General features: G+C 52.3%; 2 protein-coding genes across 4 annotated transcripts; both read right to left on the reverse strand.

Moving 5' to 3' along the window:
- Positions 1-8,538: 8,538 nt before the first annotated feature.
- Positions 8,539-43,487, reverse strand: SRL (sarcalumenin). 3 transcript variants are annotated; one of them, XM_012743632.2, is made up of 7 exons: positions 43,416-43,487; positions 20,307-21,386; positions 18,201-18,302; positions 17,092-17,187; positions 14,231-14,347; positions 13,270-13,503; positions 8,539-11,776 (listed from the first exon to the last, which is right to left on the reverse strand). In XM_012743632.2, the coding sequence occupies exons 1-7, from the start codon at positions 43,474-43,476 to the stop codon at positions 10,965-10,967; spliced, it is 2,502 nt and encodes an 833-aa protein (XP_012599086.2). In that variant the 5' UTR covers positions 43,477-43,487; the 3' UTR covers positions 8,539-10,964. The 3 variants fall into 3 exon arrangements, with proteins under 3 accessions (XP_012599086.2, XP_075851146.1, XP_075851147.1); XM_075995031.1 differs by lacking the exon at positions 20,307-21,386 and having other exon boundaries at positions 43,416-43,475; XM_075995032.1 differs by lacking the exons at positions 20,307-21,386; positions 43,416-43,487 and adding an exon at positions 31,106-31,357.
- An 8,915-nt stretch (positions 43,488-52,402) lies between these two features.
- Positions 52,403-65,104, reverse strand: TFAP4 (transcription factor AP-4). Its single transcript, XM_012743829.2, has 7 exons — positions 64,649-65,104; positions 56,943-57,108; positions 56,737-56,835; positions 56,146-56,316; positions 55,484-55,624; positions 55,127-55,282; positions 52,403-53,422 (listed from the first exon to the last, which is right to left on the reverse strand). Exons 1-7 carry the CDS (start codon positions 64,735-64,737, stop codon positions 53,228-53,230), a joined length of 1,017 nt encoding a protein of 338 aa, XP_012599283.1. The 5' UTR covers positions 64,738-65,104; the 3' UTR covers positions 52,403-53,227.
- Between the last annotated feature and the right edge of the window lie 4,941 nt (positions 65,105-70,045).

A 70,045-nucleotide genomic window follows, 5' to 3' on the forward strand; every position in this document is an offset into this window, starting at 1 on the left:
CCCTGCCAAAAACTGGCCTCAGAAAGCAGGCCTTCCCCCCTGTGGTTTTAGGATTACTTTTACAGAACTAATTTTATATGACTGAAATACAAGGAGAATGAATCTGTTAAAATGGTGTTCAACCATTTAACAAGCATTTTCTGAGCAGGGTACCATTCTAAGCTAGTCACTGGGTGTTAGAGAAATGAATCAGATATAGTCCCTGCTAACAAGAAGCTAACAATCTAGTGGAACTGATGAAAACACTCAAATACATAAGATGAAATAAATGTCACAACAGAGTTATAAACAGAGGGCTGCAGAACAGAGAAGATAGCAACAATTCTGACTGGTGGGAGGAAAGAGTCTACATGAAAAAAGAGGCATTTGGGCTGGGCATTGCAGGATAAATGGAGAATCTGAACTAGTGAGGAGATGCAGGCTGAGGTAAACAGCAGGAAAATTTGGATAATAGGATGTTGCCACATTAAGTGCTGCTTGGCCCCCAACCTCACACTGAGGCTAGTTAGGATCCAGCTTCTATCCTTAGGCCAGATCTAGGTGGATTCAACTCCCAACTTGAGACAACTAAGAGACCTAGACCACTTACTGCCTATCTTTTTAGGTTCTATGGTACTTGCAGCATGTACCACCAAATTCTAACTTCCCTCTTGACTATTGGTGTTTTCTTTTCTACAGTTGGCTCTCATGTGTGTTTTGCTTCCTCAACTAGATGAAAATATCAGTCGTCTGGTTCCTGGAGGATGTAGCCAGGGGGTATCTATATCCTACCCCTGCTACTATGAGGCACCCCATAGGTTCTAAGAATCTATCTGTTGACTGATTGCTAAAGTCCACAGGCCCAAGAATCACAAGATGACAGTTTTACAAACAAGTAGAGCAAGAAAGGGCAGTACTTGTAACCCTAGCTGGGAATAGAAACAGTGAAGGAATTAGGAGAAGACATGTACTTCTGGTTTTTGGATTACAGTTTATAGAGCTGATCTAAATTTAAATCAAGGTGCTCAGACTTGCTCAGTCACCACCCAGGACTGCCCCCATGTCTCACCTTCTGCTCTCTTAGACCAAGGTCACAAACTTGGTCTTTAATCCATTTTTCTAGTTCCTGCTTGTCAACAGTTTTCAATGAGACATGGTGTCTCATCTTTCCTCTTGGAAAGAGTAATGAGAAAAACAGCATAGATGCCATTACCAATCTGGAGATCTCAGGTCCCACACCGGGGGGAGAGCAGAGTCAGGACCAGAGGTGGGAGTGAGACAGAGAGTAGCTTTCTACTAGTTGGTCTCCAATGAGCTGAGTCTCATCTCCAGTAAGACTTCAGGGATGAACAGAACAGACAAACAGGGAAATGGGACAGGGTCAAAATCCAAGCAGGTCACAGTCCCCCAAGGATGGATCATGAGCAAGTAATCAAGGTGATCACCCAGGAGTGGGCTAGGGAAAAGGCAGCACATAAAGCACCAAAGCACAGGTGGGTTCAGGAGCACAGAACTTTGGTCTCAGGAATTATCTAGTCCAGCCCTATTTTCTAATCCCCTAGTTGAGGTCCTCAAACTTTCTTTCCTGTGACAGTCTAATTCTGTTTTAACTAGTATCTCTCCCTCTTCATCTTTGACTCTTCTGATTCATCCTCCACATCACAGCTATAGTGATCTTTCTACAACACAAATCTGATCATGTCTTGCCCTTAACCTTAAAACAGTTCAATGTCTCCTCTCTGCCCTCAGGATAAGGTCCAAATTTTGCAAGACCTACAAAGGCCCTTCTTTGCTAGGCCCAGAGAGACCTTCAACTCTAATCTCTTCTCTTCATCCTCACTGGCCCTCTACATTCCATTGACAAAATACTACACAATATTCCCCAAAGATGCAACAGACTTACTCTTATTTGCCAAAAGAATTTTAAGGTCTGGCTCAACTGTCAACTCTTCAGTTAAATCTAATCTCACTCACTCATTTCCCCTGGGATGAATTAGTTTCCCTCCCATAAGAGAGGGACTATGTATAGTACAATGTAGCATGTGTTACCTCAACTTGTATTTATTTACAAAAGCTGAGAGACTATCATGGTTAGAGATAGGTTTTGACTTTTCATAACCCTCTCTGTCCTTAGTTAGCACAGTAGGAGTCGATGGTCAAAAAAACAATGTTTACTAAAAGAATGAAAGTCCTTCCTTTATAGACGCACAGTAAGGAACTTCTGGCAGAGCCCAGTTAAAATCTAGGTTGTCTGATGCCCAGATTAGGGCACTATGTTCTAAGGTTGCTGCTTCTACCTATTTTCCATGACCATTCAGTTGGATGGATCCTCAATAACCTAGACTTTATTTATTTTTATTTCAGCATATTATTGGGGTACAAATGTTAAGGTTACGTATATTGCCTATGCCCCCCTCCCCCCTCGAGTCAGAGCTTCAAGCTCTGACCATCCCCCAAATGTTGCACATCTCACTCATTATGTTTGTATATACCTATCCCCACCTCCCCCTTCCCACCTGCCTGATGCCCAATAAATGTTTTTCCTGTATGTCCACCTAGGTGAATAACCTAGACTTTAAAGCATCAGGACAGTGGCAGGCATTTGTAGAAGCAGGAACCCAAGCTGCTATCTCTAAGGAGAGCCTTCTGTGCCTTTAAAGTGTTTTGATTCCCAAGGGCTCTGAGCTGAGCTGTAGGCGGTGACAGAGTAGGTGAGTCATTCCAGCCCACGCTCGTTCTCTGATGAAGGGCCCCAGCATCTGTCTGTCTTGGGTGATATGGGGAATGGGTGCTCTGAGCCAACTCAGGTCCCAGTGAGGGAGGGCTGCCATTATGGCCAAGGTCTCTCTCATCCCCAGTGGTGAAAGCAAAAGTAGTGATGGCCTTTGCCTATCAGAACAAACATAAAGGGACTCAGGGAGTGCAGGGGATGGCCTCAGAAAAGCTGCAGCACATGATAAAGGCCAAGGGACACAGCTTACCACTCTTCTGAGTCCCATCTGGAGAGACAGATGTGTAGGGCCTAGGGGCCCTCTACCTGAGCAGCCTGTTCTCCACTGCCTGCCTTCATCAGTGTCTCTTCATTCCCCCAAATTCAAAGCTCTCAAAGAAAATACAGAGAACCTTTTTTCCCTTCTGGGTGCCCTTACCACCACCCTAGACTCAATCAGGACATTTAGCTCACTGTCAAATCTTGTTTCAAGCAAAGTCAACATGTAAAAGCTGAGGGAGAAATCTTCACTTTACAAATCCTTTTCTCTGTAAAGAGCTCCCATGATGCATTTATTCACTAGTAGCTTACTATGTGTGAGGTCCTCTGTTAGCAACTGGAGAGACCCTAGTGCTGTACAATCCCTGTCCCCCAACAAAGAACATAAGTTACATACCCAAATTATAGTAACACAGGAAATAACGTAATAAATCCTTTCGAGAAGGCTCACAAAGGTGTTTGGACTTCATGGTGGAGCTGACATCTGAGCTGGGTTTGGCCATTCAGAAATGGCCTCCCAGATGGAGAATCACCTGAAAAGGAATAAAGGATGTATGGGCTATGGATGCAATAAAATATTAGGCAAATCCATGTGGAAGCCCACAAGGGTGAGTTGAAACAGTACACTTGACATGCCTAAGCCCCAGGGACACAGGCAATGGCATGAGGAAAGGGCTCTGAATAGCAAAAGTACAAGATGAACCCAAATACTGCAGCAGCAGGGTTCATTATGAGTAAGAACTACATTGAGATGGACCTGGGGATTAGACCAGAGTTCAAATGCCTAGCTCTATCCTTAAGAGCTGTGCAATCTTTGACAGGATCTCTAATCAAAGTCTTGGTTTTTCTCAGCTGCAAAGTCCCTACCTAATACTTTCTACCTAATAGATTGCTATGAAACTAAATGAAATATAGACATGAAGCATCTGGCACAGAGTGTCAGGCACATAGTATGTGCTTGATATATATTAGGTTCCTTTTCCATGCTTGAGGGGCTTAAATAACAAATTGAACAACAAATGAAAGACTTTATGGAACCATCTAGGAAAGCAGAGGCCAACAAAAAGGGAAAAAGAGAGATTGTAAAGCAAGTGTGCATGAAAGGGCTCGGTGCTTTCAAGCTGAGGTTTCTGCTCCACAGCAGGCCACTTTAGCGGTGCTGGTGAGACTTGCCCCACCAAACAGGCCATTGGTTCGTTGCTAAGGTTCGTGCTACAATTCCTTGCCACTACCAGGTGTTCTGTAAAACCTGGGAGAGGGATGCACAAAAGGGAATAAAGCTCTCTAATGAAGAGAGCAACAATGGCCAGGTTAGCTGCTCAGCACTTCTCCCTACTCTACACTCTCACGTCAACTCAATCTTACCCAGTAGTAACCTAACTCCTTTCCAAAGACTTTTCCTCTCAGGCTATCAGGGTACCAGATGCTAAATGATCTCCACTCCAAAGCAACAGCCAAGAAAACCCAGGAAATTAAAAATAAATTCCCTTTCCTTTCAGTAACCAACTGACCAACCCTGGGTTAGCCACAGAGGCCCATTCCCAGGTTCTAGCATACCCAGGGGGCCAAACAAAGAAGCAGCTCCACACTGACACCAAAGCATTCTCACAGGAAGTGATGCTGTCTCTGCACTGGGAAACCCGGGGGAAACAGCTGGCTTCTAGGGCAGAGGGCGTGAGCCAAACCAGCCTCCCGTAAGAAGACATGAAATGCCCTCAGTTGAGATCCCTGTCACTAAACACGTTTCAAATTGAGGCTAATGACTACTTGATGAGCTACTACAGAATTTAAAAAAAAAAAAAAATAGGGTCTCTCTCTGCCTCCCAGGCTGAAGTGTGTCATCATAGCTCACTGCAACCTCAAACTCCTGGGCCCAAGTGATCCTCCTGCCTCAGATTCCCTAGTTGCTGGGACTACAGGCATGAGCCATCAAGCTCCCCTAACTAAAATTCTTTTTTGTAGGGACAGAGTGTCACTGTGTTTCCCAGACTGCTCTCGAACTCCTGCTTCAAGCTATTCTCCCACCTCAGACTCCCAAAGTGCTGAGATCACAGGTGTGAGGCACCGCAGCTGGCCTACAGAACCTCTCAAGGCCTTTTCAGCTCCTGAAATGAGTGACCTAGGGAACTCAGGAGCCACAACAGACCCACGCTTTTACCCTCCCTGTCCCCCTATTGGAGTTTTCATCGGCCCTAAGGGCTTCCCCACCTCCCTCACACAGAAGCTGGGAAACGGGGCACGGTTTCTGATCTCCCTGACAGGAGAGGGCAGTTTGGATTCCAATGTTGTGTCCGTTTCTGGGGTAAGGGAGCTGGCACTTAGGTTGGACAATCTCTTCAAATTCTCATTTCCTGCTGGCCTCAGGTGAAAACCTCACTCTACTAACTGCAAGCACCAATCAGTCCTCGATGTTCTTTCCGTCCCCCACGTCGCCAGGACCGCGTGGCCTCGGTCACGACATGTTACTGAGCAAGTTCAAGGCCTTTTCCGGTCCCAGTCAAAGCTTTCGAGATCTTCTCAGGGCCTCAGGGTCGTCCGTCCGGCGGCCACGCTGTGGGGCACGGCGGGCCGAGTCCCGCGGCCTCAAGAGCGCACAGCCACACCGGCCTTCAGGACACAGTCTCGCCCCCAGGGTGGCCCCGGGCTCTGAACTCCTCGGCGCCCTCCCAGCCCGTCGGTGCAGGCCGGGAAGGGCAGAGGTTCGCCCGGGAGGCCCGGAGCGGAGACCGCGGCGTGAGGCGGCGGCGGCCCGGAGCGCGCGCCTCGGCTGAGGGGCAGGGCCGGCGCCCACGGAGCTGGCAGCCCGCTCTGCCCGGGGCACGGGGTTCAGGTCCGGGGCGAGGAGGGGCGGAGGTGCCGCCCAGCGCTCCCTGAAAGCTGCCAGCGGGCGCTGGCACCGCGTCCCACCCCCAGCGCCAGGTCGCCGCCCCCTAAGCCGCCCACAGCTGCTCCGCGTTCGCGAAGCGCCGCCGCCGCTCGTCTCCGTCTGCGCCTGCGCGGGCCACGGCGCGTGACTCCGCCCAAGCGCACGGCCCGGGGGAGGCGGGGCCGATCCCGACATTGGTGCGCGTGCGCGTGCGCGAGCCGGGTGGTGGGAAAGTGCTAGTGCGTCGCAGCTGCTGGGTCGCCTCGGGGACGGCCACGTGCGCGCGAGAAGCCGGGCTGGCAGGGCGAGGCGGATCCCAGACAGGTGCCCGCTTCCCCCACCTTGCGACCCTGGTGTGGACCTGCCCTGCCCCGGGCCTCAGTTTCCCCTTTAAGGAGAGGGGGTGCACTGAGGAAGGCTGGGGCCCTTCCAGCCGCGACGTTTTCCCTCAGAGGAGGGAAGAGTGGCCAGACCCGCCGCCGTGAGGTCCGGGCTGCAGCCCCCGCGGTCAGCAAAGGCGGAGGTCGGTCCAGGAGTCGTCCTGTGGCCCTGCCCCTGCCGTCGCTGGGAGCCAGTCCACGCCTGGTAGGCAGACGAGGGCCAGGTACACCCCCGTCTCCTGGATCCACGGAGGGCCGGAGAAGGGATAGAACTGGGGTATGTCTAGGGCAGGCGGCGTCCAGGGCCCACCAGAGGCTCCCAGGCAGGGCCAGGCTGATGAGGTGGGCTTCTGCTCGCAGCCTCCTTTTGGGGCTCCATCCGCTGGTTTCCAGCTCATAGGAGTGGGGCAGAGTTGGAGGCGACAGAGATCCCTGAGCCCCCACTCAGCAGTCCCAGGAGCGGCAGTCGGCTCCCGGGCGCAAAGCTCTATTCTCTCAGGTTGGCCGTGGTGCACGTGCAGCTACAGCCGGATCTTACCTGCTGCCCTCTGGCCCTCCCCTGCTCAAAAACCTGCAGTGGCCTCAGGCCCAGACTGCCTGGGCTTCCACTAAAGACCCGCTGGTTTTCCCAAACTCACCTCATCTCAGTGTAACTGCACTCTTACCCTTCAACATAGGGCTTCCTTCCCCCAGGTTCCATCCCTCTAATCTGTGACCCACCAAACATGCCCACCCCTCAAAGTGCAGCTGAAATCCCCTCCTTCCCCAAGCTCAATGACCCCTGATCACTCCTTTGTGTGTTTCAGGATTCTCAGAAGAGTTCTGATGTGTAAATTGATTCTACTCAACAAAGTAACCCATTATGCATTTAAATAAATTTAACAATTTATATGTATTGGTCAGGCTTTTCAAATAATTGCATTTGCAAATAAGAAAGAAAATTCTTTGCCAGATGCTGTATCTTGATTTATGATTTGGAAAACATGGTGGTCCTGTAGACTTCCCTGACCACTCCATTGCCTGTGCCTTGTACCCCTTTCCAGATTCCTCTGTCCCCCAGGGCAGAGACATGTATGACTTAATAAATATGCCCAATTTCCAGATCTTTTGAAATTGTGGTGGCAAAAAAAATCCAGAAGTTTGAAAAAATGGAAATACAACAAATAGTTTTGCACTCCTCCCAAATACAAAATCATTTATTTTAGTGTCAGAAAAATATACTGTGCACAACTTGCTTTAGGCTCCAGATTAACACAAATTAATATGATGGAATATAGTAGAAAAAATATTGGGATGGGTAGAAAACTGACCTTTTGGTTTGTTTCTCTATCACCGTAAAGGCAGATAACATGAAGGTGGTAAGGTACAAGGCTTGTGAAACAGCCCAATTTTGAGGCAGGTTCTGGCATATTAATTACGTTTATCTTCAAAACACACTTCCCTCTTCTGGGGAAAAGCCCTGAATTCCTCCCAGGAATGGGTGAGTGGGAACTCAAGGTGGCATGGGTGAACAGAAGTAGTCTTAATGAGATCAGATTTCTGGTTGCGCAAAGACCGTGTACTGCAGACTCCATCACCGAGCCCTACAGTCAACCCCTCTGGAGTTAGGAGAACCCAGACCAGAGGGGCCGCAGCCATGACCCGTGGCATGCCTGTGTCCATACCCTTAAGTCCCTGCTCCCCTTTTGGATATGTCCAACCTCCCACCTCCTCCCCAGGGACCAGTTTTTCCCCCTTCAAAACTTGCTCTCAAGCAAGGGTGTGAAACTCTTTCCTTCCAGGATCCCAGAAGTAAAGCTTCAAAATTAAAGGAGATCTGCTCTGGAGACAAGAAAATGTGGTGGGAGGGTTTAGGGGAGCCAAGGATGTGTTCAGGTTTCTTTAAAGACAGGTCCAAGCAGGAGGCCCAAGTCCACACAGTGTGGATGGGGCAGAGTACCTGGGGAAGCGGCCACCCTTGCCTTCCACACAGGCCTTCCTGGCTTCCTCCACTGGGGCTGGCAGGTTCCTGGGGCAGCTGCGTGGATGCCAGGGAGAATAATGAGGTGAAGTACTGAGGAGGGAGACGTTCTCTTAAGTTTCAGGTTACAGGACAGTGGGCCCTGGTTTCACGGCCAGCGGCCATGGCCATCGGAGGGAGCAATTCATATTCAACTCCTGGAGGGAGCACACCCAAGGAAGGCACCAGGGGCATCGAAAACAAGGGTGAGCGAATTATAAATGTTCAGTCTATCCCCAAGAAACTTGAAAATTAGAACACTTGACTAGATAAAAGGAAGATAAAGGGATTAGCCTGGCTGGAGATAATCAGAAAGTACGAGGTGTTAAAGAGAGATTGGAACTTTATTGAGACTTTCTCCCTGATGACGTCAGAATCTAAGAACACTGGAAAGGTTCAGCAACTGTTCAGGCATAAATATTTACAGATACTCCTCTTGGGGGAATCTCTGGATCCTATTTCCCCAGCTCCCAACCTCCTCCCCGGAAAGAGTCCAAATTCTGCTTGGAACCACCTCCACAGAGCTGGCCAGAAACCAGGCACTAACGTCTCTGCTGACTGATCTCTGTGGGCAGCAGAGAGAAGGTAAGTCCAACGGTGAGAAGAACAACAGAGTGAGAGAGAAGGGACACCAAGAGGAAAACAGATGGAGGGAAGAAACCTCAGGTGTGGGGAGCACACTGATGTGGCCCCTCTGAAAATACAAATATTCTATGAACGTATTAGCCCCACTCCCCGCCGCCCCCCAGCAGTGGTGACATTGACAACTAAGGCAATGCCCACACAGGTCTGCATTTTTTATTTCCCTGACTGTGCCGAGAAAAACAGATCTGCCAAAGCAGCTCATGGGCGGGAAGCAGCTTGCACCCTGCCAACAGGGCAAATGATGTGGAGATGAGGCGAATGATATTTGGGTTTTGGTTTTGGGGTGTTTTTTTTAATGAGAAGAAAAGTCCAGGACACATTCCAGCTCATCAGCCCTGAATCACCAGGCTCCTTGGATGCACCTCAGGGAACTCACTTTTCTTTCCTGACACTTTGAAGCCTCAGGTTTTCTTGCAGGAGAGTCACGCACTCTCCAAAGCCAAAGGCTGCAGCCTCCCTGGCAGCTCACCCGCAATGCTAGTGATTCTAGGGAACAGGAATGCCCCAAAACTGCAGCTCTCATGTGGACCTCACCGAATACCGACTTGCTTACACTGCCTAATCCTCAGAGTGCCTCTCACTCTGCCTTTGTTTCTACTTTCCTTCTGGTCCGGGATGATTTCCTGGTGCTGGTGGATCCTGACTCGTGCCTGTGGTCAAGGCCCCCAGGACCACTTGTGCCCAGGAGAAGCACAGGAGCCCCTGAAGAGCCCTGGGCTGCCCTCCTGGGCACAGGCTGTTCACTGAACACAGTTTAACACAAGGCTGCTCCTTCCCCCAAGCCCCAGCCCTCCTCCCCGCCACCCTCTGAGCCGTATAGGACTCTCATGAGTCCTTTCTCTATGCCCTCGAGTACATGTTATCTCCCTAATCTCTCTCAGACAACAGACACACATATTCACACTCGCTGGCATTCGAAGGCCCTGGCTTTCCCATGGTGCGTTCTGTGGGTATCTGCAGCCGGTCCAGCTGGGAAGCTGAATGTTAAGCCTCAATTGCCATCAACACCAAGTGGCAGGTGCTGGTTCTGACTCCTAGGAAATTTCTCTGAATTTTAAGTGTTGATGGATCAGGGAATGGAGAAGAAAGGAAAGGAAAAACCATGGTACTAGAAACTGGGAAGGAACAACTCCTCTGCCAAGTGTTTCCTCAGAGAAGTCGTGGAAACAGCCTCCTCTTAAATTTGGGAGAGGCTGGCTGTCCAGCGAAGTCCCTAACAAAAAGGAGCAAGGTCTCCACCGTTCTCTCTGAAACCCAAAGCCTTTGGGATCTGAGTTTTCCAAGACATGCAATAGACAAAGACACACTGCAAACCAATTAACCCTCTGAGCCCTTCCAGGACCTTCACTTAAGACACAACCAAGAGGTATGTTACCTGAATATACTGACCACTCACCCTCCTCTTGGGACCGATAAATGGACCAAGTTCTCCAGCTGGCTTTGAGGACGACATCAGAGAAATGGCATTGGGGAAGGCAGATCCTTAACTTAACCTGGGAAGGCTTGTTCTCTCTCCATTTTCTGGTGTCCTAAACCACCGCACTGCCCTGAGGAACAGGGAAGAGGTCCTGGGTAGGCTCAAAACCCAGGTAGATTCAGACCCCAGAGACTGTCCACTACTGAAAGTCAACCCAAGCTTAGGAGGGTTGGGGACAAACAGAAGACTGTGTGTGTACGAAAGGACGTCCAAATGGACCTGAGAAGCCCTCTAAGACACAGGTCTTCACTACTTTCCCAGCTTATAAGGGAAAAGGAATTTCAGCTGCATTTAGCTTATTTGACCCTCATTGGTTTAGTACAAACTAGGATTTAGCTGCTCTCTGTCCCTCGAGACAGGACCCAGGAAAAGCAGGTGGAGCCTGACTTGCCTCAATCAGGCCTCTTCATTGAAGCAACAAGACAAGCACACTGTAATTCACAGTTTGCACTCTCCTCCCGAGACCCGTGGACCTTCCCCCACCACTGGCCTCAGTGAACTCCCAAATCTCCAATGTGTAATAATTCTCACCAGTGTGGCTCAAAGGGTTAATACACCAGGACTTCTCAGACACAGTTAGGACACAAGCTCATTCACCAACAGGAACCTGAGACCGGCCACACAACAACCTAGTGCTTTCTGTAGCGATTCTTCGGGGTCTCACCACACCCTGTTTTGTCACAGTTGAGAGCACCTGGATTCTTCCCCAGCCCGAGGCTGCCCAGGAGGCCGGGAAGCTCTTGGGTGATGGCCCGCTCGATCTTCTCCAGAAAGCAACCTCCCATGTAGGAGCACTGCTGAGAGAGGAGTTTGAAACTGGAAATGGGGTTGATGCCAAAGAAGTCCTTGTAGGCCTCCCGGTTGGGAAGGTCAAATTTGCTGACATTGGTCTTTGCCAGTATGGTCTTGAAGATGTAGAATTTATCAGGATCTTCTACAATGTCCTTAAAGACCAGTTCTCCATCACTGAAGAAGGTCATTTTGTCCTTGTATGTCTGCAGATAGCGGTCAACCAAGAGGGCATGAATGCGGACCCGGATGGCGTGCTGGCGGATGAAGGCAATCTTGTTCTCCATCCTGTTCTCAATCACTTGATTCAGGTCTTCCAGGAGGGAGATCTCTTCTTTGAGGAACAGTTCCCGGTGGGTATCCGGCTTATAGTCTTCTGGCCAGAAGGAGCTAACGTAAACCCTTGGGGGCTCCGTGACATTGATGAGAGGGGCCAAGCTCCAGAAGAGGGCCCCGTAAACCCGCATGAGCATCTGGGTGGCCAGGCTGTCCGCCTTGTTCAGGATGATCCTTATCTGGGACTCACGTCCCTTCAACTGGCGGAAGAGCATCTCCAGCTCCAGGCCCACATCCAGCTTGGTTGGGTCAAAGACAACGAAGATGAGGTCAGCTCTGTCGATGAACCACTGGCACACATCGTTGAAGGGGTAGCCTTTGGAGACAGGAGTGAGAAGTCAACCTGAGTTCAAGGCATTTCTCAAAGTCCCTGGCACCTCCTTTCTGAACCAAACCATTCTGTGGGTTGAAAGAAGGAACAGTACTAGAGACTTGGGGGGCTTCTAAAGACTATTAAAAAATGAACTGCATATCTCTTGCCCCTTGCCAACCTTCAACCAAGAAGAGCCTGATCCTTGTTTTAATTTACAGCAAAATCCAAGTCTCTAGGGAAAGGAAATATTTGTCTGAAATGGAGATTTTCCTATTGTCTAACAAGATCTGGGGCAATGGCAAAGGTGTTGAAGGAGACAAATCAGAGAATTGGAATAAGGTTTCAAAGACTAGATATGTTATTTAGAGAAAAGAAATATGGACTCTGCCTTAAGACCTGGACTAGAATTTGTTTGGGTTTTGCCATTGGCGAACTGAATGTTAAATTCTTCTAAGCTCTAGCTTTTTAACTCCAAGATAACAAGCAAGAATAGTAACAATTAAGTTGATAAAAAGATTACTGTGTTGCTGTTAATATAGGAAAGCACCTACCTGAAACTGCCAGTCATATATTAATAGTAAGTACCCAATATATTTTAATTCCTTTAACTTCTTGTTTCCTCAGTTTTATTATTTGCAAAGTGAGGAAACAAGGACTACCTGTCTTGAAAATATTGAAATGGTTTTTTAAACAATGATCAACCAATAATGCATAAAATTATCCAATGTGTAATGGAGTACAGTAAGGTTAATTTACTATTATAATTATTAGTGATAATATTACTACTAATAAAACAGAATCTAGTTACAACCATAAACTGAGATCCACCATCTGGTCACACATTCCTACAACTGCCCTGTTTAGGACTCATCTCTGCAGACAGCCTTGCGTCACAGCACTGCTCAATGGCCTATGTCATGGCTTCCTGCCCACCAGGCCCAAAATGGCATTCTCATGCCACCTGAAGGCAAGTAGGGCTTTGGAAAGCCTGACTGAGGCTGCGTGGAAGCAGGCCTGCTAAAGCAGAAACAGGGAATAGGAAGAGTTGAAGGTCAGGTTCAATTTAGAACACTTCCAGGAGCCCCAGACTCAATTTAGCCAGAAGTCAAATATACCTGGACTGGGATCCAGTTAGTCCATGCCCTTGGCCACCCAGGACAGACTAGGCCTCCCCAAAACAACTCAGCCCCAGCCTGTAGGGGCTGAGGACCTCTAGGAGGACCTCTAGGAGCTACCTGAAGAGAAGACTAGTCCTCCCCTTGGGAAAATACTGGCCATCCCCAAACCAAATCAGTGCTTGGGGAGGTGGGAGGACAAGGCACACCAAAGCCCTAGTGGCACCACAGTGACAACAACAAGGCAGCAGAAGTAAAGAACACCTCTCCTGGTCTTGGACAATGCTGGCCACATTTCCTCTCCCCTGCCCGCCTACCCCCCACTGTCAAAACAGTTTTCTAAGACCGAGCTCTGCTATTTGGAAATGAGGACTAAATTACCTCTTTCTTGCTGCTTGCGGTTCTCAATGATGCCTGGGGTATCCACAAAAGTGACTCGCTCCAGAAGTTTGTGGGGAACCTCAATGCCAATCAGCTTCTCCAGGAAATTCTGGCCAAACTTTTCAAGGGGTGAGAAGGAACGGGCGCTGTCGGCAGCCATGACAATGCCCTCGATGGTCTTCAGCTTGGGCCCGTGCATGAGGACCGTGAACTCGGAGGTGGTGGGCTCAGCACCTGCACACAGAAGGTAGGGCAGCAGGGATACAATGACCTCTGGGAAGTAGACCTACTGCAAAGTGTGCGGATAAGCACGCCTCTTGGGCGGGTCTTGCCACAAGATGTGATATGTTTGCTAAGCTGGTGGTTTCCCTTTTTTTTAAAATTGTGGTAAAATATACATAATATAAAATTTACTATTTCAACCATTTTTAGGTGTACAGTTCATAGGCATTAAGTAAATTCACATTGTTGTGCAACCATCACCACTGCCCATCTCCAGAACTTTTTCATCTTCCCAGATCAGAAATTCTGTGCCCATTAAACGGTAACTCTCATTCCCCCCATTCTACTTTCTGTCTATATGAGTATGACGACTCTAAGGACCTTGTGTAAGTGACTATTTTTCCTTTTGTGTCTGGCTTATTTCCCTTAATATAATGTCTTCAAGGTTCATCCTGTGGTAGTATATGTCAGAATTTCATTCCTTTTTAAGGCTGAATAACATTTTAGTGTATGGATAGATCACATTTTGGTTATCTATTCATCCCCTGATGGACATCTGAGCTATTTCAACTTTCTGGCTATCATGAATGATGCTGTTATGTAGCATTTTGCTACATTTGCTAGTTTCTTGTACACACTTTCATTATTATGTGGAAGATACATATAAACAATTTAATTCTTCATACTGCTTTTACATATGACATTCAAATACCAACAATCACACAAGAAAATCAATTACCTGTGTAGAGCTGGTAGCGAGTGTCTTCTAACCCAAGGAGGTAGTTTATCATGGTAGATTTACCAACACTCCACGGTCCCAGGAACAGCACCATTGGCTTGGATGTGATCTCCCCATCTGTGGGCAATAGGAATTAGCAATGGAATGAACTAAAAAACATTCTGTGAGGATGGTGCCCAGCTCCAAAGCACTCTGAGCCCCAGACCATCCATCAAATCGAGGCATGTTATTCCACATGGATCAGATGATGTGTAGCACTCAGTGGCACTTCTTTTGCTACCTAAGTGCAATCCCCCAGTTCAGAAACACTAGAAGTCATTGTTTTGGCCTTGCCCAGACCTTGGCACAATCTGCCTGCACCAGAAGGAAGATCTAAGTGAATTCGACAAACACCAATGCAGAGCTCACTCTAGGCGAGCTCTCCTTGTTAAATCTGGAGGACAAGAGTTCATTAAAAGGAGAGGACGGAGCTTCCACATAGAGTCTGGACTGAGAACAGAGAAGCATGGATACGGAAGCTGCATATACAACTTTAGGTGGGCCTGAGTTCAGCCCTACAAAGCCCGTGGCAAATGTGCCAGTGTCCAAAACCAAATGCTGAACTGGCAATTCTTGGGTTCTTGGGCCTGTGTCCAGTGTCCTTCCAAAGGCCATGTTGGGGAGAATACCCTGCATAGGCCACTCTAGCTGGGGGTCTCTAAGAGGAAAAGTAGTACACAAATCCAGAGGATGGGGTGGAGAGAGCTGAGGCTTTTGACATGGGATGTGGTCAGTCTCCTGCCTGTAAATTACACAGAGTCGCTCAGTTACAGCCATGGAGATTTCACAAAAAGTCTCTTTACACAGGCCCAGGCAATGCCAAAGAGAACGCTGGACCTTCAACTTCTCAGGGACGAACCAGCTAGGGCTTTTCTGGGTGCTGCTGTTCCAGCTCTCTACAGCAGGGGGCATCGCTGGCAGTCGCCAAGGCCAAGGCAGCCCGAGGGAGAGGAAGCCGGGAGAGACCAGGAGGGACGAGGCAAGTCTAGACAGTATGGTCAGGGCCAGGAGCTGGGGCGGCCCCCTCCAGAGCACCACTCCTGGGGCAGCTGCAGCCCCCTTGCCCCTGCTGCTGCCCAGACTGGAGTTTCCTAGCAGGGCCCAGACACTGGTGTTTCCTAGGTTGAGGAGAGAAGGCAAGTGCAGAGGACAGAGGAAAGCCATCAGGAGACTTCGAAACCTCACGCCACTGTCGGTGCACCCTCTACAGAGCGGGAGAGGACAAGTGGCTCTTGGGCTTGCAAGAAATAGTATAGGTAGCTGTGGAGCAGAGCAGTTCTGTCCAAGAAGAAATAGAAAGTTATAGCTCCTACTCCAGCTGTGTGGTCCTCGGTATCCCAGCACTTGTCAGGGCCCCACGTTTCCCTTCTGTAAAGTAGGAAGAACATGAACCCTCTAATACCCTATCCACTTTATAACCATATAGAGAATCAAATGAGATCATATAGTAATAGCCAGTTAGTACGGGGAAAGATTTCTAATATCACAACAGTAAGATATCATTGTTAAGGTTTTTAGAAGATGAGCAACACTTAAAAATGGCATTGCCATGGGGGACAAGAACTCTCATCTATCTACTGTTACTGTGAGCATGGATTGGTATCATCAAAGGCGATTTGGTAACACCAGCAAAATGTTTAATTTCTAGTATTCCACCTTGTAAAACTCATCCTACAAATATACTTGCACAAAATATATAATGATTATAGTAGTGTCTGGGACATTTTAAAAATTGGAACATGGGAAACACCCCACTGCCCATCAGTAGGGTACCTGTCTCACAGAATATGGTGTGTTCACGTAAGAGAAGAGCGAGAGGAAAGAATGAGGTAGATCTACACACACACATTGCATAATGTGATCCCATTTTTGTAAAAACAACAACAAAAGGCTTTTATATGTTCACATATGCAAAGGAAATGTCTGGAAGTATTCACAAGGGACTACAACAGTGGATATCTTGGGGAGTAGAATTAAAGGAAGCTGGAGCTTAAGAATTAAATTTCTGGGCCGGCGCGGTGGCTCACACCTGTAATCTTAGCACTCTGGGAGGCCGAAGCAGATTGCTCAAGGTCAGGAGTTCAAAACCAGCCTGAGCAAGAGCAAGACCCTGTCTCTACTATAAATAGAAAGAAATTAATTGGCCAACTAATATATAGAGAAAAAATGAGCCGGGCATGGTGGCGCATGCCTGTAGTCCCAGCTACTCAGGAGGCTGAGGCAGTAGGATTGCTTGAGCCCAGGAGTTTGAGGTTGCTGTGAGCTAGGCTGACGCCACAGCACTCACTCTACCCTGGGCAACAAACTGAGACCCTGTCTCAAAAAAAAAAAAAAAAAAGAATTAAATTTCTATTTTTCAATGGATACTATCCTGCACTATTTGAAATTTTTTCTGCAACAAGTATGCCTTATTTTTATTATTCTGAAAACTAGTTTTTAAAAGAATCCAGGCCCAAGGGCAGCCGATCGAGAAGAGCCACAGGAGGCGAGGAGGCGTCCAGGCCGTGAGAGGACTGTGGTCCGTGAGTGAGCAGGGAGCACTTCTTGGCTCTTGAGCGCAGGAGGGGTCAAAGTTGGCATCACAGCCCTTGGAAATCAAAATCTGCACCACTGAAACATGGACGCTAGCAAATGAAACGCTATCTGTGAAACCCTGGAGAGCGCCAGCAGTCCTCTGGTGAAAGGGTGGTTGGTGTGACAAAGGAGGGCTCGGCCCCACCGTCCTTGCACATATTCTGCTGGGAGCTTGTGAACCTGCCTGGGCACCCGGGTTTTCTGGGTGGTCAGAGGTGCGGGCCCCCAACTGCAGGCCCTTGCTGTACCTGTGATCTCGTGCTGCCGAAGCTCGTTGTATTTGTAAGACTGCTCTAGGGGCTTGATGGATGCGTGGTAGATCTTTCGAAGCCGCTGCATCACCACTGGGGGCAGAGAGGGGTATGGGGAGAGCGTCAGACAGGGTGGGCTCCAGGCGGCTCCTCCACTGTGGAGGAGTCTCCCACCCTGTGTGCAGCCCAGCGACTATGTGATATATTAGCGTTCATGGAGCTGGTACATATCTCAACCCTCAGAAACCTTCAAACCAAAAGGCATTCTCCTACTCACCCTGCAAAGCCTCTTGAGTTATTGTTTTTTTAAACCTAACTCCCTCCTCCCTGCCCATATCAATAGTGTGTCCCTGCCTCAGCCTGCAGCCTACCCCAAAGGCCCTTCCTTTGGCAGAAAAGAGTGCAGTCTCTCTCCCTGCCACCCACCTCTGCATGTGCTGCCTGAGGCTAAGGCACCAGCAGGCCCATAGGACAGCGCCCTGGCCCTAGCCCTGGCCTATCACTGCATGCCCAAGAGGCACTACCCTCCCAGATTCTCCTGGAGGAGTCGGTAGCCCATATTTCCTCTAGGGAGGAGCACGGCTCCAGGGCAAGCCTGGGAGCCCACCGGTGTGAGACACCTAGAGGAAGCTTGTGGGCTAAGGGTCCCGCGAGCTAGACTCGCCAGAGCCCCACTACCCTCTAGTTGCCGGATAGGAGCAGATGGCTGCTAGCTCCAAGCGCTAGCTGGCTCATGCATGAAGAAGAGACACTGAGCCCTGCTGAGATCCTTCAGTTATTATGAGAGTGAAATAAAAACACTGTACACAACAGGGGTTTATAAACTAAAAATCAAATCAAAGGGGAGGAATTCTTACTAAGCATCCTCTCCTCCCAGAGCATGGCAGTAGCACTGGGGGTCACCCTCACCACTCACACAGGTCCCCTGCTCCCTCACCTTCCTCCTCTCTGCCCATCTGCATCCCCAGCCTTGGACCTGCTCCTGGAGCCTCCCCCACAGAGCCACCCCACAGAGCCTCCCTGCCCAGGGCTTCCCCTTCGCTGCCTGCGTGCCCTGGCTCTTGCTCTCCCAGCACTGCCTCGGGCCCACTCCCTGCACCGCTTACCAGAGTAATCATCGGAGGGCTTGTCCTCATTCAGCATCAGCGTTTTCTCAATGTGGGAGCGGTCCCTCATCAGGACTTCCTCATTCACATCCTCTGTCTCTTCTGGGGAGAGAAGCAGAGAAAGTTTTAGGGCAAAGCCAAGAGCCAGCGATCCCCTTCAGAAGCCTGCCCCGATCTGGGCCTCGAGCAGAGGCTGAGCAAAGTCTCGTCAAGTTGCACTGGACCGAGTTCTGCCTTTGGGATGAACTTTGAAAACCCAAATTCAACTTTCATGAAGCTCCCAAGTTCTATGAGCCATTTTATCTAATCAACAAATATGTGCTAAGCACCTACTACACCTGGCTGGGAGCCCACACAGGCAGGGCTCTTGCCCTTAGGTGGCTTCCCTTAGTCGGTGAGGAAAAACATGATGAACAGCCTTTAAAATGAAAGAACAGGCTAGGTCATGGCTCACGCCCACAATCCCAGCACTTTGGGAGGCTCAAAGGGAGGACTACTCAAGGTCAGAAGTTTGAGACCAGCCTGGCCACACAGTGAGACCCCATCTCTAAAACAAATAAAAAATAAAATAATGTAATAATTATAAACAGTGAGATGACTACGGAAGGAAATGTTCCAGAAACTATGAGGGCCCAAAAAGTGTGCCTGCATACTCTCAGCAAAAGGGTCAGAGAAGACCTCCTGGGTCCACTGCTGAGTAGGGGTGAGTTAGATAAAGGCGGCAGAGGAGTTTCCTGAGAAAGTCCTGAGACAAGAGTTGTTCAGCAAGAAGCAGGAGGAAAGGGTGTCCGGTTGCAGTGGGGCAGAGCTGAAGACATCCTGAGTGTCCTGAGCACTGGGCTGCTGAAGACATCCACAGGGCTGGCCTGGCAGAGCCTCAAGTGTCTCCCTGGGGGTTTGCATTTCATCATAAGAGCAAAGGGAGCTGGGGAGGGGCTCTAAGCAGATAGGTGTCACAGCCAAGTGAGCACTTTACCAGGGTCACATTGGCTGTGTGTGAAGGGCTGAGAGGGGCCCCACAGCACATCTTGTGGGTGTTGGGGCAGGGGAAGGGGGTCGACTGTCCTTTTGACCAAGCAAGCAAGAGATTTCCACTCTGGCTGTAGGCTGGTGGGAGGGATGCTCAACTCCCTGGGCCTCTAATACCCCAACCACTTCTACCCAGGCTGCCTGCAGAGGGGATTTTAGGTAATTAGGAGGGGACAGACCCAGGCTGCGGGGCAGACAGAGGCCACTTCCACTTGGGGTGGGAAGCAAAAAAGAATCACTATGTTCTATGCAGCACCTCAGGACAGTGAGCTTTGCCTAAACTGGGGGGGGGGGGCAGGGAAAGGGGAGGAGCTTACTGACTGCGGCACGTCCCTTTCTGGAGAGCACAAGTATCTCACACAGCACACAACTTAAATCCTGCAGGCAAACCTGTGGGGATGCTGTCTCAGAAAGTGAAGACTTAACACCCCTGCCCCACCCTGACAGCCCAGCTTCTGGTCTAAGTTGGCACTGGTGGGTCCCCAGCATCAGACACTACCCTAAAGCTGCCCAATAGCTTTGGCCCTGCCCTGTTCCCAAACCCTTTCTCCTGGCATCTGAAAGACATCAGTGGTCACACTGCACCTGAGTTCTCCCTGCGTTCTGGTTCTCCAATACCTCCTGTGGCCCAGTCTTCAGGGGGAGACCCCTGGTGCTCGCCCACACAGGAGATCAGCCAGGCATTCCTACCCCACCCCCACCAACGCCCTGCACATCCCTCTACCAGCTGGCCACAGGGACCCTACCATGAGTCCCCCAGTCCTTTCGGCTGAGGCACTAGTGTGTGTTTAAGTGCATCCAGGGACCCCAAAGGGGAGGCTCAGGGGCCTGACCCAAAAGTACCAGGCCTTCCGGACCCTCTCACTGGTCCCTCCACACCAGAAGCAAGCAGGTAATGTGCAGCCAGAAGGCACATCCCCAGGTGGGGACTGCTGGCTGGCCCTTCCCTGCCAGACCGGGACTGGCTGGGGGCTCTCCCACCCTCCCTGTCCCTGCCTGTCTCCTCCCTCCAAGACGACTTTCACAAGAACTCAGCTGCCTGAAGTGCTGGGTTCCTTTTAAGGAACTGACGCCTACCCTGGGGAGCAGTTGTGGAAGTCCCCTTCCCCTGAAGTCCCTCCTCCAGCTCCTCTGCCCCAGCATCCTGGGCCTCACCACCCTTGGGCCCCTGACTCAATTCCTCTGAGCCAAGCCGGGCCCCTTCGTCCCCATCACTCGTGGTTCCTGCTGCTTCCTGGGGCTCCCCAGCCTCTTCGGAGGCGCCCTCCGCTTCTTCTGAACTAGCCCCATCGCCGCTGTCTTCTCCCGACTCTTCTGCAGATGGGACTCCTCCTTCTTCCTGGATTCCACTGTTGTCGCCAGACTCTTCTTCAGAGGAGGCCTCATCCATGTCCTCCTCAGAGCCCCCCGCCTGCGGGCTCTGGGCACCCCCAGATCTTGCACTGGCCTCCGTGTCTGTGCCGGGCACACCCTGGGCCTCGGCGCCTGCCCTGGCTCCCAAGTCCACGTTGGCCAGCACTTCTCCCACAGCCACGGCATCAGGGGCTCCCTCCAGCACTGCTGGCTCCTGGCCAGGCCCTGGGCCACCTGTACCCCCCGAGCCCAGGCCGTGGACCTCCTCGCCTGCTAAGCCAGGAGAGCCCCCTTCCGCCTCAGGCTGGCTGTCCCCTGGGACCTCCTCAGCTTCCTCGGGGACCTCACCACTCCCAGCTTGTCCTTCTGCCCCACCAAGGGCAGCTCCCTGCAAGGGGAGCTCAAGCCCAGATGCCTCCTCTCCTGGCCCTTCTTCTTCCCCAGGTCCCTCATCCCCTCCTGGAGGAAGGACATTTGCTGCTGGGGGGCCCTCCGCTTCCTCTCCAGGCCCTGCAGCATCCCTGTCCTCAGGAGGAGCTGACTCTGTGGCTGAGGCATTGGAGAGGCTGGCTTCGGGATCGGAGCCGGGGCCGGTGGCGGCCGGAGGGGCCCCGGCAGCAGTCTTCTCAGGGCTCTCAGCCTCCCTGCCATCTGGGTAGTGAAGGAGTAGATTCTCGTCTCCTGGGGCCGCATCTGCATAAAGCGCCCTTTCTTTCTCCTCTAGACTTGCGTCTCCAGCAGAGAAATGACTCTCCAACAAATTGCCAACATCTTCTGTGCCACCCGAAGCAGAGACTTGCAGTTCTAAATGATTAGAACATGATTGGTCAGTTTCACAGGGTTGGCACTGGCTCTGCTTCTCAAAAGTCTACGTCAATCTAGCTCCCATCTTCCAGGAGTGTGGTGTCACCTGGTGTCAGCGTCACACTGACCTCCCTGCTCTTCGTGACTACCTTGTGTGTAGCCAGCAGAGCCTCCCTCCCAAGACGTGCAAACCGTGGACCAGGGAGTTAGAGGACTGACCTGCTGTCCGTCACTGAGGGAGTGAGCGGCTGCCCTAATCCAAGAGCCCCACGACCCTGACCCTGACCTTTGAGTCTCCCCACTGGGTCCTGACAACTGCGTATGGATGGAAACTTGGGTGAGCCCTTCTAGTCCTTCGTCAACCTTGCTCATGGGCACGTGCAACACAGGACAAATGTTTGTACACCCCACCCCTTGTCAGTTCCTAGAGTCATTAACCAGTATACTTTTTATACTGCTATCAGCAAAGGAGTGAAAACAGGTGTTTGCAGGCCAGATAATCTTAGGTTACTCAGCAAAGTACTTAGGGGATTACTTGTGGCTCTCAACCTTATTAAGTCACACATCTAACCCTGTCCCCTTAAGGACAGGCATTTGCTGGCCTTGCTACCTTAGATTAGACAGGACATGGCCTGAGGAGGAGATATCCAAAACGGTCAGCACCTTCCTGGTGGCCTCAGCCAACCCCTTCCGAGGGGATCCCCTTCTAAGGGCCTGTAGCTTTGCCCAGAGAGCAAAGGACAAAGCAGGAGAGGGCAAGTCTGTGCCAGAAACCTCTGTCAAGGGTCAAGACTAATATGTTTGGGAAATGGGGTCAGGGGTCAGTCTGTCCACTCGCACTCAGGCTGGGATCTGTTTGAGGAGGAGGCCCACCGTGGGAGGACACTGTAGGCTCACAGGGATGAGGGGACCGCAGGTGCCCCCCTTAGGGCAGCTGACAAGGCCCTGGTTTCCCTGCCGGCCCTGTTCCCCTGACTCTCAAGGACCCTTTCTGAGGCAGCACCCCACTTGTCTGCTGGGTGCAGATACCCCCTCTCTCAGGCCACAGACTGCTACTCCCATCTATGCCTCCCACAAAGAAAGCCTCGGGGTATCCTGAGAGCTGGGGCAGCCTCCAGGGATCAGAAACAAGTATCTTCTCATTAGTCCCCACAGACAGCCAATGTGCTGTCAAATACAGGAGGACGGGAAGCGCTGGTGCCTCTTATTATAGAGGAGCCCTCTACGTTGATATAGAAAACATTTCCCCAAGTACTTCCATGTTGAGGACCCCATTTTACCTCCTTTATTATTGTCAGAAAGATTTCAGAACTGAAGTAGTGAAGGTCTAGAGAAGGTCTTTGACCTGCCCCAGACACATCACCACTAGGTGTGACCGGAACCCAGAACTGCTGACTCCTTGTCCAGGCTTTCCGCATGACGTGCCTGGTGGGGCACAGGTGCCCCTTGCCATCAGCACCTCGGTCTCCCTGCACACACCTTCTCTCTGGGCTGGTGCTCCATGCTGTTCCTGGCTCCTGGATTGTAGGAACCAAGTTTTAATTCTGTGTGCCCAAGGCCTGGGGCCCTGCAAAAAGCGGGTCCATGGTTAGATTTGGGTACCAGCAAGAATTACTGGTCCCTTAGTGGAGGGCAGGACAGGGAGAAATATTTAAATGGATGTTACTCATTTAAATATCCTTTCATTACTACCTACATACTGGTAAGTCCTGACTCCTTTACCTGCATCTCATTTTCTCAATAGCAGGGACTTGGTTTAACCCAAAGAGACAGACTGTCCTCTGAGCAGCAAGATACATGTAATATGTGTCATATGAGATACATCTGTACAATTTTTCAGACTGCCAGGCAATGCTTAAGCACCTTCTATGTAAAACATTAACTTAATCTTACTCAGTTTATTTAATCTTATTTGTTTCTTTAAAACAAGTATGGCTCATATGCCCATTGTACAGGTTAGCAGACTGAAACCAGAGGCATTGAGGCCCTTACCCAATGTCACAGACCCAATACCTGGCTTAAGCCAGTGACCACAGAGCCACAAAGGAGACTGCTTGACCTCTGAGTGGGGTTCTACACTCTCACTACTCAAAGCACAGTCCAATGACCAGCAGGATCAGTGTTACCTGGGAGACTGACAGAGACACAGACCCAGACCCTCAGACCCCAGCCCAGCCAGAGTCAAACTCTACATTTTAACAGAGTCTAACAGACACCCAGGTGATTCATCTGCACATTACAGTTTGAGAGGCGTGGTCTATACCACCTCATAAAACTGCCTCTCATTAGCCAGCTCATAATCCCCGCTACTTGGGAGGCTGAGGCAGGAAAATCACTTGAGCCCAAGAGTTCGAGGCTGCAGTGAGCTATAATGATGGCACTGGACTCTAGCCTGGGCAACAGAGAGAGACCCTGTCTCTAAAAGAATAAAAACAAAAACAAATTTAAAAAATTTTAAAAACCAACTCTCAACCAGTGATTCTTAGCATCAGCTACATATGAAATCCACAGTCCCCAACTCACAGGCTGTGGACTGGTACTGGTCTGTGGCCAGTGGGCAAGCGAGCAAAGCTTCATCTGTATTTACAGCCACTCCTTGTGGCTCACATCACCCCCTGTCAGATCAGCGGCAGCATTAGATTCTGCATTATGATGAGCTGTATATTTATCTCATTATATATTACAATGTAATAAAAACAGAAATAAAGTGTACAATAAATGTAATGTGCTTGCATCATCTCGAAACCATCTCCCTCCATGGAAAAATTGTCTTCCATGAAACCGGTCCCTGGTGCCAAAAATGTTGGGGACCATTATATTAAATCACCTGGTTCTTAGTCCTATTCCTCGGCAGCTCTGATTTAAATAGTCTGGGGTATAGCACCAACATCAGGACTTTAAAAAATATTCTTTGGTAATTCTAATACGCAAAGCTGCAAACCTCTGCAACTGCTAGACCAGATAATCCTGACCCGAGGCTTCTGCTCCAGGCCCCTTCCCACTGTGAGGGAGCCCACAGAGACTCTCAAGTTCCGGTGACTCTCCCAGGGCCTGGCATTTACCCTTGGAACAGCAGTGGTTGAGGCTTCTCCTCTGGGAAGTCAATCCAGCCCTCTCCACGGCAGCCCCTGCTGCCCTCCAGTGATGACGGTGATGATGATGATGATGATGATGGTTATGATGATGCCAGTGGTGGTGGCGATGATGATGATGGTCATGGTGATGATGGTGGTGACAGTACCGAGCTGAACAGACTCTCGGTCTGACATCCTGTAGCGTTCCTGACATTCTCAAAAGACCGTCTTTCCCTGGGGGTGAGGACTCCAGACACCGGGGGTTAACCAGGACCTTCACACTGTTGTGTGTGCCTGATCCTGGACAGGAAGTCCAGTTCACACTCTTCCCTGACGTTTACAACCTACTGCCGAGCTTCCCCTGAACTTCTGCTAAACAACGTGGAGCTTGAGGGTGATGGCTTCTTGGCCTGTGACCTTCCTTCCCAGGTGAAACAAAATTTCCCTGACAGAAAGTCTCTCAATGAAACAAGCTGTTCCACTGGGCCCCCAGGGCTCGAGCCCCAGGAGCAGCTGTACTGTTGGGCCCAATTCACCTACGGGAAGCACCAGCAAAGGCACAGGGAGCCTCCGAGCACCCTCGGGCCAGTCCTATGAAATCCAGGCTGGTGTCACTCCCTGCCTCCCTCGCTGCTGGCTGAAGCCCCTACTGGCCCTGGAGCAGGAGTTGAGGGGAGGCTGCAAAGGACCCATGACCCCCTGGAAGGGGTGAGTCCCCGGTAAGGTGAGTCTTGGCCGATCCCAGGACATGAAGTGCTGCACTATATGTGCTGCTGCCAATGCAGCAGCTCCGGCCAGGCCCAGGCGCTGATGTCAGGGCATATGAATAGCAGGTCCCCAGCTCAGCCTGGAGATTCTGGGAAGGCCTGAGTACCTGACAGGCTGGTGCCGGGCCCCACTCACAGCCAGGCAGAGCACTACACAAACCAGCCCTGCTCACACCCTCCAGCCCCTCTGCTGCCAGCCTCTTGGCGGCTCCCCCAGCCCCACAGCCTCAGCAGCAGCCCAGGCTCAGCTCCTCTCTCCTTGTTCCACCACCAACCAAACGCCTTTTTTTCCTTCGGCTCCCATCTCATTCCAAAGCACTTTCACATGAAGTCAGAATTGTGGAGCTGCCAAGGGCCTTGGTGAGTCCAACTGTAAAGGAGGAAGCTCTGGCCAGAGACTCTTAGAATATTGCCCAAGGTTGGGGCTGGGTCGGGACAGAGCCCAAGTCCATGGCCCTCAGTCTAGAGTTCCTTCTGCTCCCAAGCATTTCACTAACCATGTCCCATGAAGTGCTAGGGTTCCGCAGAAGTGATTAAGGGGGCGAGGGAAAATAAAACAGCTGGGAGGTAACCACCTGGTCTGTACACGTGCCCAGCCACCCCCTTTGGACTTTCTGCCCTCCTTGGATCTGTCTGCCCCACTGTTCAAAGGGGAAGGCTGGAGAGAGACTGACAACCACTGCTTGAAGTTAAAACTGGAGATCAGCAGAAGAGAGATCAGAACCCAAGATCTTCTGTTTTGTTGACCTGTTCTTAGCCCACATGTAAGTGCTGAATTCATTCAGTGCCTTTGTGGAACAGAATGTAAATTCTACTCCAGCCTGTCCAAGTCTCTTTAGTAGACATTTCCAATGAGGATCTGCCAAGGTTATTCTTCCACATGACCTCTAATCCATTCGAACTAGAACTATCAAGCCCAAAGTCACAAATAAGTAAAATACCTTTGACCATACTCATATACAGTTATACAAATAAGTCATTAGTAATAAAATCCTAGGGGAAAAATCACTTTCCAATTTCACACCTAGATATGCCTGTCCCAGGGAATCAGGAGCACCAGCCTCGTGTGCAAGGAGCCCCATGACTCTCCCCAGTCTGCCCGCCACCCCCACCCATGCTCTAGTCCAGCACAAGTGCAGCAGGGGGCACTTCACACAGCAGAGTGGGCAGCCTGACCCCTTCCTCATTCTAGATCTTGTCTCTAACACACGTGGACTGAGCAAACACAGGCCAGAGGCCCTTTCTGGTGTCACATTTTTCCTTGACCTTGTTCTATAGAGGAAATGCTCACTGCTCAGGGCTCCTGCTCCTCTACTTCCTAGAAGGAAGCTCCTTCCAGAGGAAGGTGAATCTGCATCCTCCCAGGACCCCAGGCCCTCTCTGCCGTTCTATTAGTCTCTACCTCTTCCCCCAGACAAGGGCAATCAGGGAGCAGTGCATGAGGCAGCCATTCTTGGAAGGTTCTTTGGCTTCCTGGCCAAGCTTCTAAAGTCAAGGCTAATTCCACCAGGACAGCGTGTCCCTGGCCGGATGCTAGCCCCTAAAATGATTCACACAGGGGATAGGATACAATGACAAAGGTATGGCAGGATACAATGACAGAGGTATGACAGGCAACACTAACAAAGGTATGACATGTTACAATGACAAAGGTATGACACACTACAATGACAAAGGTATAACATGCTACAATGACAAAGGTAGGGTAGGCTACAATGACAAAGGTATGACAGGATACAATGACAAAGGTGTAACAGGCTACACTGGCAAAGGTATGACAAGATTCAATGACAAACGTAGCAACTGGAGAGAACATTGGGATTTGGTGGTCAAAAGGGACCTCACAGATCTACTAGTTTGATTTCACTAATGAGCAAAACCCTAAAGCCCTGATAAGTGTTTGCCCCAAGGCCGCAGGGTGATTAGGCTGGGTAGCAGCAGGCTGCTCCTAGACCCAGCTCTCTGCAGACGCTTTCCTAGCACCCAGTCAGCCGACGAAAGGGGCTGCGCCTGCCTTGGGACAGTGACTTCTTAGCCCACCCTCTTCTTCCACTCTTTAATGAGCATTGTTTAAGACTTCTACACAATCGTTTTCAACCCATAAAGTACAGAGAATTGACAGCATAATTTTACACCCCACCTCCCCCCAACTCCTGGGAATTTCTGGTTTGAGAGAGGCATGGAGAAAAACTGTCAGAAACCCCACGACCATCGTACATGTACATGCTTGTCTCTGATGCCTGGAGGAGGAAAAGAGGCAGGCTGGATGCTGAGACACACCGAGGCAGGTGGCTGGCCTCCCCCACCTCCCTGCCTCCCGGCCTGAAGAAAGAAGAAATTCAATCTCCCTGGGATCTGTGGGAGGAGCTATTGCTTTAACTTTGGGGCACCAGGCAGGGAGAGACTCAAGTGAGCCAAAGGAGTGTGGCTCCCCTGGGTGCTAGGCTAACACACAGCCAGGGTTCAGGTCAGAGCCATCTTGGGCTTGGCAGGTGAACGGAACAATGATATCAGGCTCACCTCATCCTCAACCCATGGAAGCTGGAGGGAATCTGCTAAGAAGCTTGGGGTTGGGGGAGTGGGTCTGGGGCAGGGCCATGTTTATGGCTTTCCTTTGCCACACCTGGTGGGCTGAGGAGGCTCGAGGCTCCAGGCCCCTGGAGACAGACTGGTCTCTCTGGATGCACAGGGAAGTCCAGAGAGCAAGACTGCTCCTTACTGCCTTACTAAAAATCTTGGGAGGCCCCAGCTTGATTCACCCAGAAAATACAGGTAATAATATCTGCTTTGCGAAGCTCCCCAGAGTGTTTTAAACATCAGTGATGTTTAGAAGCATTCAATAAATGTCAGGTATGATAATCACTCTTTCCTAGAAGAGCCAAACTCCAAATACCAGGCCAAACTCCAAATTCACCGAGTGTGCCAAAAGAGAACCAGCTTCCGACAAAAGCCAAGCTGGCTTGCCCACAGTCTGCTCGTTAGGACCTTCTGGGTCTGGGGGCTCGGTCAGGGGACCAAGGCCTTTCTGCCTGGGGCTCCTCTTCTGCCTCCAGCCCTGAGGGGAGCCCTGTGTCCCAAGTGAGGCTCCGGCTGGTCTGGGAACAGGACCTGGTCTGGGAACAGGACCAGGCCTGAGAGCTCGTCCTGCTGAGCCCAATGGCAGTCCTGTGGTCACTGACTCCAGCCTCAGTTGGCCCTGACTCACCCAGACAAATGGGTAACCACATGAGGCTCCCCTCACCCCACCACATCCTGACCACCTCCATCCAGCCATTGAAGTGAGGCGGCACTGCATGTCACCCCAACACACACACACGCACTTGGGGGGAGTTTAAACAGATCCACTCTTTCTGAGAGCAGGTGAAAGAACCTGTCAGAAGGCAGACAGCAAGTAAGGGCCCTTCAAGACTCTCTGCAGTGGTAACACAATGGGAGTGAGGTCGCTAGCAGGCCCATGTGGCCTCACTGCCCTCACAAGTGAGCACCGGGAGTGAGACGATAAGCCCTTCAAAAATGACTTGGGCCTTGAGAACGCAGCTAGGACTGAGCCCGGAGACCAGGCAAGGGTAGCTCCAGCTCCTACTCCAGTGGCTTGAGGGAAATTAGAGCTAATATTTTCATGGCTTTGAAGAGCCTGCTAAGGACACCTCCAACTGGGCACCTTATTATGAATTATCACTCCAGAGCCTGGAATGCCACAGGCAAAGATGTCTAGAACACCCAGGCCACCCTGAGAAGGACCATTCTAGAAACCTCACATCTGTCCCAGGAACAGCCTTGCCAGGGCCTCTGGTTTATACCCCGAAGTGCCCTAGACCCCTGAGCCTCAGACACATGGGGACATGCTGTACTGGGTGAGCCTCAGGCTCTTTCCTACCCCCTGAAGCCACCCATGGGTATCCCTATGCCTTAGTTCCCTGACCCTCCCTGGCCAATGCCGAGAGCCACCCATGGCCACCTCCAGGCTGCACCAGAGGAGCTCACAGGCCAGCCTCCCAAAGAGTCCCTCTCAGCTCCCTACACTGAAGCCTGAACATGGTTTTGTATCTGATTCTTGGGGCTGCCATAACAAAGTCCCACAAACCAGTGGCTTAAAACAACGGAAATTTACTCTTTCCCAGTTCTGGAGGCCAGAAGTCCAAAGTCAAGGTGTCTGCAGGGCCATGTTCCCGCTGAAACCTGTAAAGGGCAAATCCGTCCTTGCCTCTTAGCTTCTGCCATTTGCTGGTGACCTTGGCTTGTAGCAGCATCAATCCAGCTTCTGCCTCCACCTGCACAGGGCCTCCTCTCTGGGCATCTGTCCCTTCTCTTCCCATAAGGACACCATCGTATGGAATTTAGGCCCCACTCTACTCCAGCATGACCTCATATTAACTAACTGCATCTGCAATGACCTATGTCCAAATAAGGTCACATTCTAACATACCAGGGTCAGGACTTCCACATATTTTGGGGGGGGGGACGTGATCTCACCCCAAACAAGTCTTGCAATGGCCTATACCGCCACCTGCTCACATGCCCTCCTGCTTCTCCACAGGTCCCACCTACACCTGCTCTCTTGGTGATGCCTTCCGGTTCTTACTGCTCTGGGCCTCATGGGGTCCTCTCTCTGGCCCCAACTTGCTCAGCGTCCACGACCGTCCACACTGAGCCATGACAAAGCACAGACCCTGCCTCCTGTGGCGGTGACCTTAGTGGGTACATGTGTGTCCCATCTCCCCCCTAGGTTGACATCCCCAGGGCAGGGCTACGCCTGACGCCTCCTAGGTGCCCACCAGGCCTGGACAAATGCTGAACAGAAAGACACACGAGGCAGGCTGCAGAGTCACTCCTTCAGAAGCCAATTTCATGCAGGGCGGGTTTCCAGTCGGCCTCCTAATGCAGTCCCCATTGCCACCCCTGCCCCGCCTGGCCTTGGCTAACTCCAGCTCACGCTTCAGATCTCAGCTTAGAGGCCCCATCCCATGAGAGGCCCGTGACCCTGACCCCTCTTCTGCTCCATGTTCCTGATGTACCTGTCACCTATGTAGCCTATGCCCCTCCATTGATGAGCTCCTAGAGGCCACACAGGTGTATAACAAGCAGCAACAGCTGCTACAGCATAAATGAGCCTAGAAAACACCATGCTGAGTGAAAGATGCCAGATACAAAAGGTCACATATTGTGTGATTCCACCTACATGAAAGTCAAGAACAGGCAAACCCACAGACAGAAAGAGACGGTGGTTGCTGGGGGAGAGGAGAGGAGTGGTTAGATGGGGGGGGGAAGGAATGGAAGGTGAGTGCTAAGGGTACAGCATTTCTTTTTGAGGTGATGAAAATGTTCTAACATTGGCTGTGCTGATGGCTGCATATATCCATGAATCTACTAAAAACTACTGTGTTACACATTTTAAATGGGCAAATTGTACAGTTATATGACCTATACCTCAATAAAGCTATTTTAAAAAATAATGAAATGTCTTTGATTCTTTTCTTTTTCCAAAACCTTAATTAAACCTGTTGCCTACCTTCAAACTATACTCTCAATCTAACCATTTCTTACCACCACCTTGCTGCTCCCTACCCTTCCTCCCCCAGCCCAGCCACTGTCATCGGTCACCTGGATTGCTGAAGTCCCCCACCTGAGCTCCCTGCTTCCATCCCTCCCACCCGTGTCCCCACACAGCGGCAGAGTGATGGGGCATCACTCCTCTGCACACCCCCCAGTGGCTCCCATCTCACCAAAGGAAAGGCCAACACCCTAAGGTGACCTGGAAGGCCATGCCCTCTGGCCCCACTTCTGTGACCTCCTCTCCCTACTGCCACCTCCCTGTCCAGTGCCCTGGATTTGCTCCCCATTGAAGGTTCCAAGCCCCCTCCTGTCTCACTGCACTCACCATGCTTTTTCCTAAGAACTGGACAACAGCTCAGCTCACTCTTCCTCTTCCAAGTCTTTGCTCCAATGTCACCTTCTCAATAGGGCCTGCTTGGCCACCCTGTTGAACACTGTCTCCCAGTCAGCCTTCCGTAGTTTATTTCCTTCCATTGCAGCTCCCACCCTCTGATAAACCACATAACTCACTTATTGATTTTCTGTTGGGGACTTTGTATCTCCAGTACTTAGAACAGCCATTGGATGGATAGGTGGGTGGATGGATGAGTGGGTGGGTGAATGGATGGATGAGTGGGTGTGTGGGTGGTGTGGCAAAATAGAAGACCTTCCCTCAACTCAGCGGCAAAGAGTTCCAGAAGGGAGGAAAGGACCAGGATTCAGAACCAGAGATGTGCCTGGGAGTAGTGTGTCCTCAGGCCAAGTCACTTAACCTCTCTAGGCCTATTTCTCATGATTCAATGTCCCCAGAAGAGCTGCCTTCCCAGCTTCTCATCATGTGACAGCCACATCAACTGAACTGAAGATTCCCCCCTTAAAGACAGTAAGATCTGACAGGAGACGGGAGGTGAGCAGGGCCACAGTCAGTGGAAAGGTCACTCAAGGTGCAGCAGCTGAGCCAAGTGAGTGGGAAATGATGACTGTGCTGAGGACTGGGGGACCAGCCACACTAAGGAGAGCCTGGAACACCAGGCTAAGGAGGAAGACAGGGCTCCTGAAATCAGGTCTCCCTGATCACTGGTGAACATTTCTGAAAAGGCTTGAAGGCCCGGGGGCTGGGAAGAGATGGAGTCTCCTCATCCCTGCTCCCCTCCAGAACCAGGATGAGCCACAGTGACCAGCTCCGAGAGCTGCCCAGACACCCTGGGCTTAGGGTTGGGGACACCTGCCACCCACAGCAAGAAGACCCAGCTACCCTACCCTTCTAGTGGGGAACCCCTGCTGCTGGCAAGGAGGAGGCCACAGAAAGTGAACCTCTCCGCAACATGCAAAAAGGATCCACTCAGAAGTCTGTTCTTCCTAGCAGCTTCTGCAGAGGATCAGGAGGCGCCCCAGGTCCTGCACACTCCCCTGCTCAGCTCCTGCTATGCCCAGGGGCCAAGACTGTGCAGGGCTGGGGGCCTGGAGGGTCAGGAAGAAACACAGCTAGGCCTAAGGTGGCAGAGCAGGCTGCTTTTGGGTTTCTAGCTTCTCAGTGCATTGCTCTCTACCTCACACAACCACCCAGGAACCAGGCCTCCATGCCCTCAGGATTCACCTGCTCTAACCGACTTCGTATCTGAGGCACACTCCCCGGGGGCTGGTCAATTCTCCCCATCCGGGCAGCCACCCTCCTCCCTAGAACTACTGCTAGACTGGGCAGCTGCCTCCTGGAATTCTCTGCCCCACCAGCTGTCCATCCATTCATTCAACACACTTGCCCTGGGTGTGTCAGCAGAGCTCCAAATTAGCCACTGGGGCAATCGCGTGGGCTGTGGGACCAGAGAGGACCAAGGAAACAGGTGCCACCTCTACCCAGGGGAAGGCTATCACCAGGAAGAGAGACAAGAACTGCATATTCAGAGCCAGCAACTACTAAACAATCTGGGGTCCAAAGCTAAGGAATTGCAGTGGGTTGAACAGTGGCCCCCAAAATTCACATCTACTCAGAACCTCAAAATATGACTTTATTAGGAAATAAGGTCTTTGCAGATGTAATTAGTTAAGATCATGTCATACTGGATTAGGGTGGGCCCTAAATCCAAAGTCCTTGATGTCCTCATATGATGAGAAGAGGACACGGAGAAACAGACGGCAAGAAGGCCATGTGATGACAGGGGCAGAGACTGCAATGACAAAGCCACAAGCCAAAGAATGCCAAGACTGCTGGCAATCACCAGAAGCTGGAAGAGGCAAGGAAGGGTGCCCCCTGGAACCTTTAGAGGGAGTGTGGCCCTGCCAACACCTTAATCTTAGACTTTGGCCTCTAGAATTGTAAGAGAATAGGTTTCTGTTGGTTTTAAGCCACAAAGTTGTGGTAATTTGTTATAGGAGTCACAAGAAATAAAATAGAAACTAGCAACTAAGCCCAGCCCCATAAAACCTCACTAACACCCTCCCACCCTAAGCTGATCATATCACCAGCCCACGGCCCCAGTCCCTGTCCCACCACCCTGGGGTCCACAGGCCCTGAAATCTAGCTCTAGCCTCCCCAGCAACTGCTCCCCCTTCCCCTGTGCTCTCAGACTACTTATTTTTAGCCCCTGATTACGTCTGCCTTATATGGCTCCCTGTTCCTACAGGAGCGGGATTGTCTCCTCTCCTGCTTCACGAGCTCTCCGAGGACAGAGAATCCCAAGGATATTAACAGCCCTGAGCAGGAGCAGCAACGCTGATGGATTCCCCTGGTTGGTCATGTGTCGTGATATTTGAGGAACCTGGTGGCAAATGTCAACTTGCAGCACACTCACAACAGTGATAACCTGTAATTATTGACATAGTCCATTTAACCTTACAAAGTATTCGATATCAAAAAATATTTTAAGCATCCGATAGCCATTTTCTTATTTTAGCCACATAACAGCCCCATGCAGTAAATAGGGCAAGTGCCATGCTGCCCCGTTTTTTTTTTTTTAAGAGACTAAGTCTCACTCTTGCTCAGGCTGGTCTCAAACTCCTGAGCTCAAGCGATTCTCCCGCGTCAGCCTCCCAGAGTGCTGAGATTACAGGCATGAGCCACCACGCCCGGCCACCATTTTATGGGTGAAGAAGCAGGTACAGAGATGGTCAGGGGTTTGGTGGCTTATTTGTGACAAAACCAGCACTTGCCCCTTTCCTGAGTCCTGGTGGCCCTATGTGCAGCTGCTCTGCCACTGCGTGGGCAGCCTCACGCGAGGAGGGACTTGGCGGATTGGCCAGTGGCCTAACTACCAACTTGGAAAGAAAAGCAAAGCAGGAAAAGACTCAGGAAGAGGTGGGTTCGCCACCGAACTCCTATCACTGTCCCAGCTGTATCCAAGCTCATTCTACTGGCAGTCCCAGGACAGGATGGCCTCCCCCATGGCAGAGCGGGTACTTGGTCCTTACCCTATTTTTTCCAGACCTTTCCTAGGTCCCAGAGAGCACTGCTGGTCTCTTGACCTCCTGGGTAAGTGCTAGAAAAATAAGTAATGTTCTACTATCTGACACTTGAAATAAAGGCAGGAGGAAATGCAGAGGAAACTAAGTAATCAACAAACTGGCTAGAGGCCTCTCTGGTGGACGTAGTCACGCCAGGACCTAAGCACTGTGCAACTCAGGTGCATATCAGAGGTGTATTTTCCAAGGGAACAGCTTTGTCAAGCCTTTACCTATTGCCATCTAGGGAAAATGTCATGGTAGACAACTGGGCTGGCCTAGGTCCTAACCGAATGGCGAATGGCCACTTGGAGGAAGACCAGGGGCTGCAGTTTGGGCAGTGATCCTGTGGTGGTGGGGGGAGGGGGCTCCCAAACCCCAGGGCTCTCCCCTGACTTGGCTCTGGGCTGAGTTCCCAGAACAACCCACTTCCTACGAGCCCAGAACTCCAGGCCAGACTTTGCCTGCACCTGTTTGAGCTCAGAGTGCAGTCCCTGCTCTAGAAGGATCAAAAAATATCTAAGAGTGAGGGGAAGGGGGGGAGGGGCTAGCCATAAGGGGAACAGGCCAGAGTCTGCTGAGGGCCTAGGGAGACAGAAACTTGACTCGGCATTCAAGGCTCTTCCCAACTGGCCCCAACCCATCAGAGTGGCCTCATCTCCCCCGAACACGAGCCCTACATTCCAGTCAGAGCTGGTCTCATCTCGTCCTTGCTAGTGCAATGCCCTGAGCTTCTCCACCTCCTGGCTTTGATCACCATCTTCAGATGTCTCTGCCTGCCTGCACAAATCATCTGCTCATTCATTAGATATCATTAAACGCCTTCTATGAGCCAAGCTCTGTGCTGTGCTAAGTGCTAGTCATGCAAAATGAGCAAATTAAACAAAAGCACAGCCCCTGTCCTCTCACAGCTGACAATCCAGGGATAGTGTCCTCCCTCCAAGTTGGGCTGAAACCCTGCCCCTCAGTGAGGCCGACCTTCCCAGCCATCCTCTGAACTCCAACCAGAGCGTAGGCCGCCGGGGGGGTGTTAGTTACATTTTTTTTTCAGTGCAGTGTCATCTCCCTAAATAGAAGGTGAACTCCGGGGGGCAGAGAAACAACCCGTACTGCCTGCACAGTGTGGCCTGGCCAAGGCCTCCCAGGACTGAGGAGGTGCTGAGAGCTGGGCTTTATAGGGAGGGGCCCCACAGCCACCTCACCCCTCACCCCTACTTGTCATATGCCCCACTCCTGCCCCCTCAGCTCCTGTGCATCTGAGCTTCTGTCTCACCCGCTCGTGTCTTTCTGATCACATCCTGCCCTTTGTCCTCAATCCCAGTGCACCCTGCTCTCCCCGACATGTAAGCGTGGGCTCCCCAGTGAAGGCCGCATCTCCCGTTTCCTCAGGACTCTGGCCAAGTCCCTCCTCTCTCCCAGGGTAGGCCACACAGCCCGCACTCACTCTGTGCTCCTTGGTTCTTTGAATGGGAAGAGGTGTCAAGGGCTCTCAAGGTTGTAAAGAAGGACCCTGGGGGAGGGAGGGAGAAGAGAAAGCCTCTTTCCATTCCTTAACACCCTTGCAATGAGCGGGGCAGCTAGGGCCACCCCGGCCACTGTCCCATCCACAGTCCTCCGGGGCCCCAGGGTCTACAGCTGGATGCAGCAACGGTGACGGTACTTTCCTGTGGTCTTGACAGTGTGATCTCAGGAAAGACGGGCTCCTGGGATGGCACCAAGCCTGCCCAGCACCACGGTCTCATGATGCCCTCAGAATCGGGCTGCTGGGCACCAGCTAGGTGAGGGCTGGAGGGCTGGTGGGGAAGAGGCCGCTGGAAGGCCCTGGGCTAGGAGGTGTGAATGTCTGACCTCCTAATAGCTCAGGCACTTTAATTCTGGCTAAATTGATTTAATTCTGATTATTAATTAAATTTAATGAATGAGTGCATTTAATTCTGGCACTTTAGTTCTGATTCTGCCACCCAAGCTCCCCACCCTGAGACTGAGCAGCTCAGAAACGGCTGCTCTGGAAGTCCTCTGTGGGGAGGGTGAGGAAGTGACAACTGGCAGGCAGGTCTCCAAGGCGGCAGAATGGGGCACCTGAGACCTTGACTCTGAGTACAACCGTCTTCAGGGCTGGAAGGGGATGAGACTGAAAGCAGATAGGACAGGACTTCCCTGATCCTAAAGAAGGATGACAGGCTGGGCGCGGTGGCTCACGCCTGTAATCCTAGTACTCTGGGAGGCCGAGGTGGACGGATTGCTCGAGGTCAGGAGTTCAAAACCAGCCTGAGCAAGAGCGAGACCCCGTCTCTACTATAAATAGAAAGAAATTAATTGGCCAACTAATATATATAGAAAAAATTAGCCAGGCATGGTGGCACATGCCTGTAGTCCCAGCTACTTGGGAGGCTGAGGCAGAAGGACTGCTTAAGCCCAAGAGTTTGAGGTTGCTGTGAGCTAAGCTGACACCACGAGACTCACTCTAGCCTGGGCAACAAAGCGAGACTCAGTCTCAAAAAAAAAAAAGATGACAGCACAGGCCATCCAGACCAGGAATGGATCAGCAAAAATCAGACCCATGCCACTGGTCACATCACACCCACCACCTTCACCTCCTGCCTAGGACACCAGGCTGGGGATGAGCCCAGGGGACTGAGACCTGTGGAGCTCTGGGTGTGTCCAGTTTGGTCACCCTACAGCTGTGCTCACCAGGGCTCCAATCCATCCACTCATCTGCTCACCCATTCAGGACCAGGAGGAGGAAGTTCAGCTCTACAGCCCAGCCCGAGCACTCAGAACCAGCGCACTAGTTATTGTTTCTGTGTAGTGATTTAGGAACTTCAGGTAAGACTTTTCCCATCAAACGGGAAAATCCCACCTTACAGATAGATAGATACCCTGAGCTAAAATTCTTCTGAATCCTTTGAAACAAAGAGTGATCGAGAAAAGTGGCATCTATGTTTGGCCAGCGGCCCTCCATGGGAGTGAGCTCCAGGTCCTCTCCTGACTGTGTGTAGAGAGAGCAGAGGACAGAGCAGGGTGCCGGTGGGGCAGGGAAAGGAGCCACCAAGAGGGTGGCTGGATGCAGAGTGGGGAGACAGACCCCTCCCGCTAAACTCCCAGTGAGAGAACAGAAGCCAGCCAGTCAACCTGTTCCTCTCGCTCATGCCCCTCGCCCCGATGTGAGTCCCAGAGATGGGCCACGAGAGGGCACAGGCAACACGAAGGAGGACCTGAGGCTGTGCCTGCCTCCTCTTCCAAGGAAGGACGAGAACCAAAATTGTCACCAGGTCACTCAGGCCATGTGCCTACTGTGCCAATTTCCACTTACAAAACCAATCTTAATGGAGTCTACAATGCTTTAGCCATCATAGCCTCAACAGACATTTGTTGAACAAACATCTTAGATGATGAAGCATGGAGCTGGATTTTGCCCTCCACTCTCCTGCGTCCTGGCCTGAGGGGCAGGCTGCCAACATTCGCTGTGACAAAAACACGGGTCCATTGCCTTACCCCCCAGGCCTCCTCTCTGAGGCTTTGCCCAGTTCCGCTCCAGCACAGGAGATCAGGATCTGGTCTTGGCTCTACTGTTCGGTACCACACAACTCGGGGCAACTGGCCCCCTTCCTCTCCCACAGGGCTCCCTCGAGGATCAGTCTGGTTCCTTCTCGTCCGTGGCCTTCTACGCCCTCCGGAGCAATACCTGGTGTAGACCAGGATCCTCCAGCCTCATTCTCCAGCAGGCACCCTGCTGGCACTGGTGTTACTCTGTCCACCTCTAACGCATGGTACCCATGTGAGGTCCCTCAAGGGTTCTCATCAGAGACGTAGCATGTCTCCAGCAAGACCTACCCCAGGCCTCCCCTGGTCCCCCTAGCATTCTGACATCTCAGCCACCCCACCTCCCACACTCCCTCTCGCTCTTCAATCTTTCCCTCCTCTAGGATGCTTCGCTGGCCCATGGACACGGTAGTCTTCTCTAGTGTGGAAAAAGTTTCTCTACCTCTATAAGCCCATCCACTCCCACCTATACTTACTGGCCCTCATCCCTCTCAAACCTAATTTCTAAAGGTTCCTCTTTTTTTTTGAGACAGATTCTCACTCTGTTGCCCAGGCTAGAGTGCCGTGGCATCAGCCTAGCTCACAGCAACCTCAAACTCCTGGGCTCAAGCGATCCTCCTGCCTCAGCCTCCCGGGTAGCTGGGACTACAGGCACATGCCACCGTGCCCGGCTAATTTTTTCTATTTTCAGTTGTTTGGCTAATTTCTTTGTATTTATAGTAGAAACGGGGTCTCGCTCTTGCTCAGGCTGACCTCGAACTGCTGAGCTCAAGCAATCCTCCCGCCTCAGCCTCCTAGAGTCCTAGGATTACAGGCGTGAGCCACCGCGCCTGGCCTAATTTCTAAAGGCTTCTATGTCTAAATACATTGCCTCCATATCCTAACTACTCTCAAACCCCTCATAACCTGTCAGTGACCTGGTTGCCAAAACCAACACCTCCTCTTCTCAGCACCTCTGTGACATTTAATCCCGTCCACCACCCCTTCTTCTAGAAGATGTCCTTTCCCTTGGCTTCCAGGCCCCTGTCTCCTCTTGGATCCCTTCCCACCTTTCTGAAATTCATTTATCATTTTCTTCCTCTTCCTGCTCCCCAAATCCAGAATTCCTCAAGAATCAGCCCTTGAATTTCTTGTCTTCCCCACTGTAGCCCCTCAGCAGCCTCCTAGCGTCTCTCGAGTCTTTATGTAAGTGAAGCTCATTCCCAGATGCCCAGACCCTACTTTCCTCATAAGCTGCAAACCCACCGCTCTACCTGCTGCTAGACATCTCAGTACAGACGTCCTGACATTCATGATGACCCAAACTGAACTTTAAAAATCTCTTCTTCCCTCTTCTGTTCCTGATCTGTTTTCTGGGAAGATCATTCCTCCAGTGACCTCCACAAAGCCTGGGGGCCCTCTGCCCTGCCCCAGCTCACCAGGGGGAGGAGTCTGGTGGATTCTGTGCCAGCCCCTGCCAAGTTGCCCTGCTTTCCTCTCCCACCAAGCACCTGAGCCCACACCCCATCACTCACGTTTCTGCCGGCTGACTAACCAACCTCCCCTCCTCCCACCCCTTCCTCCGACAGCCAGGTGGATGTTCCCACAGCCCTCTCCCTCAGCCCCCCAGCAAGGCCCTTCCCACCTCAGCCCAGCCTCCACTCCCCCATAGATCGCCTGGCCAACTTGCATCGCCTGCCCTGTGGGAGACAGAATAATGGCCCCTTTCCTGGTTCTCGCCAGAGCCCCAGGCTGCTGACTCTGTGAGCCCCCTCACCCTGTTCCCCTTACACGAATTTCCTTCCTGCCATCTTTCTACTTCTGAAGCCTACTTTCTTCAAGGCCCAGCTCATGTGTTCCCTTGTCTGTAAAATATTTCCTGCTCACTCAGCTCAAGATGACCTTTTTACTTCCTTCCATCCAACCTCACTTTTCCTGCACCTCCCTTGTGACACTTATGTGTGTATCATTCGAACAGGTGCAGCTACATATGAGATAGAAGATGCCTTATCTCCCCTACTGGATTGTAAGCATGACAAGGACAAAATGCTGCCTGAATTCCCCTAGAACCATACCTAAAAAATAGTAGGGACACAATAAATATGGGATAAGTGCCTGGATGATGAAATGCAGCATGGTGCTTGAATGAGAAAGGGCTTTGCATATTTGAGCAATATTTACACATAAGGCTTATGCTAGAAAAAAAGAAAAAAAAAAGAAAAAAAGAAAAAAAAAACAACAAAAAAAATAAAAAATAAAAAAAAGGCTTATGCCATGAGGAGGCCTGAACTTGGGTTTGGAACATGCCCAGGAACTACAGCAGCACCCCACAGCAGCAGACCCCATCCCTTCCCACTCCCCCGGGGCTGCCACCCTTGTTCCAGCCAGGATGCACTGCACCTAGCCCTGGTCCCACAGGAAACAGCTGTCCTCCTTCCGTGTCCATGGGGATTAGCCTGCCTCCCAGCCCACCACAGCCAGTGAGCATCTAATGGCCAGCTAGATGCAACTGGCCTCACTGGGACCACCCTTGGGGGATGAGGGGACAAAAGCACTGGCCACGGAGTACAGAGAACTGAATTCCAGCTTGGCCTACCATGAACAAGCCATCTGACCTTCACTGTAACACCCTGACGTAGGACAAAACCAGCATTTCCCAAACTGCAGTTCCATAGGCCACTGAAAAAGGTGTCACTTTGCATATCCCAGGGAAACTGAAACTAGATGTTGCCTCTAGGCTGACCCAGCTGCACCAAGCCAACAGTCAGGGAACTAGCTGGAGATGCAGCTTCAGGGGGCTGGAGAGGCTTCTGGGGCCTCTCCCTCCCCCAGACCCCTGAGCTCACTATTCTCTCTCAGCAGCCCTCCCATGGTAGATGCAGCAGCTGAGTTGCCCTGTTGAGGAAACTGGAACATTGGCCTCTTTCTGGAAATAACCAGCCTGGAGTAGGTGAGGAGGGGTGTGAAGGCGGTGTCCTGAGTCACCCCGCACCCTCTCTCTCATGGCAGGGCAGGTTGGCCCTGGGAACTCACAGATGGACAATGCCAGCATGCACCTCCCATGTGCCACTGGGATGGCGGGGCTGGGGACAGCAGACTGTCAAGTCTGCAAATCATGGCTGGACTGGATGTGGAGGAGGATGAGGGATGGACAGACACAGAACTGGCAGGTCCCCCATCTCTGTATCAAGCACCAGGAAGGACAGCAAGAAGCAAAGATGTCCCGAATTCAGTCTTTAGCGATAAACATCAATGGCTTAAACCCAAAGAATGCTCTCTCAGCACCATCCACTCTCAGGGAAGACCGAAAGCATATCTCTTCACCCTGCAACCCTAGGGAAGCTTCCCCTGGGCAGCCTCACCCACCACCCCATTCCACCCCCTTTGCACACACCTGGTAGGCAGAGAGAGGTGTAGGAGTGCAAGCAGGGGCTGTCAGAGACAGGCTGAGGCAGGGAGAGGAACCCTGGCTGGGTGAGAGCAGCCCTAGCCCAGGTGTGCCTCTGCTTCTGACCTACCGGCTGACCTCAGTTAAGTTTCTTCATTTCTCTGGGTTTCCTCCCCTCATCTGGACAAGGAGACTGACCAAACCATCTCCAGGGTTCTGTCTCCCATCCTTGGGCAGGCCTGTCCCCAAGCCAGGTGCCCAAGACAAAAAGCAGGACCTGGGCAGTTATACAAGTCCAAGGGTGACAGATCAGGGGGTGTAGGGCGTGGCTGCTCACTGCAGTCCTGGTATTGGCACTGGTGACTGATGGCCAGTGACGGAGGGCACTCGATCTCCTAACAGGGGGATAGGAGGAGGGGGCTGTGGAGCCCACTGCCCAGTCCAACATGAGGAAGAAAGAAGGAAGAGAAATTCTGTAGGGCCCCACCCTAGGCAGTGGGCAGGAAGAAAGTTAGTGACATCTGCTGCCACTCAGCCAAGAGATGAGCACAGTGGGGAGGGAAATAAGGACACAGCAGTGGGGTGGGAAGAAGTCAGGAACAAAGGTGCTACCTGTGGGTAGGGTGGCATTTACTGGGGTGGCACAATTCTGGGGAGAAATCGACCACTAGGAAGTACTATCATTACGGGGGTGTGAGGAAGCCAGCCCTGTGGGTGGCACCTCCCAGCAGGTGCAGGGGGCAGTGTGCAATCTACAACTGGAGCAGATTAGTGACAAAATCCACAGCCCAAATGGTGGCCAGAGAAAGCAGGGGAGCTTCCACTCTGGCAGTCAGACCCAAGGCAAATGCACATGGCGGAGCCGAGAAAGGAAAGGAAGCAGAGAGAGAGGACCTCCACGCAAAGCACCTGCCTGCCTCTTTTCCCCGCAGCAAGAGCCCTAGCAAGGCCCACGGAACATTCCAGTGTCCAGTTCTCTTGTTGGGAGGAAAGATAAAGGATATCCCTAAAAGGCTAAAAATTCCCGAGGCCCTGCCATGTGGAAGCTCAGCGAGGTGGCAGCTGGGCCAGGGCTGGGCTGGAGCAGAGGAGGGGCTGCGAGGGGAGAGGGTGGCAGTGGCCTGGGGCTCAGGATCCAATTACACCGCTGTTTCCATACTTAGCCACCTGACAGCCACTTGGAACACTCACCACTTGAGCCACTGTAGCCCCGCAGAGCCCAAATTAACTCAAGGGCAGACAAGGGCAGGGCCAGCACATGCAAAAGCCGGAGCCCCCCACCTTACGTCTTGAACCCCCAAAGGAATGGCTTTTGTTCCTGCCCCCTGCCTGCCCTCCTTTCTGGGACTGTGCCCTGCAGCCCCTGCTCAAACTCAGAGACCTGAGGCTGGACTCCAGGCCTCCACGGTCTCAGGTGCAAAGACCAAGGGCTGGGCCCAGTGCAGATAGAAAGTCAGGCAAAGACAAAGCGGCAGTCCTAGATCCCTAGAGGATCCCTGGAGCAGCCCCAAAGCATCCTAAAGGGGAGCCCAGCCTCAAGAGCCTTGGGAACTAGAGAGGTGGCAAAATGATCTGGTGTCCCCTCCACAGCCTATAAATAACCCCCATGCAACCCAAGCCACCACTCCCGCTACCCAGAGTGCTGAGGTGTGACAGGGAGCCCAGGCCCAGGGCCTGAGGCCCACCAGGAAGGTCCCCCGAGCAGCAGAGGCCCCATTCCACAGTGGTTCCCATTCCTCTCCTGAACTCTGCCCAATACTGTCGCCAGCCGACCATCAGCTGTTGGATCCTTTCAAAACACCACCTCCACCTCTGCCTCACTGTTCCCAAAATGACCCCAACTTTGCCCCACTGTATCTCCTCTTCCTCAATCATGCAAACCCATTCCAGCTGGAGTCCAGACCTCCGCCCATCTCCCACCAAGCAGGAGGGTCGCCTGACAATCTCCAGTCCCAGGACTGTGTCACCTTGTCCATCTCAGAGGCTTCCCCAGCCTTGACTTTTGGGGCCCTCTCCCCAGTATTAACTGGCCACTCTTCTCTCTGATCCCCAGCTTAGGCCTCAAGCCTGGCTGCCTCCCTCAGGTTGCCACTTCCTCTTTCTCAGGCCTCTCTGGGAGCCCTCACTACCCTTCTCCCCAGCACCTGCTCCTGTTTGCCACAGGGAGAGGAGGGTGAGGACAGTGAGACCAACAGAGAGCAGGGGTTTACTGCAGGCCCCACCCACCCCAGCCTGGTAAACAGAAAACCTGGGCAGGGGTGGAACTCTGGGGGTACAGTCTGGGCCTGGTCGGTGCCAGGGTGGGACATACCTGCCTGTCCTGAGAGCAGGAGCGAAGCCGCCAGGCAGCAGAGCAGGACCCGCACCCTCATGGTGACTGCCAAGAGAGCCCAGCTGCTCTGCACCTCTATTTATAGGGCACAGGCGGGGCGGGGCCAGGGAGAAGGGTCACACAGTCACTGGGGCAACTGGGCGGGCATGGTGGGGAAGACGCCCAGACCCCAGCAGGCTGTGCTGGGGGCCTCCACTGTCCCAGCTGCCATCCCCAGAAGGCAGGGCCAGGCTGGATTCTCTTCCCCTACCCCCCAGCAGCCCTGAGATCACATGACATGGGGCATATAGGGTGGGGGTAACAGGGATAAAGTGGGCTGAGGTCTAGGAGTTAGGAACCTGAGTCTTGCCAGAACTGGTACTACCTAGACCTCAAGTCTGAGGCAGGTCGGGAACCTTGGCACACCTCTGCTGGAAGGAAATGTTGCAGGCAAATCAAAAGAAATCCTATTTAATAGCCACTGATACACGTTCTAGAGAATAATCAGTTAAGGAAAACCTGTGACATCTGACCTTTGAGGTCAATGTCTGGGAGCACAACCGTCCCAGCCTCTAGAAGAGAGAGTGAGGACCAGAGGAAGACAGGGACGCTGCAAGATGTGTCTGAGGTAGTGGTAGAAGTCAGAGAGCGCAGTAACAGAGATCCATTTCCAATGGCGCAGAGGTTCCAGAACGTTCACTCACCTCTGCAGAGTGCCATTTGATGCAGTTTTCCTAATGGCACGTGATGGCCCTGAGAGACAGCTGTAAGAAGACAAGGGAAAGCAGACGCTGACTAGCACGGGGGCATGGTGTCACTGGCAGGGGGAGAGGTTGAAGCTGGCCAAGGAGGAAGGGACCTAAAAGTAAAGCTGGCATCTGTTCCATGCTAGGTGCTTGAGAAATCTTTAAACAGCTTTGTTGAGGTGTGATCAACACACACCACATGACAGATATGTAAGGGTACAATCTGATAAATACTGATGTATGCATTTAACTGTGTAGCCATCACCACAATCAAGATAAGGACCAGATTCCTCACCCCTAAAATTTTCCTCATGTCCCTTCACTGTCCCTCCCTGCTACTCATTCCCAGGCAAACACTGATCTTCTCTGTCACTGTACAGCAGTTTGCATTTCCTAGACTTTGCTATAAATGGAATCATAGTGTGTTATTTTTTTTTTTTTAAGAGACAGGATGTCACTATGCTGCCCAGGCTGGCCTTGAACTCCTGGACTCAAGCAATCCTCCCATCACAGCCTCCCGGTAGCTAGGACTACAGGCAAGCACCCAGCTTATATGTGTTTTTTTCTAAGTGCTTCTTTCACTCAGAATAATCATTTTGAGATTTGTGTTGTAGCATGTATCGATAGCTCATTCCTTTTTATTACTGAACAGTATTCCATCATATGGACAGACCACCATGCAATTCACCTGTTGTTGAACATTTGGGTTGCTTCCAAGTTTGGGCTATTACAAATAAAGCTGCTTGAATATTTGTATATTCATACGGACATATGGTTTCATTTCTCATGGGTAAATGCCCAGGAGTGAAATGGCTGGGTCATATGGTAGGTATCTGGGTTTTTTTCTAGATGATCATATCATTTTACATTCCAAGAGTGAATGAGGGTTCCAGGCTTCCCCAATCCTCACCAGTACTTGGTGAGGTCAGTCTTTTTAACTTTAGTCATTCTAATAAGTGTGTAGTAGTATCTTATCAGTTTCAATTTAAGCCCTTTATCAGGTGTATAATTTGCAAATATTTTCTCCTAGTCTGTGACCTGCCTTTTCATTTCATTAAGTGTGTTACTGACATACAATAGTGTACTGTATCCCATCTTTTCATTCACTGAAGTGCCTTTCAACATGGGGCTCATTTACAACGAGCCCCATTTATCAATTTGTTCTTTTATGAATTATGCTTTTGGTGTCATATCTAAGAACTCTTTGCTTAACCCAAAGTCAGAAAGATTTTTTTTCTATTTTCTTCCAGAAGTGTAATAGTTTTAAGTTTTACAATTAGACCCGTGATCCATTTTAATATTATTTATTTATATGTTGTAAGAAATGGAACACAGTTTAGATCTTTACATATGTATCTAGTTTTCCCAGCACCCTTTGTTGAAAAGACTATCCTTTTGCCACTGAATTGCCTTTGGACCTTTTTTAAAAAAATGATGATATACATGTAAGTCTATTTCTGGGCTATATTCCACCCCATTGATCTATGTATCTGTTCTTCCACAGGTCTTCTCTTTACACTGTCTCGATTACTGTGACTTCCTAGTAGTAAGTGTTTTTTTTTGTTTGTTTTGTTTTTTTGTTTTGAGACAGAGTCTCACTTTTGTTGCCCTGGCTAGAGTGAGTGCCGTGGCGTCAGCCTAGCTCACAGCAACCTCAAACTCCTGGGCTCAAGCAATCCTCCTGCCTCAGCCTCCCAAGTAGCTGGGACTACAGACATGCACCACCATGCCCGGCTAATTTTTTGTATATATATTTTTAGTTGGTCAATTAATTTCTTTCTATTTTTAGTAGAGACGGGGTCTTGCTCAGGATGGTTTTGAACTCCCAACCTCGAGAAATCCGCCCGCCTCGGCCTCCCAGAGTGCTAGGATTACAGGCGTGAGCCACCACGCCCGGCCCTAGTAGTAAGTTTTGAAATGAGGTAGCAGGAATCCTCCAACCTTGTTCTTCTTTCTCAAAATTCTACACTGACAAAATTCTAGTTCCTCTCAACTTCCATATGAATTTTAGAATCAGTCTGTCAATTTTTTTAAAGCCTTCATGAATTTTAATTGGAATTATAATGAATCTATAGATCAGACTGCAGAGCACTTAATAGTGATGGTTAATGTGTCAACTTGGCTAAGCTATGGCATCAACTCTGCCAACATCAGATACCAGTCTCATGTTGCTGTGAAGGTATCTTTAACATTTAAAACAGTCGACTGGGCCAGGCGCAGTGGCTTACACCTATAATCCTAGCACTATGAGAGACCAAAGCAGGAAGATTGCTTGAGCTCAGGAGTTCAAAACCAGCCTGAGCAAGAGACAGATTTCGTCTACTAAAATTAGAAACATCAGCTGGATGTTGTGGCACACATCTGTAGTCCCACCTACTCGGGAGGCTGAGGCAGGAGGATCACTTGAGCCCAGGAGTTTGAGGCTGCAGTGAGCTATGATGACACCATGCACTCCAGCCTAGGCAACAGAGCAAGACCCTATCTCTTAAAAAAAAAATATATATATATATTCCCATTTATCTTGGAAATTATAGGTTAGAAGGACCCAAGTTCACAAGCACGCCGCCCCTGTATTTTGTTCACCTATAAGAGAACAGCAGATTTGTGTCGATTCTCTTTACAACCAGAATTTTCAGAGCACTGTCTGTATCTCCCACAAGGCAGGAGATAATGGAAGAGATATGTTTATCAATAGAATAATCTCTGAGGTATGTGTAGCACCTGCAACCTTCTTGAATGAATCACTTGCCTGTTTTCTATTTTAATTTAATTTAATTCTGAGGCTGTCCACCAAGACTGGCTGTAGCCTGCAGGAGGAACCTATAATTTGGGCCCCCTAATTCAGGAAACTCTGCAGCTGTCACTCTTAGCTCCTTTTCTAATCAGTGGTGTGGTGGGGGGAGAGCCAGGCTAGGGAGCTCATTCCTTTCTACAGCTGCAAGACTTAGGGCTGGTCCTGCTGTGATCCCCAGTCCTATCCCCTCCTCTGTCAGCACACGTTCTTGTCAATCAACAGAATAAACTCACAACTCAGCAGGGCAAGAGAAGAGACGAGACCAAGGAAGAGGATGGCACTAACCCCACCCCTGCCCCAGGATTTGTAGGGAAAGAGAGAGCAAGCAGAAGAACTCGAGAGAGTGAAAAAGACAAATGCTAGGCTGGGCGCGGTGGCTCACACCTATAATCCCAGCACTGGGAGGCCGAGGTGGGCGGATTGCTCGAGGTCAGGAGTTCGAAACCAGCCTGAGCAAGAGCGAGACCCCGTCTCTACTATAAATACAAAGAAATTAATTGGCCAACTAATATATATAGAAAAAATTATCTGGGCATGGTGGCGCATGCCTGTAGTCCCAGCTACTCGGGAGGCTGAGGCAGGAGGATTGCTTGAGCCCAGGAGTTTGAGGTTGCTATGAGCTAAGGTGACTCCACGGCACTCACTCTAGCCTGGGCAACAAAGCAAGACTCTGTCTCAAAAAAAAGAGACAAATGCTACGAGTCCACACAGCACCAAGGAAAGCAGAGAGAGGCAGTGGAATAAAGAAGAGACAGTAGAATGGGTGGGGGTGGGGGAGACAGGGTGGAGCCAGAGTCAAAAAAATCTGAGGCTAAGGACAACAGGGCCAGCCAGCTCCAAGTTGCTTGAGGATTTGTGTGTGCTTTACATACTGGTCAGGAGCCAGTGAGTCAACTGCTAAGGAGGCCAAGGTCACAGGAAGGGCCCCCTCTTCTGAGAGATGGCCCTTCAAACATCTAACAGATCTGGGACATTGTTCTGCTGTACGGCCACAGATGCCCCCAAATCATGGCACAAGGGGCATGTGTTTGTTATAACCAACCCCGCGCCAGGAAAGTATGAAGGTGGCTCCCAAGAATTCCTAAAATATAGCAAGAAAGCACGAATTGCAAGGAGCAGAAAAAATACAGGAAGGCACACAAAATGGAGCTATTAGTAAGACTTACAGAAAAAAAAATGACACTATATATTTAAGAACCTCACTTGTGTGTAACTTGACCACTTGCCCAATTCACAGTGTCCCTAAAATAAGAACCAAATGCTTAGGAGAAGTCAAATTATTTCTGCCACTGAGATCCAATAACAAGAATTTCTTCTGAGAATCCTCCTAAAGAACGCACAGGAGGGCCAGGCACGGTGGCTCACGCCTGTAATCCTAGCACTCTGGGAGGCCAAGGCAGGCAGATTGCTCAAGGTCAGGAGTTCGAAACCAGCCTGAGCAAGAGCAAGACCCCCGTCTCTACTATAAAGAAAGAAATTAATTGGCCAACTAATATATATAGAAAAAATTAGCCGGGCAGGTTGGCACATGCCTATAGTCCCAGCTACTTGGGAGGCTGAGACAGAAGGACTGCTTGAGCCCAGGAGTTTGAGGTTGCTGTGAGCTAGGCTGACGCCACGGCACTCACTCTAGCCTGGGCAACAAAGCGAGACTCTGTCTCAAAAAAAAAAAAAAAAAAAAAGTGCACAGGAGGCCGGGCATGGTGGCTCACGCCTGTAATCCTACCACTTTGGGAGACCGAGGCAGGTGGATCACTCAAGGTCAGGAGTTCGAAACCAGCCTGAGCAAGAGTGAGACCCCCATCTCTACTAAAAATAGAAAGAAAAGTAATTGGCCAACTAAAAATATATAGAAAAAATTAGCCGGGCATGGTGGCACATGCCTGTAGTCCCAGCTACTCGGGAGGCTGAGGCAGAAGGATTGCATGAAACCAGGAGTTTGAGGTCACTGTGAGCTAGGCTGACACCACCGCACTCTAGTCCAGGAAACAGAGTGAGACTCTGTCTCAAAAAAAAAAGAGCACACAGGATAATGTAACAATCCTCTAGAACATTCTTGGAGCAGACAAATTTTGCATGAAATTTATCCCTAACAGAGACCTTTAAAATACAGCAGAGGAGGTCACCAGGAACCAAGAATGCCTATTCTCCCTCCCAAAGAAACAACCAGCCAGGTGTGGTGGCTCACACCTGTAATCCTAAGCACTTTGGGAAGCCAAGGCAAGAGGATCGTTTAAGGCCAGGAGTTTGAGACCAGCCTGAGCAACATAGCAAGACCCCATCTCTACAAAAAAATACAAAAATTAGCCAGGTGAAGCAGTGTGCAACTGTAGTCCCAGATACTCAGGAGGCTGCGGCAGGAAAATCACTTGAGCCCAGGAGTTTGAAGTTGCCGTAAGCTATGATACCACTGTACTCTAGTCCCAGCTACTCGGGGAGACTGGGGCAGGAGGATGACTTGAGCCCAGGAGTTTGAGGTACAGTGAGCTTTGATTGTGCCACCACCAGCCTGGGTGACAGAGTGAGACCCTGTCTCTTAAAAACAAACAAACAAACAAAAAACCCAGCACCAAAGAGGGTCACTGACACACGCTTGGGACAGTTCTCCTGAATTGCCACTTTACCACCTAACAGGCTGGCTGCTGGCAGGAAGAAAAATTGGCACAATGCATTTGGGGGACGGTAACTACTAAATTATAGTCATAACAGCCATAAGTTGGAAACGACCTAAATGTCCATCACTAGATGAATGGATAAACAAACTGGTATATTGACACAATGCAATAGTACCTGGCAGTAAAATGAACAAACTGCTGATATATACGAAAACATAAATGAATCTGACACATTATGCTGAGCAAACAACAAACAAACAAACAAAAAGAGTACATATGTGGTATAATTTATATGAAGTTCTAATACAGGTAAAACTAATCTATGGTGATAGAAATTAAAACCACAGTGAGATTCCACTATACACCAACCATAATGCCTAAAATTACAATAATAATCTGACAATGCTAAGTGCCATTAAGGAGGCAGAGCAACTGGAACTCTGATACACTGCTGGTGTGACACAGTAGAGAAGTACATACAACACACGTGAATGAGAGCACGTGAATAAAACTGGTAAAATCTGAATAAGCCCCGTGGACAGCACCAGTGTCAATTACCTGGTTTCTGTGATGTACTGTAGTTACGCAAGATGCTAACGCTGGAGAAGGCTGGGTGATCTCCCTGTACGTTTCTGTAATTATTTCAAAATTTTAAAAGTGTAAGAGAATATAAGCCACTCGAGGAACAGTGGGGCAGGAAGAAAGCATCAGGAGGCTTCTGGGGGCTTGGTGGGGTGCTGGCTATATGGGTGCGTGTTCCGTTTATGAAATTTCACAGAGGCTTTTAGACACTGGTTGTGCGGGACGTTGCACCGGTGGTATCCCTCCTGCCCTACCTCCGCGTCCCCAAAACCTGATGTTCGACCTCCCGGGCTGGGCGCGGGGCCCAGGGCCGCCCACCTGTCTCCTGCCACAGGACGCGCGGCCAGGGGCCCACGGCGGGACGCCCGCGGGCGGGACGGACGCCGCGGCTCCAGGCCTCAGGGAAGGAGAACGAGCGACTTCGCTCGCGAACGTCTCTTATTCGCCGCACATGCGGAAATGACGGTGTTTCGGGCACTTTGGGTAAAGAGTAAATGTGTTAACTTAATTCGTGTCACCTGTTTCTTGCCTGTTTTTACAGTGGTTTCCGGAACCTTCTCTCTCACGCGTGTCACCTACGCGCGCGGCGGGCGGCGCGTGCGCGCGGACGTGCGTGAGTGGGCGGGCGCCGGGGGCGGGGCCAGACGAGCGTGCTAGCAGGAGCGCGCGCGAGGCGGCCTGAGGTGCCGAAGAGCATGCGCGCCGAGGGCGAGGTGGGGCAGTCCGGGAAGGGGCGGGGCCGCAGCCGCGCCCCTGACTTCCGCCGCCTGGGAGCGAAACCGCCTCCCACCGCGGGGCGCAGGGGGTGGGGGGCGGGTCCGGGAAGGGGGATTTCCCTGGCACCGCCCCCAAGCCCCGCCCACGGCCAGTGGGACCAGAGCAAGCCCCTCAGCGCCCTCTGTTGATCCTCTTAGGAGCTGCCAGGAGCCCGTCGGGCCTGCAGTCTCGCACCTGGCCGAAAGGGGCCGCTCTGCTGGCCCACATTCTACGTGAATTTACCTGGACACGCTCAGAGAGAGAAAATTATAGTGCTAAGTGAAAGAAGCCAGACTCAAAAGTCTGTATGATTTCATTTATACGACATTTTGGAGAAGGCAAAACTACAGCAGCAGAGAATAGATGCCAGCGGCTGGATTGACCACAAAGGGGCTCGAAGAGCAGCAGAGACAGGGAGCTCACTCCCATCTGGTGGTGCTGGTTCTGGAACTGTATGCATTTGTAGAAACTCACACAACCAAAAACCAAAAAGTGGGAATTTCACTGAGTGTAATTATTTTAGTTTTTTAAATATGTTAAAACCAGAAAGCAGATTGGTAGTTGCCAGGGCCTGGGAGAAGGAGGAATGAAAGTGACTTGAAGAGTAAGGGGTTCATTTTCCAGTGATGGAGATGTTTTAGAACTAGGTAGGCTGCATGACATTATGACTGTACTAATTGTTCACTGTAAAATGGCAAACTTTGTTATGTGAATTTCACCTAAGAAGACACGTCTAAAAATTAAAAAAAAAAAAAAAAATGAGCAGGCTCCTTTCTATTTGATAAGCTCATGTCCAGAGGCAGTGGGAAGTGAGATGTGAAGCAGCTCTTCTAGTCCGGCCTCAGTCTCTGTGCATTTGCCACCTGAGTGTGAGGTACAGCAAGCAGGTTGAGCCAGCCACATGGTAAAGTGATCGCTGGCCGTAGAGGATTGAGGGACTTAAAGGATCCACCTCACTCCCAGTAAGATCCACTGCCTTTGTGTCATTACCATCTCCAATTTTCAGGAAAGGAAATCGAAGCTTAGAGAAAGCGCTTTGTCCAAGGTGGACCTGACCCCCGGCAGAGCAACTCCAGGACCTGAGCACCACACAATGGGGGGTGTGAGAGCTTCTTTCCTTTCTGTAGATGAGGGGACTGAGACTCAGGGAGATTACACAAGCCAAGGAAGTGGCAACTCTTAGGGATCAACTCAAGTCTCTGACACCTGTGTCCTTTCTCCAGGAGTTAGGACCCTGTGGCTTGGTTGGTCATTCCCCCGTCTCCCATGAAAGAGGAGAGCCACTCCTCCCACCCAACACCATCTCCCATCTTCCCAGAAAACCCAGAGGAATCCGAGGACTCCAATTGCTGATCACCACACCACACGCAAGTTGGGGGACTCATCCTGCTCACCCACATCCAGTGCCCCCCGGTGGGCCCGAGAGCCCCTTTACTCTAAGCCCAGGTGGCCTTGCCTGTGTCCCCAGGACAGCCCACACCCAGAGACACAATCTAAAAAACAAAGTACAAACTTTATTTTGTTTCTTTACAAAGGCACAGTGGCCTCTTGGTTTTTTCCCCCCACTTTCTTAACAAAATATAATAGCTTCTCCTTGAACACAAAGACCTCAAAATTGTAAAAAAAAAAAAAAAAAAAACAGAAACCAAAAAAATAAAAAAAAAACAACAACAAACAAAACAAAGAGAAAGACAAAGACATTTTGGGATGGTGAAAGATGGGGAAGGGAGGGGTGGGGCGGGGGTGGAGAGTGGCGAGTCCTAGTGCTGAGATGGGGAAGAGAAGGGGAGAAGGGCAGCAGCAAACCCCAACCGAGAAGTAATTTGGACCCCGGAACCCCCAGAAAGCCCCAGCGCAGCCTGACCCCCAACCCATGTAAGTGCTTAAAGGAGAAAGAAGAAAACCAAAAAGAGGGAAGGGGAGTAAGACTGACAGTCGCAGGGCTGGCTCTGAGGAGGGAAGAAATTCCTTGGGGTTTTGTTTGATTTTCCCTGTTCCTAAAAACATATTTAAAGGAAAAAATGCTTTTTGGCGGAGAGAGGCCAGGCACCTCAGTGTCAGCTTCCCCAGCCCCGAGGGCCGAGGCCCAGCCCTGGGGTCCCGATTCTCCCACACACTCTGGGCCACCCCAGCCCCGGGACCTTGGGTTGGGTGGCTTCGTTCAAAGGTCGATTTACAGTATTGAAAAAGAGGTCATAAAAGAGACCCAAATGACATCGTAATTTTGTAAAAATTTCTCACTCATTCACCCACGTCTCTTCCTGTTGCTGCCCCGGCCCCCTCCAGCCCCCAGAAGGGAGAGGAGGGCTGGGGGGGTGGTCAGGGAAGCTCCCCATCCCCCAACGGCTCCTCCCGGCTCTGGTCCATGGCGTCACTGTCAGAGGCATCCGAGTCTGAGGCAGTGTCGGAGGTGTGGGCCTCTGGGCAGGTGCGGAGGGGCTTCACGATGACGGCTCGCCGCCGCTCCTCCTCCAGCTCCTGCTTCTCCTGGGTGCCCTCGATGTGCTGGATCGCCTGGACGGGGACAGGTCACTGACGAGGCTCGGCTGGGGACACTCAGCTGGCCAGGAGGCAGCGGGGGCCTCAGCCAGCCACTATCTCCCCAAAACACATACATAGAAATGTCCAGAAATAAGCCTGGCAAAGCAGCAAGAGGCCCGCCAGAGTCCAGGGAAACAAACTTTAGAAAACGCCTCTGTTACACTGAAAACCCCTCTGGAAAGACAATAGTTCCAGTGCTGCTTAGAAATTATCTTTCAGGCCGGGCGAGGTGGCTCACACCTGTAATCCTAGTACTCTGGGAGGCCGAGGCGGGTGGATTGCTCAAGGTCAGGAGTTCGAAACCACCCTGAGCGAGACCCCCGTCTCTACTATAAATAGAAAGAAATTAATTGGCCAACTAATATATATAGAAAAAATTAGCCGGGCATGGTGGTGCATGCCTGTAGTCCCAGCTACTCGGGAGGCTGAGGCAGGAGGATCGCTTGAGCCCAGGAGTTTGAGGTTGCTGTGAGCTAGGCTGACACCATGGCACTCACTCTAGCCTGGGCAACAAAGCGAGACTCTGTCTCAAAAAAAAAAAAAAAAAAAGAAATTATCTTTCACATATTTATTTATATATTTTAAAGTTTGCCTATTAACATATTCAAGGCCTTTGTTAATTGTATTATGCTGTTTGCTAGGTTTACTAAAGTTCTAGGGAGTTGATAGGTATTTTTTCCTGTTTTGGTTTAGTTATTTACTTATTTATTTATTTATTTTTTTGATGTTGTTGGGTCTCCCAAGAAGTCTTGTCTAAGACTGGGTGCAGCTGGAACTTCAGGTCTGACCCACAGACCTGATATCCTAGTTTCTTCTCTGTAGGAGGCATAACTATCACCCAGGCCCTGCCACCCCCACCCGCATCCCAGGTCCTGGGAGATAGAGGTGAGAAAAAGTTCTGGACAGGCCAGGCGAGGTGGCTCATGCCCATATTCCTAGCACTCTGGGAGGCTGAGGTGGGAGGATCATTCAAGGTCAAGAGTTTGAGGAAAGCAAAGAAAGCAAAGAAAGCGAAGGAAGCGAAGGAAGCGAAGGAAGGGAAGGAAGGAGGGAAGGAGGGAAGGAGGGAAGGAAGGAGGGAAGGAAGGAAGGAAGGAAGGAAGGAAGGAAGGAAGGAAGGAAGGAAGGAAAGAAGAAAGGAAGGAAGGAAGGAAGGAAGGAAGGAAGGAAGGAAGGAAGGAAGGAAGGAAGGAAGGAAGGAAGGAAGGAAAAGAGAAAAGGAAAGGAAAGGAAAGGAAAGGAAAGGAAAGGAAAGGAAAGGAAAGGAAAAAAAGGAAGGAAGGAAAAGGAAAGGAAAGGAAGAAAGGAAGGAAAGAAAAGAAAAAAAGGAAAGAAGGAAAGGAAGGAAGGAAAAAAAGAAAGTTTGGACAAACCCAAGAGCTGGATGCAGGAACTCGGTACTCAGGGGACTCTGGGAGCAAAAGACTCCCAGCAAACCCTACACTGAGGAAAGGAATGCCGGCCTGGTGGGCCCTGCCCAGCTCTCTGTCCTCAAGTTCTCCACACACGAGGTGATGCTGTGATGCGGAGAGGGAAAGCCACCTGGCTTCCGGACCTTCACCCTTTCCCTCCCAAGCCCCAGCTGGCTCCCCTCCCACCCTCACTCTCTATCCTCCCCTGAAGAGCCTGTTCCCAGAGTGCAACCCCACAGGCTGCCCCATCCCTGAGCCCAGATACCTGCACGATGGTGTCCAGATTTTGCCGGGATGTGGAAACGGAGTTGATAACTGAGGAGGGGCCCATGGTGACGACGTTGATGTGGTGGGAGGGAGGGGGAGGCGGTGCTGGCACAATCACCGTGGGGTGGTGGGTGGGGGCCGGAGGGGGCAGGAGCTGCAAGACAGAAGCCCTCAGCCTTTGTCCAGAGACTTCTCCCTTGTTCATGGGGGCTGGCCAGTATATAAGCCCCCACCTCCTCTTACATTAAGAAACAAAGACAAGGCGGCCTAGGGAGGGGCTTCCAGCCATGCAAGATGCCCTAGCCCCTCTCTCTCCCCAGAGCCCCACGCGCCAGCCCGGGCACCTCCTGCTCACCTGGGTCCGCAGGTGCTGCTGTTCCCGCTCGAGCTTCTCTTGGTGCAGCAGCCGCACCTGTTCCTGCTGCTGCTGCAGCTGCACCTGCTGTGCAATTACCTTGAGCTTTTCCGGGTACATGTGGGCCTCAAGGGACCGCACCTAGGGGTGGAGCAGCAGCATTCACCCCTGCTGAAAGCCCTAACCCAGGGTGTACCCCCCTCAGGGTAGAGACCAAAGTCCCCACCATGGCCCGAGGCCTCATCTCACCTCCCACCAAGGCCTCGGACATGCTCCTTCCTTCCTATCTGCCCCTAGGCCTTTGTCTTTGCTGTTCCCTCTGCCTGGAGCACCCTTGTCCCCCTTTACCTGGTTAACTTCAGGACTTGACCTCCCACTTCCATGGAGAAACCATGGGGCACCCCTGAGAAACCAAGGCAAATAACCCTGGTGCCACACAGCTGCATTTTTACCTGTAAGATCCTTTGATCTCCCCTCACCCCTAAGCAGACAGTGACCCCCGAGGTTAGGGACCTGTCCAGGTTGCCCCTCACTCCTAGGCCTGGCAAGGAGCATGCGCTCCTGTAGATACCGCAAAACCCAAGGACAGCAGAAAGAGCGGACCCAACCCCTGCTCCTCGCCAGCTGCAGCCCGCGCGGCCCGGCAGGGGGCGCCGCCTCACCTGCTCCTCCAGCATCATCCGCACCGAGCGCTCCTTGTCCAGCTGCTGCCGCAGCTCGATCATCTCCCGCCGCAGGTCCTCCGCCTTCTCGTCCTCCCAGATGTCCGGCGAGCCGATGCCTTCGTCCTTGTCCTCCGCCCGCCGTCGCTTGGGGGACGAGCCGCTCAGCTCCTGGGGACCCCAAGGGGTCGGTGAGTGTGCCCGACACCCCACACATCCACCAGCACCCCCATGGAGATCAAGGGGCCCATTGCAGCCCCCCAGAGCTAACCGACACAGGCGGATCCTCACTAGGGAGTCCATCTGCAAATCCAATAAACCGGCTAAACGCCAGGAAGGGAAGCTGATGGACATGCTTGCTGGAACAGTCACCTGGTTCCTTCCAGAGCCCACTCCGCCACACTAGACTAGTGGGGAAACTGAGGCTCAGGCAGAAAGACAAGCGCCTGAGGTAAGCGAGTCAGTGGGCAAGGTGGGACCTGCAGGCACTCATGAGTCCCAGGCCAGTGGCTGGATCCTGGGTATGCCTGTGCCAGAGGGAGCCGGGATGAGGGCAGGGCACGGAGGTGAGGGTGGCCTCCTCTGGGGTACCTGGATGAAGCGCTTGAGCTGTGTGTTCTGCTGCAGCAGCCTGGTCTTCTCCTGCTCCAGGGAGAAGATGTACTCCGCTGTCTGCTGGAGAATGGCTGCCTGAGGGTGAGAGGAACAGAAAGTGAAGCTGGCCGTGTTTGCCAGAGCTCCCTCCCTTCTCCCCTCTCAAGCCACCTCCTCCAGGAAGCCTTCTGGCGCTGGCCTACCTTGCTGAGCTTCTCTCCATCTGTGTGGGGGATGAGGGTCTTGAGGGACTGGAAGCCAGCGTTGATGCTCTGCATACGCCTCCGCTCGTTGCTGTTGGCAATCTCCCGCCGAATCCGCCGCTCCTGGTCCCGCTGAGTCTCAGGGGTCAGTGGAATGTTGGCAAGGCTGCCAGGAGGGACAGGGACAGGTTCAAACTAGGAACCCTCTGTGCCCTGCACCCAATGGGCCCTGTCTTTATAATTCATCTCCAGAGGACCCCAAGTGTAACCTGCATCCTTCCCTCCCCGCCCCCACTGCCTAATGCCTGTACCCAAATAGATCACCCCCAGAGGGTGATGGAGGGGCCCCCTCCTGGGACATCCAGGCAGATTGAAACAGCTGGCAGCAGGTAGAGACAGCCGACTCAGAATCTAGCCCCTCCCTGGCTTGTTTCACGGGAAGAGGGCTCTCCAGCACAGAGGTTCCCCGAGTTGCGTGGCTGCCAAAAACACCTGGGTGCCAGCCCGCATCTGGCTAGCAGGTCTGCACAGAGCCCAGAAACCTGCGTGGCTAATTCCTGGATTCTGATGCAGGTGGGCCCCAGACAACAATCTCCTGGGACACCTGTTCCTGGGACACCTCTGAGCTCCTAGCTGTTCAGCTGCACCACCTCCTTCAGCATGCCAGGCTTTGCCATCCCAGCACCGAGGAAGAGGTGCCCCCTCCCCTTCCCATCCCCACAGCCGTGTCTCCAGCCACAAGCCCTCCTAGGCTAAGACTTCACAGAGAAAAGACAGGTACTACTCACTCCCCAAAGAGGACACCAGGCTAACAAGCCCTGGGGACAGTTCTGCTGCAAGCCCACCCACTCCAAGAGGCAAACCTCCCTGTGCCAGAGAAGTGGTTCCCAGCATGCTGTGGGCAGCGTTACTGCCTGCGGTGGGGGCAGCGACCAGTGGGGTGGGAGAAGGCAGCCGAGGGAGGGGCCAGGCTGCAGGCTGGGGGGCGGTGGTGGGAGGCAGAGCCTGTGGGCCCAAGGCCACTGCTCCCCAGGGGTGGGCCTGTGTGTGGCCTGGAGGAGGCATGTCCCCCTCCCTGGCCCTCCCCAGCAACACCCCCACCCGTGGCCTGATGGCTTCCAGATGCTGGGCTCCCAACAGAGGCCGCAGGCCCCACCCAAAGCCACAGCCCCGGCGTCTTCCTGAGGGGGCCCTCCCGGGGTGACCTGTTCCAGGCCTGAGCCAGGAAGCTTGTGCCCCTGAATCTGGGAGAACAGGGAATGGACTCTGCACCGCTCCTGTTCCACTGATGGGGGGGTCTGCAGTCAAGGAGGTGCCTAGTCTCACTCCCCTGCTGTGACTGGCCCCTACAGTCCCCAGGCGGAAAGGAATCCGCATGGAAACGCAGAAGGGAGCACATCTGCAACAGCTGGAAACAGCCGAGGCCTTTCCTGAACCCACCCAGCCTGCCCCATCTGTCCTGCCTGGGTTCCCTGTGGGACCCAGGATGCATCCCTGGCCCTTCCTCTCCCAGTAGAGAGGGTGGGCCACTGGGGGCAGCAGGCAAATCAGCCCCCTCCCCACCAAGACCCAAACCACCCAGGTGCAGGTCCCCTCACAGGGCCTTAAAACGTCAGTGCTGGAAAAGGGACCCAGGTCTCCCACTTTACAGAGGGGACATAGGAAGTGGGGAGGGGCATGGTTTTAGGGTCAGATAGCTGCAGGTCAGCTCCCCCACTGCAGGGCCAGGTACATCACCTCTCCCAGTTTCCGGCCCCCACAGTGGCAGGTAATAGGGGGCCTGGTGCACAGCTGCAGTCTGCCCTTGGTGGGGGGGTCCAGGCTCCCAGGTGTGGCACCCCTCTGAGAGGCCAAAGGGCCCCCCAGGGACAAGGACTGCTCTGCAGGGGGTGGGTTAAAGCTGAGGGTCTTTAGGAGGATGAGGAGATGGGGAGAGATGGACAGGGGAAGCCATGACACCCGGCAACTGCCACCTGTCTGGGAGCATCCCCACCCCCTCAGGAGAGACATGAGGAAAGACCCCTGCTCACCTGGCCTCTGGGTTCCTCCTGGTGAGGCCCAAAGGCCAGAGCTGATCAGGGGCTGGAGGTGAAAATGAGCCCCAAGTCCAGCCTTGGGCTATCTGAGAGCTGGCCCACCCAGAGTGCCCAGCAACAGGGTAACAGTTAACAACACAAAATCTTCACATAATATACTAGACATGCACAGTGCTAGAATTTTCTCATTGAATGTCACAGTTGTCCTATAAGTCAGGTGACCTGATGATTCCCATGTAGAAGGGAGGACACATAGGCTCAGGAAGGGCCCAGCTACAGCAAGTGGTAGAGTCAGGACTTGAACTTTGACCCCAAAGCAGGTGTCAGGCCACAGGGCAGAACAGGCTCTGACTGTCCCGAAGAGCAGGACATCCTAACCAGCAGGTGACAAGTTTTCCCTGAAGAAGAGGCTCAGGCACTTGGAAGCACTGTCCTCTTTACTCTTATTCACAGACGTCTTTTACACTTTTCCCTGTCTGATTCCCACGGAAACCCGCTGGGGTGGCCGCAGCATCCTCATGTAGCAGTGAGCGATGCAGGGTCCTGGGAGGGGAAATGAAGGGCCCAAGGTCAGGCAGCCAGGCCACCACGAGGCAGGCACTGCAGACCCAAAGCTCCAGCCCCTCCTGCTGCCAGCTCACATAGACAGAAGGGGGGTGTGGCTGCATGGGCAACCTACCCCTGCTCCTTCCCCTCTGAATGCATGGGAAGGACCAGGCCCACAAGGGAGGTGACTTGCCCAAAGGCACACCTGGCAGAAGGGCAGAGCAGGGTGCAGCTGAATGTACCCTTCTGCACCTTCCAGCCCAAGTCCCACCAACTCATCTGTCCACGACACTTCAGCCTCTCCCTCTCCCCAGGACACCCACTAACCGGGGAAAACAAAGGAGACCACAGGACCCAGCCCTTGAACACCCCAGCCCAGAAGTCCCCAGAAAGAAGAGGCCCTGGGGCCCAGGCAGGGGCCTATGTCAGCTCCTTCTCTGAGCGGACTGAGCTAGGCTGACGCCTGGCTTCTCCCACGTTCCATCTGCCCCTTCCCAGCAGCCCCGTTCCCCGGCTCACAAACGGCTGCTGGTCAACCCAGTGCATAACACCAAAGCTACAGCTCCCTCATGGGGACTTGGAATTGCCACCAAAACCAGCTGACAGAGTTGTGTAACAGAATAATGCATGCTAAACAGAGCTTCTGATTGGTGGAGTGTGAGCGAACCAGGAATTCTTATTGGTAGAATGCTGACCAACCAAGGATTCTGATTGCTGACCAACCAGGGGTTCCCAGTGAAGAAGGATGGTTAATTGGAATTTCCAGGTGACACCTGCACCGGATAAAGTGGATTTTCCTGCAAATGCCTGAAAGTTCCTTACAGCTCTTTCTGGATTTTGCAGACGGAAATTCGATTTACAGCAAGTAGCCACACAGTAAAAGTGCCACTAACCCCCTGAGAGTGAAGGTGGCCCGAGTCCACTGACAGGGAGGATCTCTTGCTTCTCGCCCTCCCAGGCTGCCCCTCCAGCAGCCAGTCTCCTGGGGGTAACAGGGCCTGCCCAGGCCTCAGAAAGAAGGCAGGGCACTGGGCAGCCCATGATCAAGGAACAAAATTTGCGCATCAGCCCTAGGTGCCAAGACCAGCGCTGCTCCTCCCACTACAGTACTCACAGAAACCTGCGGGGAATGCCGTGGCAACCCAGCTTGCTTGGGGGCAGGGAGAGCGATTTTCAAGTCCAGATCTCCGACTGGTACCTGTCCCTCCTGCCCAGCCCAAGGCCAAGTACCCCCCATCCCTCTTCACACCCCTGCCTGGCTCCAGCCTCAAACCGGCCCCTGAGAACTCTCACTGCACGGTGCCCTGACATCACTCGCACCGCCCAGAGTCACTCAGTCAGAAGTAGAGAAGTCCACACAGGATTCCTCCCACACCCGAAAGGGAACGGAGGCAGAAAGACGACCCTCCTGCCAAGGGTGCCCAAGGCGCTCTTCCTTCTCTCACTCCACCTGTCTGAGGCCCTTGGCCGCCCTCCATTCCCACTGCTGCCCCTGTATCCAAACTCTCCCGTCCCTCCCCTCCTCCAGCCCATCAGAGAACCCTGCCCTGGGTTCTAGTGCAAACTCCAGCCTTGCCACTCACTGGCTGTGGAGCACCAAGCCTAGCCCCTTCATCTCTCGAAGCCTCAGTTTCCCCAGCTGTAAAATGAGGAAATACTGCTTCATTCCACATGGATAAAAGAGATCGAGAAAATGAGAGTGGGGATAACAGGATGGCGTTTCTCCAGGGTTACAGTCCAGGACAACCCGTGAATCTCTTAGGGGGCCTACAAGACCCTTTAAGGCCACAAGTCTGTGAGCTACGCAAGGACAGGAGTCAGGTCCTGCTCATTGCTGTGTCCTTCATCCCCGCAGAAAGCTGATGCTTCATAAATACAGGATCAGGGACCCAATGAACACTCCAAGGCCCTTAATTTTCTTTGACTCTTTATGGGAGCTCTTTTTAAAGATAAGGATACAAGGATAGAGACTACTGTGCACCTGCTTTTTTTTTTTTTTTTTTGAGACAGAGTCTCACTTTGTTGTCCAGGCTAGAGTGAGTGCCGTGGCGTCAGCCTAGCTCACAGCAACCTCAAACTCCTGGGCTTGAGTGATCCTTCTGCCTCAGCCTCCCGAGTAGCTGGGACTACAGGCATGCGCCACCATGCCCGGCTAATTTTTTACATATATATATCAGTTGGCCAATTAATTTCTTTCTATTTATAGTAGAGATGGGGTCTCGCTCTTGCTCAGGCTGGTTTTGAACTCCTGACCTTGAGCAATCCGCCCGCCTCGGCCTCCCAAGAGCTAGGATTACAGGCGTGAGCCACAGCGCCCGGCCTGTGCACCTGCTTTTAAGAATCTGAATGTCAGCCCAGGCACGGTGGCCCGTGCCTATAATCCCCAGCACTCTGGGAGGCCGAGGCAGGAGGATCTCTTGAGTTCAAGACCAGCCTGAGCAAGAGTGACACCTACACCTGTATTCCCAGCTACTGGGGAGACTGAGGCAGGAGCCCCCAAAAATGGGACGTTGGTTTATCATCTCAATATGTTTTTGTTCAGAGTATATAGCATGTCTTTAACCCCGTATGCATATCTGTGGGAGCCAGAGTGACGGGGAGTGAGCAGTAAGCAAAAGTGACATTGGGGACCCTCACGACACCCTAAGGGATTATGGCTGGTAGGGATGTACATCAACAGGTATATACAGAGCCCAGAAGTTTGAGGCTGCAGTGAGCTATGATGACGTCACTGCACTCTAGCCCAGGCGACAAAACGGGACTGTCTCAAAAAATAAAAAGAGTCTGAATGTCACTTCAGCTGCTCCCAGGAATGTTCCCTACTCATCCTACTCACAGTTCATCTTCACAGGTGCTGTTTTCCAGAGGCTGAGAACCGTTAGGAGACAGAGACAGGTCCAAAACCCTGCAGCTTGTGCAGGCAGCACTGTGCCCCACAGCCCCCTCTGGTAGGCCCAGGAGATAGAGAGGCAGGGGGATCCCTGCTTGTCACGGAGAGATAGAGCAAAGTCCACCAGCCTGAGATGATCCAGAGAATTGAGTCCATCCAGCCAAAGGGTCCTGCCCAACCCACACATTACTTCCTGGACAGGCCGCCCACCTCACCCCACAGCCCCTGCTGAACATGAACAAACCCAGAGGCCCGGTCCCATGCCAGGGCTCCTCCTCCCTCAATCCCCGCCCAGACTGCACAGCTGACAACTGTCTCTAAGTGGACATCCCCATGCCCAGCTGTGGAGGGAGGTTCTGCCTCTTCCTGCACTCAGCCTACCAAGATACAACTACCCCAGGGGCACTGCTGGCCTCCTCCAAACAGGGGTCAGGGCAGGGGTTCAAGTTCCAGTCCACCACTTACTTGCTCTAGGTGGTGCCTTCCCCAGTCTGTGTCCTCATCTTTACACGGTAATCATAAGGCACCTTGACTCACAGAAAGATGACAATTCAATGAGAAAATTCCAGCAAAGTGTGTCCCAGAACATATAAAGAGCTCAAGATTGTTTGTTATTAGTTATTCCTGCTGAGCCCTTCAAGTGGTCCCTGTGGAAGGGCCAGCCCTCAGGGTGGCCCTGCTGGGGGCCAGACCGACCCATCAATTGGCCCATCCATCCCAAGGAATTGACTGTGAAATTGAGAGTAGCGTTAAGGTGGAGCCCTGGGGCGGGGGTTGGGAGGGTGCCTATAGGTGTGCAACAACCTCCCCCCCCAGGCCAGTTTCTGCAGCCCCTGGTGTCCACCAGCTGGAGCCACACCGCGCGGGCTCCGCCTCCCTCAATCCCCGCCCAGACTGCCTCAGGAAGCGGAGCACGTGGCTCCAGCCCTAGGGAGCCATTTCACTCCAGGAGCAGCGCGGCAGGAAAGGGGCCGCTGGTCCCAAACTTGCGCACGCGGGAGAACCCACACCTCCCCCTCACCCCGGCCGGCGGGTGGTGCTCGATATGCAGATGTCCAGGCCCTAGCGATCAGAGTTCCAGGCATGTGCATTTTAACAACTGTCCCGGGTGATCTGGCTGCGTGTGGTCCGCGAACCTATCACCCTTTGGCAACGGTGGATTTTGAGCAACCCAGGGCCAAGCTTGCTTGTGGCTCCTGGGGAGGACTGCGGACCTCCGGCCACCCACCAGTCAGGCAGACCCAGCGCTTTCGGTTTATGGCTGGGGGGAGGGGCGTCGAATGGGAAAGTTTGCAGCGGAGACGCACGTGCGACAGGAAGCGGCCCCGCGAGGCTAGGGGCGGCCTCAGGTGTCCCCTCCCCAAAAGGCCTCCCCACCTGGCCTGTCTTGCCTCTCCTGCTCGGGGGACCGAGCTTTGTGCCGGGGAAGCGTGGCCCAGGAGCGCCTACAAGTCCCACAATGCCGCTGCCGCGGGGCACTGAGAACTACAGCTCCCGCGAGGCCGCGCGCGCAGAGGTCCGCCTACTCCAAGAGGGCTGCAGAGTCACGTCCAGGCCTCTCTAGTAAACAGCGCCCGGGCGCTGGCGGGCGAGAGGGCGAGCGGCAGCCAACGGGCCGCGGGCCGCGGCGCCCCGGCCGGCCGCGCGGGCCCCTGGGGACCCGCCCACCCCCACGTCCACACGCGAGCACGCCCCCCGACCCGCTGCAGCCCAGCTCTCTGCACACACGCACACTACCCGGCTCCCCGCCCCCACCCCCGCGCCGGGAGCCGCGGCATGGCTGCATTGTAGCCATCCTCGCTGGGGGCCCACGCGCACCCAGGACCCCCAGGACCCCTTGGATCGGGGAGCGCAGAGAGTGCGAGGAAGGAGGGAGAGGAAGGAAGCCGCCGAGGGAGGGGGGAAGAGGAAGCGCGGGGGAAGGCCACCAGCACCAAGCATGGCCGGGACTGCTGCAGAACCACGTGGGTCTGTTTGCAATTTACAAACGTCGCGACTCGCCCGCCTGCAGCGGACAAAAGTGGCCGGGGCCGCTCGGGGCCCCCACGTTCCAAAGGAGGAGGGTTCCCGGGCGGCGCGAACCCGGCACGCGGGGCTGCAGCCGCCCGGACGGCTAAGAAAGGCGAGCGGGGTCGGAGGCGCGGGCCATGCGTGCGCACACGCGCGCTCGCCCGGGCGGGCTAGCCGGGGGCTGCAATGGTAGGAAGGGGTTGGGGGGAAGGAGGAGTACACACCTACAGAGCCCTCCTATCACTTCTTTCTCTGTTTTCCTGAAATGTTGCAAAGAGGGCACCTTCTGAGTGGGCACCATGAAATACTCCATAGCGATCGGCCCCCCTCCTCTGCACGAGCCGGGTCCCGCGATCCGCCAGAGAATGCAAGATGGAAATCCGAATCAAAGGGCAGCGCCGGACGGAGGTGCAGAATCGGCCGGTCCCAGATGCTGGCGGCGGCGGCGGCAGCGGCGAGGGGAGGGAGGCGGGCGGGAGGGGCGGGAGGGAGGTCTCTCCGGCCTGCCTCCCCGGGCGTGTGTATGTGTGTGTGTGTTTGCAGCTGATCAGATGTCTGTTTCAAGGCGGGAAACAGCTGGTGAAAACTCAGCACTCCCTGGGCCTCCTTCCGCGGAGTAAGGAATTGCATGTAAACAAAGGACTATTTGCAGCGCCCCCCGGGCGGCGCAAGGACGGGGCGAGAGGGGCACGGGACCCCAGGGGCCGTCTGCAGCCGGGGTCTGCAGGCCTCTGCCCGGGCGCTGGGGGTCGGGGGCCGCGGGCCGGCCGGCCGGGGCGGGGGGTGGGGGGGGGACGCGGCGTGAATGGAGCGAGCTGCGGCTGAGCTACATGCGCCACTATGGGTGATGAGGTCCATCAGCTGACAGGTTGGCAAGCGTTGCAAAAAAAAAAAAAAAAAAAAAAGGCCAGCCACGGCGCGGGGAGCCCAGCCTGTGCAGCCCGGGTCTAGAAGGGACTGCTCGGTGCAGGGTCTGCGCGCTCAGCGGCCCGGGGGTAGGAGGGGGCGCAGCTGGGCGGGCGCGCAGCGGCAGCGAAGGCGGCCTGGGGTGCGCGCGTGGGGCTTTGCCTTTTCACCATTGCAACTGCACGGAGCGGAGCCCCTGGCGCGCTCCCTCCGGGCCGAGTACTGGGCCCCCTGGAAACTTGCGTCACAGCCACCGCTTCCCACATGTAACTCGGGGCTGACTTCCGAGGCCGGCCAGCCTCCTTCCTCCCTCCCTGCCTAGCTCCCCGCCGCCGGCTGCCGGGCGCAGGCTCCGGAGCCTGGGAATCCTGGAGCCGGGGAGGAGACCGCAAAGGACGCCGCGGATGCTGAGGCTACCCTGGGAAGCCGGGGGCCCCGGCGGGGAGCGAAGGGTGGAGGCGGGCCAGAACGGCAGCGGCCCTCGGGAGCAGGCTGCCAGCGCTGCCGGGAGGTCTGGCGTTTGCTGCCAGGTCCCCCCCACTTTCCCTCCCCGCGGGCTGAAAGCTGCCGCTGCTCATTCATGACAAAGACGACTCGGGGCTTGCTCCTCCACCGGGGCGCGCTCTCCACGAAGGGCTGAAGACTTGGGGCGGCTTCCGTCCTCCTTCCCCACGCTCCACCTTCCGGCCCCAGGCAGTCCCCTGGCTCCTGGAGGGTTGGCCCCCGGCTCAGGAAGCCCACGCCTGCTTTGGAATGTCCTCGATCCTGCCCACCGCCTTTCCCAATCCCGTCCGCCTTCCAGGTTCCGCCTAAAGCGCGCCTACTGATTGAAATACTCCACTAACAACAATAGTTACTATTATTATTTGGAAATATTATTATTATTAAATATTCCCAGCACCCTGTAGATGCCAGGCAGTTTTGCATACGTTCTCCAATCCTTAAAGCAACCTGTTAGGCAATTTTCTCTAAGTACAGATCTCAGAGCACTTCACACCAAAGTCCCTGGAAGGCTTCCTTCAAAATCGGCACCCTTGAGCCCCACCCTAGGCCTACAGAACCCGCTGGAAGCTGAGGCTTGGGAAGCTTGTATTCAACTCAGCACTTTATCGGCCCATTTTGCAGACCAGAAGGCTCACAAGGATGCACCTAGGAGTGCTGACTCCAGAAAGCACTTGGTCTTTTTTTTCTTTCCTTTGGGTAACAGTTTATTCTCATTTTGGGAAAGCTCTTGGTCTTTATGTCGCACTCACACCCTACCCGGCCCACCTCACTTCGATCAGGACCTTCTTTTCTTTTTTTTTTTTTTTTTTGAGACAGAGTCTCCCTTTGTTGCCCAGGCTAGAGTGAGTGCCATGGCGTCAGCCTAGCTCACAGCAACCTCAAACTCCTGGGCTCCAGCGATCCTTCTGCCTCAGCCTCCCGAGTAGCTGGGACTACAGGCATGCGCCACCATGCCCGGCTAATTTTTTATATATATATCAATTGGCCAATTAATTTCTTTCTATTTATAGTAGAGACGGGGTCTCGCTCTTGCTCAGGCTGGTTTTGAACTCCTGACCTTGAGCAATCCGCCCGCCTGGGCCTCCCAAGAGCTAGGATTACAGGCGTGAGCCACAGCGCCCGGCCAGGACCTTATTTTCTACTTGCATTTGCTCTCATGCAGAGCAGAGCATTCTGTCACACTTGGTATATGTGGCCATAAAATTGTTCTCTGTATGTCTCCCGGTCCCGTTTTGTCCGAATGGGGATTCTGCTTTTGCTCCTTCTGTGTCTTCACAGGGCTGGACACACATCTGAACCCCAGGGAGTGATTCAGCCAAGCTGATGTCCCTGGAGACAGCCTTTGCAGAGAGGGTGAGAGGCACAAGTGGGTGTCCCAGGGAGACTTGGGAGCCTCCTGCCCACTCAGAGCTGGGTAGTGGGTAGCAGCCCACTCTGCTGATGAATCAAGGAAGCCTCCCCAAGGCATTTAGGGTGGTGCCTGGGGGGGGGGCAGAATGCTGCTCTTTTGTTTCTCTTGGAAGGCATTTCCAGGGCCACACAGACCCTGATTCCTGGGGCAAGTGAGCTGAGGTCACAAAATTTAAGGGAGCTCCAAAACAACTCAACCCTCAAGATAAATTATATATTAATTTAACGTTTTTTTTTTTTTTTTGAGACAGAGTCTCGCTTTGTTGCCCAGGCTAGAGTGAGTGCCGTGGCGTCAGCCTAGCTCACTGCAACCTCAAACTCCTGGGCTCAAGCAATCCTTCTGCATCAGCCTCCCGAGTAGCTGGGACTACAGGCATGCGCCACCATGCCCGGCTAATTTTTTCTCTATATATATTAGTTGGCCAATTAATTTCTTTCTATTTATAGTAGAGATGGGGTCTTGCTCTTGCTCAGACTGGTTTCGAACTCCTGATCTCGAGCACTCTGCCCACCTGGGCCTCCCACAGTGCTAGGATTACAGGTGTGAGCCACAGCGCCCGGGCTAATTTAACATTTTTAAAAATCAAAATTACTGCCAAGAACCCATGATGAACAAAATATACACATTGTAATGACAGGCTCGGTATGACTGATTTTTCCCTTTCCCTCAGGCTTCACCCGGCTTGGCACAGCACTGGCCTTTCTTTAAAATTATGATATCTTGTTCACCATAAATTTTTGGCACTTTGATTTTTTTAAAATATTGCATTAAAATATTTATCTTGATTGCTGAGGGTTTGGTGCCCCCGTAAGTTTTGTCCCCCAAGCAAGTGCGTCAATGGTCTCACCCTAGCCCTGCCTTCCTGTGGGTCCCCCACCTACTGAGGGGCTCCCTGTGACCCAGGGCAGGAGGCAGCAGAATCAGGGCTGCCCACCAGCCTTCCCAGAACCCCTCCGTCCCCGGGGAATGTGGGCATTAAGGAAATGGGGAAACTTTTACCCCAAAGCAGAAATGCTGCCCTCAAGGAGCTCCCAGTCACGCTGGTGACACAGAACATGCCGAGGAAAGGATGACGTTTTGGAAAGAACATATGATACAAGGCCACATAACTGTATACACCAAGTGAATTCTCCACTGCCTGAATGAATGAATGACGGCTGAAAGAAGCACGTCTGCCCCTTACTCCTCTCCTACGGAACTGCCTTGACAGCACCTGATTCCCAGTGAGCAGGCGGTCACTCAGACTGGCCTCGCCAGTTCTACCAACGACCCCTTCTCATTGCTGTGCCCAGCCCAGCGTTCTCGGGCATCTCAGATGTACAGACCCAGTCCATTCCTTCCTCAAGGCCTGAAATACCGTCACCACCGCCCCCTTGCCCATCCCAACTCTGCCCCTTCACTGACCCCTCTCTCTGGCAGTAATGCCAGGATTCCCCAAATTCTGTCCCTATGAGGCTCTGTACATTCCTTCCCAACTGCCCAAAGCCCTGTGCCCTATGGAGCCCTCAGAGGGTGGTTGGCAAAGGCTATTAGATCCTCAGCCTCTGACTTGCCCCTTCACCTTCTTGCTCTAAATTAAGGGTCAGCAAGTTACCCAGGAAAGGGCTGGGTAGTGAGTATTTCTGGCTTTGCAGGCCATGCAGCTGCTTGTCAGTGCTGAACTCGGCCCTTAGAGCTCCGAAGCAGCCCTGCCTGAGGGGAATGAACGGGCATCTCTGCGTACCCGTCACACTTATGGACACACATGGAATTTCATATAATTCATGTGTCATAAAATATCACTCACTGAATTTTTTTCAACCCTTGAAAAAATGTAGAAGTCCTATGGCTACTGTAACAAGTTACCACAAATTTAGTGGCTTATTTTTCTTTGATTTTTTTTTACTTTTTATTCTCTTTTTTAATTTTTCTTAAACTTTTTTCTTTCAACCAAACACTGTCTACGGATTTTTATTATTTATTTTTCTTAACTTAGTGGCTTAAAACAGCACAAGTTTATTCTCTGGAGGTCAGAAGTTCAAATGGGTTATCTTTGGCTAAAATCAGGGTGTCTGCAGGGCTGCATTTCTCCCGAAAGCTCTAGGGGGGGATCTGTTTCCTTGCCTTTTCCAGCTTCTAGAGGCCACCCACATTCCTTGGCTTGTGGCCCCTCTTCGAGGCCTCTAACCTCTGCTCTGTCATCACATCTGTCACCCTTTCGTTTCCCTTTTATAATGACCTTGGGCCGACCTAATTAACCCAGAACAATTTCTCCATGTCAAAACCATTAACTTAATCATGAATCACATCTGCAAAGTCCCCTTTGCCAGGTGGGGTAATTTATCCACAGGTTCCGGGGGCTGAGGCATGAACATCTTGGGGGGCCATTATTCTCTCTCCCACACCACTCTTAGTCTGTGGGTCACACAGAGACAGTAGTAATTACATGCCCCGGCAATCCCACTCCTAGGTAGACATCCAAAAGCTGCAAATGTGGACTCAAACAGATCATCGTACACCCACATTCATAGCAGCATTCCTCACGATAGCCACAGGGTAGAAACAACCCCAGTGTCCATCATGGATGGACAGATAAACAAAATATGGCCCGGCCACACAGTGGAATATTATGCAGCCATTAAAAGCAATGGAGCATTGATAACACACCACAACATGGGTGAACCTTGGAAACATGATGCTCAGAGACAGAAGCCAGACACAAAAGGTCACATGTTATATAATATCACTTATATGAAGTATCCGGAATAAGTGAAGTCACTGAGACAGAAAGTAGATTAGAGATTTCCAGGGGCTGGGGGAA

Source organism: Microcebus murinus, chromosome 19, assembly GCF_040939455.1.
Source record: "Microcebus murinus isolate Inina chromosome 19, M.murinus_Inina_mat1.0, whole genome shotgun sequence".
Classification (NCBI taxonomy): domain Eukaryota; kingdom Metazoa; phylum Chordata; class Mammalia; order Primates; family Cheirogaleidae; genus Microcebus; species Microcebus murinus.

Bases quoted from the DNA above. Each gene is read 5' to 3' on its own strand.
- SRL (XM_012743632.2), bottom strand. From the start codon at position 43,476: ATGAGGGTGCGGGTCCTGCTCTGCTGCCTGGCGGCTTCGCTCCTGCTC. The intron at 21,387-43,415 runs GTATGTCCCACC...CTAATCATTTAG, and splicing joins CCTGCTCTCAGGACAGGCAG to AACTGCAAGTCTCTGCTTCG. The intron at 18,303-20,306 runs GTAGGCGTCAGT...TTCTCTCCCCAG, and splicing joins TTCCACAACTGCTCCCCAGG to AAGAGACAGAGGATGTGAAT.
- TFAP4 (XM_012743829.2), bottom strand. From the start codon at position 64,737: ATGGAGTATTTCATGGTGCCCACTCAGAAGGTGCCCTCTTTGCAACAT. The intron at 56,317-56,736 runs GTACCCCAGAGG...TGGGGTCCCCAG, and splicing joins AGCTCAAGCGCTTCATCCAG to GAGCTGAGCGGCTCGTCCCC. The intron at 53,423-55,126 runs GTATCTGGGCTC...GTCCCCGTCCAG, and splicing joins ATCTGGACACCATCGTGCAG to GCGATCCAGCACATCGAGGG.